Source organism: Lolium perenne, chromosome 3 (assembly GCF_019359855.2).
Source record: "Lolium perenne isolate Kyuss_39 chromosome 3, Kyuss_2.0, whole genome shotgun sequence".
Classification (NCBI taxonomy): domain Eukaryota; kingdom Viridiplantae; phylum Streptophyta; class Magnoliopsida; order Poales; family Poaceae; genus Lolium; species Lolium perenne.
In genome coordinates, this window is record NC_067246.2 from 333,539,237 (window position 1) to 333,611,325 (window position 72,089).

The following is a 72,089-nucleotide window of genomic DNA, read 5'->3' on the forward strand; positions in this document are numbered from 1 at the left end:
CGAAAGGTAGAGCATGAATCATATGGTTGATATGATGAACACTTTGAGTGTTCGCCATTGAAATCACACCTTTTCTCGTGATGATCGGGTTTAGGTGCGGTGGATTTGGTTCGTGTGATCACTAAGACAATGCGAGGGATATTGTTTTGAGTGGGAGTTCACTTAGGTTTTTAATTATGTTGAATTAAAATTTGAACTCAATTTGTCATAAACTTAGTCTAAACTATTGCAAATATATGTTGTAGAGATGGCGTCCCCAATCAATTTTAATCAGTTCCTAGAGAAAGAGAAACTTAAGAGCAACGGTAGCAACTTCACCGATTGGTTCCGTCATGTGAGGATCTTCCTCTCTCGGCGGAAATCTGCAATTTGTGCTTGATGCACCGCTAGGTGACCCTCCTGCAGAAGATGAATCCGATGAAGTAAAAGCTGTTTACGCGACTCGGAAAACTCGGTACTCTCAAGTTCAGTGTGCCATCCTGTGCAGTCTGGGATCCGATCTTCAAAAACGTTTTGAGCACCATGATCCTCATGAGTTGATGAATGAGCTGAAAGCTGTATTCGAGACTCATGCGGCAGTGGAATGCTATGAAGCATCGAAACATTTCTTCAGCTGTACGATGGAAGAAGGCAGCTCCGTTAGTGAGCACATGCTCGCCATGACCGGGCATGCGAAGAAACTCAGTGACTTGGGAATAGTGATTCCTAACAGACCGGGATTAATCGTGTCCTTCAATCACCGCCACCAAGTTACAAGAACTTTGTGATGAACTACAATATGCAGAACATGAACAAGGAGTTACCTGAACTTTTTGGCATGCTAAAAGCTGCTGAGATTGAGATCAAGAAAGAGCACCAAGTGTTGATGGTCAACAAGACCACCAGTTTCAAGAAACAGGGCAAGTCTAAGGGAAAATTCAAGAAGGGTGGCAAGAAAGCTGCCACGCCTCCTATGAAACCTAAGAACGGCCCTAAGCCTGATGCTGAGTGCTATTACGGCAAGGAGAAGGGACACTGGAATCGTAATTGCTCCAAGTATCTGGCTGATCTGAAGAGCGGCCTTGTCAAGAAGAAGAAAGAAGGTATATCTGATATACATGTTATAGATGTTCATTTCACTGGTTCTCGTTCTAGTACCTGGGTATTTGATACTGGTTCGGTTGCTCATATTTGTAACTCGAAACAGGAACTAAAGAATAAACGACAAATGCTGAAAGATGAAGTGACGATGCGCGTTGGAAACGGATCCAAGGTCAATGTGATCGCAATCGGCACACTTCCTCTACATCTACCTTCGGGATTAGTTTTAAGCCTAAATAATTGCTATTATGTACCTGCGTTGAGCATGAACATTATATCTGGATCTTGTTTAATGCAAGACGGTTATTCATTCAAGTCTGAGAATAATGGTTGTTCTATTTTTATGAATAATATCTTTTATGGTCGAGCACCACAAAAGAATGGCTTATTTCTGTTAGATCTCGATAGTAGTGATACGCATATACATAACATTGATGCTAAGCGAATTAAACTTAATGATAATTCTACTTATATGTGGCACTGTCGTCTTGGTCATATTGGAGTGAAACGCATGAAGAAACTCCATACTGATGGATTACTTGAATCACTTGACTTTGAGTCACTTGATAGATGCGAAGCATGTCTAATGGGAAAAATGACAAAGACTCCATTTTCTGGTATGATGGAGCGAGCTACTGACTTATTGGAAATCATACATACCGATGTATGTGGACCAATGAGCGTAGCATCGCGCGGTGGTTATCGTTATGTTCTAACCTTCACAGATGATCTGAGTAGATATGGGTATATCTATTTCATGAAACATAAATCCGAGACTTTCGAGAAGTTTAAGGAATTTCAAAGCGAAGTAGAAAATCAACGTAACAAGAAGATCAAATTTCTACGATCTGATCGTGGAGGTGAATATCTGAGTTATGAGTTTGGCATGCATTTAAAGAAATGCGGAATACTTTCACAATTGACACCGCCGGGAACACCTCAACGTAACGGTGTGTCCGAACGTCGTAATCGAACTCTCTTAGATATGGTTCGTTCTATGATGTCTCTTACTGATTTGCCGTTATCATTTTGGAGTTATGCATTAGAGACAGCCGCATTCACTTTAAATAGAGCACCATCAAAATCCGTAGAAACGACACCGTATGAATTATGGTTTAATAAGAAACCTAAGTTGTCGTTCCTGAAAGTTTGGGGTTGCGAAGCCTATGTAAAGAAGTTACAACCGGACAAGCTAGAACCCAAAGCGGAGAAATGCGTCTTCATAGGATACCCTAAGGAAACTATAGGGTACACTTTCTATCACAAATCCGAAGGCAAAATCTTTGTTGCTAAGAACGGAACCTTTCTTGAGAAAGAATTTCTCACTAAAGAAGTGACTGGAAAAAAAAGTAGAACTCGATGAGATTGATGAATCTATACTCGTTGATCAGAGTAGCGCAGTACCGGAAGTTGTACCTGTACCGCCTACACCGGCAACAGAGGAAGCTAATGATAATGATCATGAAACTTCGAACGAGGAAACTATTGAACCTCGCAGATCGACAAGGGAACGTGCCACTCCTGATTGGTATGATCCTTGTCTAAATGTCATGATTGTAGATAACAATGATGAGGACCCTGCGACGTATGAAGAAGCGATGATGAGCCCAGATTCCAACAAATGGCAAGAAGCCATGAAATCCGAAATGGGATCCATGTATGATAACAAAGTATGGACTTTGGTAGACTTACCTGATAGCCGAAAGGCTATCGAGAATAAATGGATCTTCAAGAGAAAAACAGATGCTGATGGTAATATTACTGTCTATAAAGCTCGACTTGTCGCAAAGGGTTTCCGACAAATTCAAGGAGTTGACTACGATGAGACTTTCTCACCTGTAGCGAAGCTAAAATCTGTGAGGATTTTGTTAGCAATAGCTGCATTTTTCGATTATGAGATTTGGCAGATGGATGTCAAAACGGCGTTCCTTAATGGAGATATTGAGGAAGAGTTGTATATGGTACAACCCAAAGGTTTTGTCGATCCTAAAAATGCCGACAAAGTATGCAAACTTCAGCGTTCAATCTATGGACTGAAGCAAGCATCAAGAAGTTGGAACCGACGCTTTGATAAGGTGATCAAAGACTTCGGGTTTATACAGTGTCATGGAGAGGCCTGTATTTACAAGAAAGTGAGTGGGAGCTCTGTAGCATTCCTGATATTATATGTAGATGACATATTATTGATCGGGAATGATATAGAACTATTAAGCAGTGTTAAGGGTTATTTGAATAATAGTTTTTCAATGAAAGACCTTGGTGAAGCATCGTATATATTAGGCATCAAGATTTATAGAGATAGATCAAGACGCCTAATAGGGCTATCCTGAGTACATATCTGGACAAGATTCTAAAGAAGTTTAGAATGGACGAAAGTAAGAAAGGGTTCTTACCTATGTTACCAGGCAAGGTATTGAGTAAAACTCAAGGACCGGCTACGGCAGAAGAAAGAGAAAGGATGTGTAACATCCCCTATGCCTCGGCAGTAGGATCTATCATGTATGCCATGCTATGTACTAGACCGGATATAGCACATGCTGTTAGTTTGACTAGCAGATATCAAAGTGATCCAGGAATGGAACACTGGACAGCGGTCAAGAATATCCTGAAGTACTTGAAAAGAACTAAGGATATGTTTCTTTGTTATGGAGGTGACCAAGAGCTTGTTGTAAACGGTTACACCGATGCAAGTTGGAACAACGATCCCGATGACTCTAAGTCACAATCTGGGTACGTGTTTATATTGAATGGTGCTGCGATGGCTGGGCAAGCTCGAAGCGGTGCACGGTGGAGAAGTCTTCAACAGAATCAGAGTACATAGCGGCTTGAGGCTTCATCGGAAGCGGTATGGATGAAGAGGTTCATTGTAGAGCTCGGTGTGGTTCCTAGTGCATTGGACCCATTAATCATTTACTGTGATAACATGGGTGCCATCGCCAATGCACAAGAGCCAAGGTCACACAAGAGGCTGAAGCATATCAAGCTGCGTTACTACTCGATTCGCGAGTACATCGAAGATGGAGAAGTAAAGATTTGCAAAGTACACACTGATCTGAATGTAGCAGATCCGTTGACTAAAGCTCTCCCTAGGGCAAAGCATGACCAACACCAGAATGCCATGGGTGTTAGGTATATTACAATGTAATCTAGATTATTGACTCTAGTGCAAGTGGGAGACTGAAGGAGATATGCCCAAGAGGCAATAATAAAGTGGTTATTATTTATATCTTTATGTTTATGATAAATGTTTATATATCATGCTAGAATTGTATTAACCGAAACATTAGTACATGTGTGATATGTAGACAAACAAGAAGTCCCTAGTATGCCTCTTAAACTAGCTTGTTGATTAATGGATGATTAGTTTCATAATCATGAACATTGGATGTTATTAATAACAAGGTTATGTCATTGTGTGAATGATATAATGGACACACCCAATTAAGCGTAGCATAAGATCTCGTCATTAAGTTATTTGCTATAAGCTTTCGATACATAGTTACCTAGTCCTTATGACCATGAGATCATGTAAATCACTTATACCGGAAAGGTACTTTGATTACACCAAACACCACTGCGTAAATGGGTGGCTATAAAGGTGGGATTAAGTATCCAGGAAAGTATGAGTTGAGGCATATGGATCAACGGTGGGATTTGTCCATCCCTATGACGGATAGATATACTCTTGGCCCTCTCGGTGGAATGTCGTCTAATTTCTTGCAAGCATATGAATGAGTTCATAAGAGACCACATACCACGGTACGAGTAAAGAGTACTTGTCAGGAGACGAGGTTGAACAAGGTATATAGTGATACCGAAGATCAAACCTCGGACAAGTAAAATATCGCGAGACAAAGGGAATTGGTAATGTATGTGAATGGTTCATTCGATCACTAAAGTCATCGTTGAATATGTGGGAGCCATTATGGATCTCCAGATCCCGCTATTGGTTATTGGTCGGAGTGAGTACTCAACCATGTCCGCATAGTTCTCGAACCGTAGGGTGACACACTTAAAGTTGGATGTTGAAATGGTAGCACTTGAATTATGGAATGGAGTTCGAATATTTGTTCGGAGTCCCGGATGAGATCCCGGACATCACGAGGAGTTCCGGAATGGTCCGGAGAATAAGATTCATATATAGGATGTCATTTTATGTGAAATAAAATGTCGCGGAAGGTTCTATGGAAGGTTCTAGAAGGTTCGAGAAAAGTCCGGAAGAAACCACCAAGGAAGGTGGAGTCCACAAGGGACTCCACCTCCATGGCCGGCCAGCCCTAGATGGGGTGGAGTCCCAAGTGGACTCCACCATAGGGGGCCGGCCACCCCCCCACATGGGAGGTGGGAATCCCACCTTTGGGTGGGAGTCCTAGTTGGGCTAGGTTTCCCCCTCCTATGGAAGGTTTTGGTTTCGGGTCTTATTCGAAGACTTGGACACCAACACTTGGGATCCACCTATATAATGAGGGGCCAAGGGAGGGGGCCGGCCACCTCAAGACCATAAGCTGGCCGCCCCCCTTGAGTGGCCGGCCACCCCCTCCCAAACCCTAGCTTTGCTCCTCCACTCCATATTGCCCGCGTAGCTTAGCGAAGCTCCGCCGGACTTCTACACCGCCACCGACACCACGCCGTCGTGCTGTCGGATTCAAGAGGAGCTACTACTTCCGCTGCCCGCTGGAACGGGGAGGTGGACGTCGTCTTCATCAACAACCGAACGTGTGACCGAGTACGGAGGTGCTGCCCGTTCGTGGCGCCGGAACCGATCGTGATCAAGATCTTCTACGCGCTTTTGCAAGCGGCAAGTGATCGTCTACCGCAGCAACAAGAGCCTCCTCTTGTAGGCTTTGGAATCTCTTCAAGGGTAAGACTCGATACCCCCTCGTTGCTACCGTCTTCTAGATTGCATCTTGGCTTGGATTGCGTGTTCGCCGTAGGAAAATTTTTGTTTTCTATGCAACGTTATCCTACACCTTGTTCATCGACAACATCGATGGTCAATGTTTCTCCATGTTTCATCGTTTGGGTTTTGCCACGCGGCTTTGTACTCGATTTTCTCGACGATCCAGAGGGCTAAAAAAATAAAGAGAGTCGCGTTAATACATATTTATTCAAATCAGTAAATTTGTATCACCAGAGGCTCGGTGTATACCTCGCCGGAGGTGGTTGCTTGCAATTCGAGATCGGCGTTTGTCGTTTGCCCTCCGGCAAATGTTTCAACAATATCCATGCCTTCTTCATCATCTTAACCTTCACCTTCACCGTCAAGGTTTAGATAAGAAGAAACATCGTTTTCTTCATCTTCTTCCGGCACATAAGGAATATCACCGTTTATGATGGCGTTTATATGTGCTTCAGCTTCCGGATCATAGTTTTCCATAATCGGGTCTCTATCGTCCGCCATATGTCACTCCAGAAGACATGCATGTAGTAAAAACTAATTAAGTAAAGGAACTGAACGGCGGCGAGGGTGGGGAGGAGGGCACGTATACAGAGAGGGCGGCGACGACAGGGCGGCGAGGAGGGCACGTATTACCTGCTCTGCTGCGAGCAAAAGAGAGAGGGCGGCGAGGGCGGCGGCGCTCGATCTGCGAGCAGGCGGCTCTACGACGACGGTGGCGAGGCGCCGGCGACTGCTGCGGCGAGGGTTGCGAGGGCCTGGGGGAGACTCCGGCGACTCCTGTAACAATTAACAACATTAATAAAAATTTAGTTTTAATTTAATACAAATTATAAAATTTAGTTTTAGTTTTAATACAAAATTTAGTTTTAGTTTTAATACAAATTTAGTTTTAGTTTACAAATTTAGTTTTAATACAAAATTTAGTTTTCGTTTTAATACAAAATTTAGTTTTAGTTTTAATACAAATTTAATTTTAATACAAAATTTAGTTTTAGTTTTAATTAATACAAAATTTAGTTTTAGTTTTAATACAAATTTAGTCCGGGGCGCTCTCTCTGTCTCTGTGCGTTTGGCGCGCGCGCGGCCGGCGACGGACATACACGACGGGCGCGGGACGGCCGGGGAGAGCGCGGTGGGGCGAGGAGCTTCTTCCTCTGCGTCGTCTTCGTCGGGCGCGCGGCGAGATCGAGGGACGGCCGGCCGGGGAGAGAGCGCCGCGGCGAGGGAGGCGGCATATGCGCGACGACGGCGACGGCGGCGAGCGCGGCGCGGCACAGCAACAGCGAGGGCGGCGTACGAGGCGACGGCGGCGGGCAGCCTGATGGCATCTGATCAGAGGGGGCGCCTGCGTCGTCTTCGAGAGGGAGAAGAAGTGTCGAAGTGTCGCCGGTGCGTGCGCTATTTATATTTTCGACCCTTTAGTCGCGGTTGGTGAGACCAACCGCGACTAAAGGTTTTTTCGCTGGGCGTTTGGTTCCCGCGCGGAGAGGGCTTTAGTCGCGGTTGGCCTTTTTTCAGAACTAATTCATTTCAAAATCATAAAAATACAAATAATATATCAAAAAATTCAGAAAAATAAAACTAATTCATTTCAAAATCATAAAAATACAAATAATATATCAAAAAAATTAGAAAAATGAAACTAATTCATTTCAAAATCATAAAAATACAAATAATATATCAAAAAATTCAGAAAAATGAAACTAATTTATTTCAAAATCATAAAAATACAAATAATATATCAAAAAATTCAGAAAAATAAACCTAATTCATTTCAAAATTATAAAAATACAAATAATATATCAAAAAATTCAGAAAAATAAAACTAATTCATTTCAAAATCATAAAAATACAAATAATTCCTGCCTCCTGTCATTTCTTCCTGCCTCTGTCTTCCCGCCTCTGTCTTCCCGCCTCCTATCTTCCCGCCCCCCGCTTCCCGCTATTTCTTCCCGCCTCTGTCTTCCCGCCTCCTATCTTCCCGCCCCCCGCTTCCCGCCATTTCATCTCGCCTCTGTCTTCCCGCCTCCTGTCTTCCCGTCCCCATTTTTTCCGCCATTTCTCACTATATATATGTAGCCTGGCTTGGCCAGCATTATCACATCTCTACAATCTCTCATCACTCTCTCATGGCTTCCACCGTACCCACTCTAACCTACCAGCAGGTGGAGGAGCTTTGCTCCTCGAACTACCCATGCCCACCGGGCTACCGCGTCCCCGCCGGCTGGAGCCTAAGCGCCGGAGGCGTGCCGGTCCCTCCCGTCCCTCAGGGTACTGCGCGTCGGGCGGCCATCACAAACCACTACTACCTCGACCTCACGCCGGAGCAGCGGATGAATCCCCGCTGGCATCCCGACAACCAGCAGACTTGGGACGCCTTCTTCATCAATCGGCGTGAGAGGGCGCTCGCCAGGTATGAGGAGGACGGTCTGCCTCCTGGGAACTTCCACGAGGCCGATCGTCGGCTATGGTGGGCCGGCTGGACTCTACAGAGCATCATGGACTACATCACGGCCGGTGATATCCCCCGCCTGCGCTACCCTTAGTACCAGTCGAGGTTCGAGCCACGAGCGCCGCCCGGCGACAGCGACGGCAGCAACGACGACGGTGGCAACTTAGAAGGCGACGACTACCAGTACAACGGCGGTGACTATGAAGACTACGAGTATGCATATTATAGGCCTAGGCAGGAGTATGACTAAATCACTCCAACATTCCAAGATGTACTCCTAGGCCTTTGGATCATCGCATCATGTACTCGTTTTCTTATCTTTCCTTTTCTTCAGTTTTCTACTTATGTCCTTCACATAGAAAACCTGAGCGACATCTTTAGTCCCGCGTTACACATGCGTCCTTATCCCACCGACAGAAAATGAAAATGGCAAATTTGTTAATTAAAAATTGGACTAAAGGTTACACATTTTTGTAGAACATAAAAGATCGAACATAGTCTAAAAAAACATTGAAAATACAATTAAAATAGATAAACGACTAGTCTAGTCTACTCGTCGTCGGAGGTTGTCTCGGTCCAAATATCGTCCCACCGAGGGTCTTTGTCGGCCCAAGTTGTATTCGGGTTGTCGAGCTCGAACTCGGTGACGGCCCGACGGTGGCGCCTGTCGGACCTGCGCTGTGCTCTGAGGTCAGCGAAGAACGCGTCGGTGTTGTCGACGTCGCTGGGGAACTACGCCCTCCACTGGCGCATCAACTCCTCATCATGCTCGGCGATGGCGATCCGGCACTGCACCTGGCGGTGGCGCGAGGAACTCTGCATCCTCTAGCGATTCGATGTCCAGGAAGTTCATGTCGCGCCGTGGCCGCCGAAATCGCCACGCGGCCGCGACGTAAGCGCTCGCCGCCAGCTCCGGCGTGTTGTACGTGCCGAGGGTGAGGCGGAAGCCACCGGCGCGCATCTCGGCGTAGAACCTACCGTTCGGACGCGCTCGAACGCCACGAAAACCGGACGACCCGCGGCGGTGCGGCGGCATCCCGGAGAAGAATGAGGGGAGGCGGCGGCGACGCGTGGCGCGGGGAAGCGACAGGTGAAGTTTCCGTGGCGGTTGGTTGCGCGCGCATGCGGCGCTTTATAGCGCGCGCGAAGCAACGCGGCAAGTTTGGCGACACGTGGCGCGAGGAAGCGACGGGGCATGGCACGTGGAAGCGGAGCCTACACGTTGCACGGCGGCGGCGGGGCGAGGCACGTGGAAGCGGCGGCGACACGTGGCATGGGGAAGTGACACGTGGCACGGCGGCGGCGGCGAGCCAGTAGAAAAGAAAAAGAAAAGGGGGGCTGATCCAAACACATCACGGATAATATAATTCACATGATCCATACAAAGTTTGGAACAAATTTTCCTCAAAAAGTTTGTTACAATAAATTATTACACATCATTTCTTCCCTTGTGTCCCTTGCATACGATTGTGCCGTAACCATGGAGCATCCTCATCATTTAACCTAATGCTTGGGTCAGTGTTCACTTTGAAGGGTGGAATTTCACCAAACTTATTATAATCTTCTGACATGTCTATCTTGTCCTCCACTCCCACGATGTTTCTTTTCCCTGAAAGAACTATGTGGCAATTTGGATCATCGCATGATGTACTCGTTTTCTTATCTTTCCTTTTCCTCGGTTTGCTACTCATGTCCTTCACATAGAAAACCTGAGCGACATCTTTGGCTAGGACGAATGGTTCATCAAGGTAACCAAGATTGTTGAAATCCACCATTGTCATTCCGTATTGCTCGTCCACCTTTACCCCACCTCCTGTTAGCTTGAACCATTTGCACCGGAACAAAGGGACCTTAAAGGAGGGTCCATAGTCAAGTTCACATATCTCCTCTATGTAACCATAATATGTGACCTTTGCCCATTCTCGGTTGCTGCATCAAAGCGGACACCACTGTTTTGGTTGGTGCTCTTTTTATCTTGGGCGATCGTGTACAATGTATTCCCATTTATCTCGTACCCTTGGAAAGTTGATATAGTCGAAGATGGTGACTTGGCCAACATGTACAGCTGATCTTCAACATCATTGTCACTCATTAAATGTTTTCGCAACCAACCACCGAAAGTCTCCATGTGGACCTTTGTAATCCAGGATTCAGGCTTCCCCGGGTTGTTCGAGCGTAAAATATTCTTGTGTTCCTCGAAGTACGGAGCCACCAAGCTGGAATTTTTTAGAACTATGTGGTGTGCTTCAGTCAAAGAATGGCCGTCCAAACATATCGTCGATTTCCTTCCGATCGTGCCTTTTCCACTTAGTCTCCCCTCGTGCCGCGATTGAGGAAGACCAATCGGCTTAAGGTCAGGAACATAGTCAACACAAAACTCAATTACCTCCTCATTTCCATAGCCCTTGGCGATGCTTCCTTCTGGCCTTGCACGGTTACGAACATATTTCTTTAATACTCCCATGAACCTCTCAAAGGGGAACATATTGTGTAGAAATACAGGACCGAGAATGGAAATCTCTTCGACTAGGTGAACCAGGAGGTGCGTCATAATATTGAAGAAGGATGGTGGGAACACCAACTCGAAACTGACAAGACATTGGACCACATCGTTCTGTAACCGTGGTAGATCTTCTGGATTGATTACCTTCTGAGAGATTGCATTGAGGAATGCGCATAGCTTCACAATGGCTACTCGAACATTTTTCGGTAGGAGCCCCCTCAAAGCAATCGGAAGCAATTGCGTCATAATCACGTGGTAGTCGTGAGACTTCAGGTTTTGGAACTTTTTCTCCGCCATATTTATTATTCCCTTTATATTCGACGAGAAGCCAGACAGGACCTTCATACTGCTCAGGCATTCAAAAAAGATGACCTTCTCTTCTTTGGTAAGAGCGTAGCTGGCACGACCTTGAAACCTTTCCGGATGCCGGTCTTCTGGGTCTTTCAAACGTTGCTGGTCCTGCCGTGCTTCCTTTGTATCATTTGTCTTCCCATACACGCCCAAGAAGCTTAGCAGGTTCACGCGAATATTCTTCGTAACATGCATCACGTCGATTGCAAAGCGGACATCTAGGACTTTCCAATATTCTAGCTCCCAAAATATAGATTTCTTCTTCCACATGGGTGCGTGCCCGTCAACTCCCTGTGGAACTGATTGTCCGCCAGGACCCTTTCCAAAGATGACTTTCAAATCCTTGACCATATCAAATACATCAGCACCAGTACGTTCCGTAGGCTTCGGCCGGTGATCTGCCTTGCTGTTGAAATGCTTGCCTTTCTTTCTTAAGTTATGTTGTCGGGGAAGAAATCGACGATGCCCCAGGTACATTCTTCTTACAACTATCCAAATATATACTTTCAGTCTCATGTAAGCAGTGCGTGCATGCCTTGTATCCCTTATTTGCCTGTCCCGAAAGGTTACTAAGAGCAGACCAATCATTGATGGTTACGAAAAGCAACGCTCGTAGGTCAAATTCCTCTTCTTTGTGATCATCCCACACACGTACACCAGGTCTGCCCCACAACTGTAAAAGTTCATCAACTAATGGCCTTAGGTACACATCGATGTCGTTGCCGGGTTGCTTCGGACCTTGGATGAGCACTGGCATCATAATGAACTTCCGCTTCATGCACAACCAAGGAGGAAGGTTGTAGATGCGTAGAGTCACGGGCCAGGTGCTATGGCTGGAGCTCTGCTCGCCAAAAGGATACATGCCATCTGTACTTAGACCAAATCTTAAGTTCCCTGCGTCACCTGCAAAATCTTTGAACTCTCTGTCGATCTTTCTCCATTGCGTTCCATCAGCGGGGTGTTTCAACTCCCCGTCCGACTTACGGTCCTCTTTGTGCCATCGTAACAACTTGGCATGCTCTTTGTTCCTGAACAGACGTTTCAACCGTGGTATTATAGGAGCATACCACATCACCTTGGCGGGAAGCCACCAGGGTCATCTCCTCTGATCTTATAACGCAATGCAGTGCATACTGGGCATTCATTCAAATTCTCGTATTCACCGCGGTACAAGATGCAGTCGTTAATGCATGCATGTATCTTCTGAACCTCTAAACCTAGAGGGCAGACAACCTTCTTTGCTTCGTACGTACTGGCGAGCAACTCGTTATTCTTTGAAAACATATTCTTCATCATTTTCAGCAACTTTTCAAATCCTGAGTCAGATAGACCTTCATGTGCCTTCCATTTCAGCAAATCCAGACCATTATCGCATCCTGGGTACAGCGACTTTTTGTGATCCTCTAACATGCGATCCAAATTCTTCCTCTCATTTTCAGTTTCGCAGCCTCTCCGTGCATCAGCAATGGTCCGACCAAGATCATCAGCGGGCTCATCACATGCCTCTTCTTCACCTTCCCCTTCACCTTCCCCTTCTGCTTCCCCTCCTTCAGCATCCTCCATGAAAGTATCACCGAAATGATCAGGATAGTTATCATCGATGATAGCATCCCCTTCTTCATTTTCTTCCATTCTAACCCCTCTTTCTCCATGCTTGGTCCAACAATTATAGCTTGGCATGAAACCGTGTCAAAGCAGGTGGACGTGAACGGTTCTTGAGGAAGAGTAACCCTTCTGATTCTTACAGGCAGCACATGGACAGATAACAAAACCTTCCTGCTTGTTCGCATTATCCACTGCGAGAAAATCATGCAAACCCGTAATGAACTCGCCCGAGAGTCGGTTACCGTACATCCATTGCCGATTCATCTGCATTATTATTATATAAAGTATATAATTAACCATCATGCATTTGTTAAACTAACTAGCTAGAAATAATAGAAATTAAACTATGAACTACACATGCATATTTATCAATGACATATGAAAGCTTCAAGTTGCTAACCGCGATCGAGGAGGAAAAATAAATGAGAAAGCTTAAGTGTGGCTCGGACACTTCATATTTGTTTTATGTGAACACAAGTCGCATCATGCTCTCGGGCATTTCATCGAACACCTCTTATGCATAAGAGGAGAAAAGCCAAACCCACCACCCCTTGTGAATAGAAGTGAAACACCAAGAGCTCACACACAAGCCGAGTGTGCTGCAGCAGTATTTATAGTTGTGGGCCTTTAGTCCCGGTTGGCCTGGTTCTCGGGTCAGGCCTGAGAACCTTTAGTCGCGGTTGGCCAGGCCAACCGGGACTAAAGGTCTGCCCGTACACCAGCTGTCCACCCAGGCCGTTGGGCCCAGAGCTTTAGTCCCAGTTCCCCTGCCGAACCTGGACTAAAGACCCCATTAGTCACGGTTCAAAATGTTTGGAGACTAATGGGGTGGTATGGAAGCCCCTTTTTCTACTAGTGAGGAGATGCGACTTGAGGGATTCGATTCATACAATATGTATAGAAATTGCATAGTATTTAGTAGTTGTTTAATTCAAATGAACATATTCTTTTTTTGCGAATAGGACACCGGCATCAAAAGAAACCTCGAACAGTACAAAGCATCCCAAGAAAAACGAAAATAACAATGAGATCCTTGAGAAGCCCTTCATCTTCAACCTCCAGACCATGTCGATGGCGCACCGCCGCTGCCGCTCCTCCCTGTGTCGGCATGACGTTGTTGGTTGCGGACAGGAAGTCGCCGAACAGGTCAAAAAGACCACATCCATCCCGGAGACGAAGAAGTAGGATGAACTGCCGATGAAGCTCCTTGACGATCTGAAGATCCCCACAGCCAGACGAAATCCTCGAAGACCACACCGTACCCACAAGCTTCTCGACGTTGCCGTCGAGATGGGGTTGAAGCTGGGAAAACGCTATTGCACGAAGCGCCGCCGCCACCACCCGAGCGCTGCCCCTACAAACAAAAACCCTAAAAACGGAGCCCTCCTACCGACGAGATCCGCGATCTGCTGTACCTCTGATGACGACTACTAGCAACGCCAAAAAAATCTTTATATGTTGGGACTCAAAGTGCAGAGTATTGTATAAAGGGAGTGTCTTCCCCACAAGGGTGACTCAAGGGTTTATATCGAACTCTCAGGGAACTGGATGGAAAAAGTATTCTCTTCTCTCTTCTTCAAGCAATCATGCAAGTAAGTAAATGTCTTGTGTTCCCGACTCCACCGTGTGGTTGTCAAGCACAAGGTTTCGCGTAAGTAAATAACACAAGTAGTAATAAAATAAGTAGTAAACTAAACTAGATAAAGCAACTAAGTAAAAACTATAAACAGATTGATTATTTTTGGTGTTTTGGATGCAAGTAAGAAAGATAAATATTTTTGTATTTTTAGAATAAAATAGTGCAGCAAATAGAAAACAATGTGAATGTAAAGGTGTTTCTTATGATAAAAAGTGAACCGGGGTTCATGGGTTCACTTGACTATTCTCTCGTAAGGTTGTGGTGGATAAAAAACAATTCATCAATGAGATATGAAGGTGCAAATCATATTGTATGTAAGAACAGAATTAATATGGGCATCACGTTCTAACATAGAGATGATGCAACACATCTCTCTTATGCTCCACAAGAATGAAACTTCATCAATGTTGTATTAAGAATTAACAGAGCATAGCAATAAGTACTTTGACATGAAGTTTGAACATCAAATATGCTACCTTGAACAAACAAGATCATCATTACTGTCACATGATGAACATAGCACATGCATTCACTTTATCCCTATTGAGGTAGCAAAAGAAGGCAAACCCATAATAGCTCTTGAACATATTGTCACTATCCAATTACTAAAACCTTGCTATCCCATCTAACACACACATCAACCCACACACGGTCTTGCATAGATGTTGGATCAGAACATAAACTTAAGAACGGGGTACATAATATGCATCTATCAACACATGTCACAAATATAATAAGATCACATCTCATGTAACAATATCATAGAATAAGGATCCACCACATAGGTATTACAAATATGGCCATAATCATGATAGGCAGCTCATATGGCACTAAGTACTATGAAGAACATGAGAGAAATAGATCATGCTACTGCCACATACCCGTAGTCCAAAGGTGGACTACTCCCTCTTGGTCATGGTGATGATGATGAAGACGTTGGAGGAGGTGGAGATCCATCCGACGGTGATCCCGACGGAGTTTCCCCCTCCAATCTTCTCTGCATCAGCCTCCGTTTTGGTGTTTCTGTTTTTCTGCGGCGCTCTCCTCTCGAGAACTCTTCGGGGCTATATATATAGTCATTTTTAGGACAAAATACGTAGGTGGACGAAAGAATCAGGACAATCGGACGATCGAGGAGCGAACGGAGGTGAGTGGCGTGGCCAGACTTATGGGTCGCGCCACCTGGTCTCGTTCGGCCCTCGGGCTTCTCCAGGTGTGCTCCACAATCCATTGTGTTCCTCCCGGTGAAAAAATGATGCTCCATAAATTTCAGGTCAATTTGAATCCGTATAGGTATCTGAAAGTAAAAAATACGCGAAACAGGGTTTTTCCTATTCTGCAAGATTATAAACCAAATAAAAAGGGTCATTGGTAAATCCCCCTAAATCAATGTAAAACATGATATTATCATCATATATGTTGCAAATATGTGGAAATTTAATATGATAAAGGATAAAATTCATGTATGCATTTTACATGCATCAACCTCCATGGCTCGAAGGCCACAGAGACGGCCAGATCGGAGGCGGCCGCCGACAAGAGGCAGAGGAACCCTAATCGCCTCCTGAGGACCCCCTCACGAGTGAAGGGGTACGTGCGTGCGTAAAACTGACTCAAATGAACATATTCTATAGGAACTAATTCTATAGAAATTTTATAGTGTAAATCCTACAGAAACAAAACATTAAATATGACATATATAATGTAGAAATTCATTTATTACAATTAAAGAGTAACTCATGTTCTTATATAATTCAACTAAACATGACATCGTTTCCTATTTATATGTTTTTTCTATCCTATAAATTAAAGAAGGCCTTAGCTAGAAGGTACACCAAACCGTGCAGGAATTTCCCTTCCCAACCTTGCATTCGTGAGGGAAAATACGTGGTTGACAATGACAATAGTGTCAGTGTGGCCAGCATTTCTGTAATTTACGTTACATACTAGTGATACTCCGTAAGCACGTACGCATGACTGCTGGGCTGGCTGATTCTTTTCTTATAAACTTATCTCATTAATTTACAAAAACAAAATCGATCGGTTGAAATTTGAAAATGATTTTCATTTTCAAGCATACTACCTTAAGTCAGAGAAAATAAAACTGTGGCATAAAGTCCTCCGTGTGGCTGCATGAGGAGTAATTCTTACACTTTATGTTTTCAAACAACGTTTTTCCCATCTAACATTTGAATTCACCATTCACCAAGCCTTAAGCAGCGTATGTGCGAAAAAAATGAAGAAAAGTTCGTGCCGCTACATCTGCAGAGGAAAAAAAACGCACGGGAAAAGACAGCTGCTGCCTCTCCAAAAGCCTAGCCGCCTCCACTTCAGCCTCCTCTATAGATCGGTTCCCCCTATTCCGGGCGGCTTCGCCAGCGTCGGGAGGAGTGGGAAACCCGATCTATACGTGGAGTTTTCAATAAAAGTAGTGTTTTCAGTTGATTATGTTAGGTTTTTGGTAGTTATCTTCTTGTTGGTTTCCCCTCAATGAAGATAGCATCGTCTGCAATAAGTGATCTTTGGGCTTTCGTTCGACGATGAGATCTCCTTTCCAACATCAATGGTGGTGTTGAAAGATTACAATCCTCTAGGTATGAGCCTTCAGATTTTGCTTCACCAGATCGATTTTGGATCTTTTATCGTTGTTGTCGCGAGAAGGATTATCCTCGCAGTTTTTGTGCCGGCTGCTACGTTCTCGATAATGGTGATTCGTACTCTCGGCTCTCCATCGACCACGACAAATCTAGTCGGTTGTTATTCCCTGACATACTGGTGTTGATACTCTTGCCGATGTTAAATGACCGCTTTAATGGTTAAGTGCGTGCACGCAGCTTTGGCATTGCGGCTAAAAAAATTATGTGAGAACTTTCGTCGGTATTTACAGGTCTATGATTCATTATTTATCTTTGGCTGCCTTCGGAAGAGTATAAGATTGTGTTCTGGAAGAAGAAAGAGTTTAAAGATCTCGAACATTTGTTACTATTTTTCACTACAGGAATCTGCCCAGATGCCGACGGCCGCCGGCCCTCGGCGTAGCACCGCCTAGCCCTCGGCGTACGCTACGCCGACGGTGGCCCTCGGTGTAGCTCCTCGGGGAAGGTAGGCCTCGGCGCTGCCAACGTGGCCCTCGGCGTATCGTCGACCGTCGGCGTAGACGGAGTGGGCCGACGGCTGGCCCACCCGTCGGCGTATGAGCCCTCGGTGTAGCACGTTAACGGGCACAATCAAGCTGACGGCCGTTATACCTACGCCGAGGGGGTTGCCGTCGGCGTACGTTGCGACGTGGCGCAGCCTGGGTAGCTCTGGCGCCCGCTACGCCGAGGGGGTTGCCGTCGGCGTACGCTGCGACGTGGCACAACCTCGGCAGCTCTGTCGCCGGCTACGCCGAGGGGGGGGGCCGTCGGCGTACAATGCGACGTGGCGCAGCCTGGGCGCCTCTGGCTCTGGCTACACCGAGGGGTTGCCCGTCGGCGTATGCTGACCATTTGGTCCTGGTCGATCCTATGCCCAGGGGGCGGCCGTCGGCGTACGATGACCATTTGGTCCTGGTCGATCCTATGCCGAGGGGATAGCCGTCGGCGTAGCAGTGCAATTTTTTCAGATTTTTGCTGTTTCGGCTATTCCCAGGTTTGCACAGTTAAATAGCACATAAATTCACAAATATTTCACAGGAACTTCACAGGAGCCTCACATGTGCAAATATACATAACATGAAGTGCATGAAATGCAAATAGGTACAAATCTCTCATAACATTGCATACATAGTGTCATAGTGTCGATAAGAGATACATGGGACAACTAGAGGAGCTCGTCACCGCTAAACACCGGCCCGGGCCGATTCCTTCCGGTAGAAGCTGCGGAAGAACCACCGGGAGAAGGACCGGGAGAAGTACCGGGAGAAGTACCGGGAGTAGCACCGGGAGAAGGACCACCATGATGAACCGGTGTGATCTCCCTCCCACCACCCTGATTTCCGGAACATCCCGTTCCCTACACACATGTTCTCGAGATGTTAGCAATTTGCGAGGCAAAGGAAAGCCGTAGTATTCGGTTTGGCGAAGAACTTACCGTTGTTCTCCCATAGTACTCCGCAGCGAAATTTTCCTTCGATGGCATGTTTGGCGCCGGCCCCGGAAAGGGAGGCATCGGCCCTAAATCCGCTGTCTGTCCAGTTTGATTGGCCACCATCGACGCCTGCAAGATAGTTTACATGTCAGTCTTTGCAGAAATGAAGCATCAAACTAGGGGAAAGTGGGACTTGTCATCATTTGCGAAAACAAAGGTTGGAACTTACATGTATATATGCCATGTACTCCATGAACTGCTGCTGGTGCTGGTTGAAGGCCACCTGATATTCTTGATGAGCGGCCACGTAGGCGGCCTCGAAGTCAGGCTACAATTTCACAAATTCATGTCTCGTTAGCACTTAGCAATGTATGAACGAAAGTCGGAAAGAGGATGGAAATGAGGGAAACTTACGTCGTATGCGGGTTGTTGCCGAGCCCGGCGACGAGGCGGGAGAGGGGGGCTGTCCTTGGTGAGTCCCGCCTTGAGACACGTGAAGGTCGTGGTGAGGGTATGCTTGACGGCCTTGTTCAGCATGGCGAGACGGCCATGCGGCAACCCTCCGGATGACAGGACCAACGACTCCTCGTCGACCTCCGCGCTCATGGGGTCATCCACCTCCGGGTGACGATGCCTCACCATCTCGCAGTAGTTCTCGACGTCCTCGGCGTAGGTGCCGAAGTACTCAGGGAGCGAGGGCTGAGGCTGCGAGAGATCGGGCTTCTTAAGCCGCATCTTGTTGTATATCTCGAGGTCAGACATCTCCTCCTCGGGTCCTAACGCGGCCCTCTGCATCGCGAAAGGAAATGTTGTGAGTACCAACTTTGAACCTGAAGGAAAATAAAATGTATACATACCGTCTTCCCCTTGTAGCGCTCGTAGCTGAGGTTTCCCCCACAGTGTGTGCCACCGTCGCCTCGGTTCTCCGCGTTCCGCCTCGCCACGGCTGCAAAGTCCTCGTCCATCTTGAGCCACCTCGTCCTAACCATCTCCTCCCATGCCTCGGCATGCGGCTCGGCCCAATCGGGGATAACCTGAAAATGCAATACTCAACTCAATCTAATGCAATCGCAACTTAGTAGCAATGTAGAATCTCATTGACATTTTACTCACCGACATGTAGTCCTCCACCGTCATCTCGTACTCGGCCTTAGCATTCTTACCGACAATGTCCGGCTTATGGACCCTCTCGCCTCTCTCTGCCCAGAAGTGACCCGCGGACGTGATCCTTTGGTTGTACCACACCTGCGGTGTCAACCTCTCACAAGTCGCCCGCAAAGTCCTGTTCGCGGCCGTCTCCTCAACCTCGGGCGCCACACGATAAAAACACTTCAATCATGCAAAAAACAATTGTGAGATTCATGAGTTAGAACATTGGGGTCATCAAATATGAACGAAGCTCGAGAAAATATGTCTTACCCAAAACTTTGTCATCACGGCCTCAGCAGCCGTCGGGAAGCCTACGCCAGGGGCACTCTCGTAGTCCGTCCAAGTAGTGGCTAGCTTCTTCTCGCCAGCTGGGACAGTGCCGAGGGGATAGTACTTGCCCGGCCAGAACTTCCTAAGCAAAGCTCCAATCATGCTGCTAGGCAGGCGCCCCTTGACCCCCGGAGGAAATATCCAATTGCTGCACATGAAAATCAAACATTAGCACATGAAAATCAAACATTAGTACATGAAAATCGAAATTGCCAAATTAGTACACTTACTCAGGGCCAGCAGGAATAATAAGGGTCTTCGCCTCATGGGTCTTAGGCTCCTTCCTCTCATCGGGGACTCTCGCTTCCCCACGAATCTTCAGTGCCTTCGGCCGCCCATCCTCCTCCGGAGTCTCAAACCCGCGGCTAGAGTCCTCCTCGGCTCTAGACTCCGTCTCCGCCTCCTCTCTAGACGTCCCCTCCAAAAAGAACCCGGAAGCAACGTCGCCTGAAGCCGAGGGTGGTGGCTCAAAGTCCGGTCCTCCCCAGCCACCTCCACCTCCACCTCCACCTCCACCTCCACCTCCACCTCCTCCCAAGCCACCTCCAGCTCCACCACCTCGTCCCCGTCCTCGTCCTCGTCCTCGTCCTCCTCCTCCTACCGCGCCGTCCTCGTAACGCGGATTGCGACGCGGTTTCCTCTCACTCCTTCTAACATTGTTCTTGCGTTGTTGCATCTTCTTAAGCAAGCTCGACGAGTCCTCCTTGCCGCCGCTCATATTGTTCAATCACCTGCATTGAGAAAGAGAAAACAATTAAGAAGCATGTTGAAAAATATATAAATAGTAAGCATAAAGACACTAAACAATTAAGAAGCATGTTCAAAAATATATAAATACTAAGCATAAAGATACTAAACAATAAAGAAGCATGTTGAAAAAAATATAAATACTAAGCATAAAGATACTAAACAAATAAGAAGCATGTTGAAATATAAACACATAAAAGACCCTCACCAGCCGTCATCAATCTCATCGTCAATCTCATTTTGTTTCTCCTTGCCACTATCACTATCACTATCTTTTGAGTAGTAAGTTGGATTTTGATAGACGGGTGGAGGCTCATCATCGCTATCATCTTCCACTTGTAACTTCTCGAGCATATCTATGTCCTTTAGATCCACCACTGACTCACCACGAGTTTCTGCATCGTTCCTGAGGTCCTCTTCAAGAACACATTCTAACTCAAAGTGCCCGAAGTCCTCTTCCTCTTGATAGAAAATTCCCTCGTATGTTACAGGGTCAATGTTGTTGTAATCGTCCTCGGAGGGAATCGGTAGGTTACCATGTGGTGATACCTGGAACACGACTTCCCAGCCGTTGAGGGCCGCTTTCTGGCATGGGTACGGCAAATAATAAACTTGCTTGGCTTGGTGAGCAACAATATAGACATCGGCTCCGGTATAGGTGGTGGAAGGCTTAACTTCAACTAACCCAATGGACTTGGTAATTCTCTGTCCACCTCTTGGGTCGAACCAATGACACTTGAACACAACGAGATTGAGTTGTTTGTTTGTACGGTTGAAGGTCAGCTCGTATACATTCTCTAACCTCCCGTAGTAATCAAATGTATCGGATCCTTTAGTGAAGACACCAGTATTTATCGTTTTTGGATTCGCCCGGCCCTTCTGGTGTGTCTCTGTATGGAATCGAAACCCATTCACGTCATACTTCTCATACTTCATGACGTCACGGTTACAACCTTGGGAAACACATCTCAACTCATCTGTCATCTCAACGTTTGCATCAGCTCCCTACAAGCACGGTTCAAATTTGTTGTGTGCATTAGTTACGTGGAATAACAGGGACAAGTCACATATTGGTAGGTAAGAGGGACAGCTTAGACATTACTTTTTTCATGAACCAAGACACAAAGTTTATTTTTACTTCGGGAGCACCCTCTTTCAGTAGAGTCTCCAACTCCGCGCCCGTGGGATCGCGCGGAAGCCACCACTGTTCATCCGTGAATTCGCTGAAAGGATACAATAAGCATTAGACCGAGTTGAGTGTAGGTGATCGAAACTAGATACAATAAGCATTACACCATGTTACCTAATGAAATCGTGACCGCCATCGTCGTCGTCCCCCCCACCACTTCCTTCATGTTCATAAGCACATAGAGCATTATGCAATCCTTCTCTTCCCTCTCCAATCTATATTTTTGTCCTTTACCAGCCTTGCCACCGGGACATTGGAATAGTTGAAGCTTGGGGTCATTCATGGGCACGTCGACATTGTAACGAGAGACCGGGTTATGCAGAGTGGGAACTTCATCAGATAGTACGTTGTTGCGGCATCTGCCATCTCCCGAAGGCACGTTGCCTCAGCTATGCATGCTTCAATCTTGGCTTTGTTTCCAGTTATCTTCCGAATATACTTGAACTCTCTCTCAATACAAAACTGCCACCGAAACTGCACTGGGCCACCCAATAGTGCCTCGTTTGCGAGGTGCACAATGAGATGTGCCATCGGAGTAAAGAAGCCTGGCGGAAAGATCATCTCCAAATTGCATAGCAACTCCGGCACTTGAACTTGCAGCTTCTCAATAACCTTAGGACATATCTGCTTAGCACAGAGCGTGCGGAAGAAATGGCTCAACTCCGCGAGCACTCGCCATATTTTCTCGGGGAGATACCCTCGAAGCATCACCGGCATCAGCCGCTCAATCCATATATGATAGTCGTGACTCTTGAGCCCGGTGACTTTTCCCGTCGAAAGATTGACTCCCTTGCTCATATTCGAACAATAACCATCAGGGAACATCACAACGTATTTTAGCCACTTGAATGCCTCCTTCTTTTGGATGGAATCAAGGCAGAAGTCGGCGTGCGGCTTGAACCAATTCTTTCGACGGCCGCAGGACGTTGCATGTGTAATTTCTTCCTATCACAGAGCTTCTCAACATCGACTCTAGCCTTGACATTATCCTTTGACTTCCCGGGAATGTTTAGGCACGTGTGAAATAAGGACTCCGCGACATTCTTTACGGTGTGCATCACATCGATGTTATGGGGAAGTTCGAGGTCCTTGTAATACTCGAGCTTCGTTAAGGCTGCCTCGTGAGTCCGGTTGTGCGTTACACCATATCCCTCAAATTGATGGCCAGCTTCCGATGCCGCTGGCACGAGAGCACGTAGCTCGGCATCAACAGCTATACCATCGAACTTTGGCACCTCTGTTACTTCATGCACAACTTTGCCTTTCTTGAAGTTCTTTTTGTCTTCTCTGAACGGATGCCTCCGTTTGAGGTAATGCTGCCGATTCGTGTCAAACGCAACATACTTGCGACCCTTATTTAGCCAAAGGAACTCAAGTCGATGCCTGCACACTGGGCATGGCCATTTACCAGCTGTACACCATCCGCATGTTAGGGCGTACCCGGGCATGTCATGCATGGTATACTGCAACCAAACTTTCATGCAGAAGTTTGTCTTCGATGCTCGGTCGTACGTCAACGTCCCGTGGTGCCAAGAGTGGTTCAAATCTTCCACAATCGGCTGCATGTAGACACTCAAGTTCTTCCCCGGGTAATGGGGCCCTGGAATGATCGGCGACGAAACATGGTCTTCCTCGTCATTAGGACTCCGGGAGGGAGATTGAGCGGAATTACAAACACGGGCCAACAATCGTAATTGGAATTCGACATACCATATGGATTGAAGCCATCTGTAGCTATCGCAATTCGACATTCCGAGCATCCGCTGCCATATGGGGGTATTTTCTATCAAAGTTCTTCCATGCATTGCCATCAGATGGATGTCCCATCTTCGTCCGCCCCTGATTGTCCTTTATTCGAGTCCCCATCTTGTGCCACGTCATCTGTTTGGCGGTCTCCTCAGTCAAGTAAAGCCGCTGGATTCTTTTTATGAATGGGAGATACCGAAGAATCGACTTTGCGATCTTTGACTGCCTCACCTGACCATCCTTTCCCGTTACCTCTTCATACCTAGAGGCCTTACAAATGGGACAGTACTTGTCCTCCGCAAACTGTTTCCAGAAGAGAACACAGCCATTTTCACAACAGTCTATCCTTTGATAATCCATGTTGAGCGCCGACATGAGTTGCCTCGTCTCGTGCAGGCTTTTAGGCAGACAATGCCCTTTGGGCAACATGTTACCAGTTGTTTTCAGACTTGCTTCGAAGCCGTCACGGGTGGTGTTGTACCGGGTCTTGTCGGCTAGACATTGGGAGATGGCATCGAGCTGAGAAATCTCGGCGCCATCGTACAGAGGCGTCTTAGCAGCGGCTATCATATCATAGAAGGCCTTCGCGGCTGGCTCTGGTTCCTCCGGTTCTGGAGGTTCCTCCGGTTCTGGCGGTTCCTCCCGTGAAGGTGGCGACTCTGGCATGTGGGCATCGACAAGATCATCTAGAAAGTCTCTAACCCCATCGTACTCATTGCCATTGAGCCGCTGCCGCATCACCTCACCTCTGTCACGTTCGTGCTCATCAAAGTCGATCTGCGTGACGTAACGAGGCATATACCCATATTGCAGAAGGTGTTTAAACATGTCATCCTTTCCACGACGGTGATGCTTCAAGCAACGATTGCACGGGCAAAGTGGCTGAACCTTCTGTTTTGTACCACGCGCCAACTCCTTCACTAAATGCCAAGTCTTCCTTATCCACTCATCTGTTTTATTAGTCGCACTAACACGGCCGGTGTACATCCATCCATTATCAGCCATCCTCTGCTCTATTGGAAGCCAAACGACAAGCATAGCATTTATATCAAATAGGAAAATGCATCATATTTTAATTTTTTAACAGTAAAACGAATGCATCAACCTACATCTCTACTAGGTGGGCTCCTAGCAGCCGCCGGATCCCTAGATTGAGTACGTTCTCCATGCTCTACCCGGTCCGAGTCAAAATTTCGGCAGCACCTCCCCGCTGCTCTCCGATACACGTCTCGCCAAAAAGACAAGAGGATGTGCATCCGGAGAACAACGGTGAGGCGCTGCCGAAATCTGACTCGGACCGGGCAGAGCATGGAGAACGTACCCAACTACGGATCCGCCGACTGTCCCGTAAATGCCGCAAGCGTTACGGTTGAAAATATGCCGACCACTAATGCATATTTATCCGCGTAACGCTTGAGGACGGGAAGTGACACCTAGGTGACGCAACTTGACTTGGAAAATGAATCTAGTGACATAAATAAAATGCGGAGAAGAAGTTGGAAATTTTGCTCACCCTCGGCTGTAGAGGAAGTAGTCGAACAACCGACTGTCGATGTCGGCGACCGTCGAGAAGCGCGTCACGCCGGGGTGCTCACGACGAGGCGGTCACGGCATAGCCTATTACAAATCCGCATTCAGGGTCAGCGTTAGTGGAATAGAAACATAGAATCTACATACCAAAAGATGACAAATTCACAAACTAGCAACTGAACAAATAAACTACAAACAGCGGCGCATCATATCCCAGTAATTTGACAGCAATTGGACAATATTTGTGTCTTAGAGCAAGTCCAGTAATTGGAGTTTGGAGAAAACCTCACTTAATTTCCCAAACAATTGGACTTCATCCACAAATTAATTGGATAGAAAGCAGTACCAAATAACAAACAGTAGCAAGCACTAGCAAAATAAACAGAGAACTTATGCATAACAAAAATGAAAAAAAAACAGGGGCTAACCTAGCTTACCATGTGCAGGCCGGGTGCGGGCACGGGTGCGAGGTGGAGGAGGGCGGCGCGAGGAGGAGGCCGGCGACGGGAGGAGGGCCGGGCCGGGGCAAGGAGGTGGGCGGCGCCGGGAGGAGGGCCGGGGCGAGGTTGGGGATGAGAGGAGGAGGGCCGGGCGAGGGGGGCCGGGCGCGGTGGCGGGCGCGGCGTGGCGGAGGGCGGCGAGGGGTGGTGGGGCACGGGCGGGTGGTGGTGGGGGTGGGGAGGAGCGGCGGGCAGCAGGCGGCGGCAGCGGCGTCGGGCGGGAGGCGGTGGCGGCAGCAAGGCGTCGGGCGGGAGGAGGAGGGGGAGGAGCAGCGGCGGGCAGGAGGCGGCGGCGGCGTCGGGCGGGAGGAGGAGGGAGGAGGAGCAGCGGCGGGCAGGCGGCGGCAGCAAGGCGTCGGGCCGAGGAGGAGGAGGAGGGGAGCAGCGGCGGGCAGGAGGCGGCGGCAGCGGCGTCGGGCGGGAGGCGGTGGCGGCGTCGGGCGGGAGGCGGCGGCGGCGGCGGGCGGAGGCGGCGGCGGCAAGGCGGGCAGGAGGCGGCGGCGGGCTTGGGGGAGGGCGCGGGACTTGGGGAAAATGGGCGGGCTTTGGCGCGAGGAGGAGGCCGACCAGGGGATTTTTTCGGGCTCAGATCCCCAGCTACGCCGAGGGCCACCCATACGCCGAGGGCCACCCTCGGCTTAGCCAGGTGCATTTTTTTAATTTTTTTATTTTTTCTTTCATTTTTTCTTTCATTGTATCTTTCATGGTCTAAAGAAGAACCACAGAGTATATATACCAGACAAAGGGATATGGGATCACATACATGGTATATATTTTTATGAGTTGTGCATGTTATCTTATTAAATTTGTTATTACGCCATGCGAAAATAGGTAAAATCTATTATTTTATGTCGTTTTAGTTTGATAGAGCTTTATTCTTACAATGATGAACCCATGGTGTACCAATGTTGTTGAATACTATTTCATGTTCATCGTATGTCATAATAATATTTCGATGTATGTGGGATTCCCAGATGGCTTCCGCGCGCATATGGCATGTGATAGGTGGTGCGTAGGAGGTATCCTACCACCGCGCGGAGGTCCCGCGCGATACTGAAATGCGCGCCATGTAGCTGCTTCACAAAAAAAAGCCCTTCCGGCACCCCGAAAATGGAAAAACCGTCGCCCGTGGTTCGGATTGGAAATCCGCGACCGGGGCCTTGCTTCCCATCCTAAGGCCCACGCACGTGCCAAATATGGCCTCGTTCCGACAAACTATGTGGTGAAACGGGCCGTTTCCTACTCATTTCCCCTAAAAGCCATAGAACTCCGGACGAGATAGCCCTGTTCGTGAAGGGTTCTCCAAGATAATTTCCGTATCCCAGTTCCGTCTTTTGCAGTGGTTACTAGGACACATAAAATGACGCCACGCGGCTCCGCTCGATTTTTTGGCTCCGTTTGCTTTGCCAACTGCGCAAAACGGGGCCGCCGGGACATGCGGTATGGCCGTACCGGGCGCGCGCGTGCACCCGTCCGCCAACGCGCGAAACGGAAAACATTTAGCACATAAAATGATGCATCCTAGACCTAAAAACATTTTTCCCTCCATTTATTGAGCGAAGGAAAGTGTGGCCCCAGTTCAAATCCGGTCAGTTTCCAGCGGATTCGGCGGGGCACCGCAGGAAGCGGGTGGGATTCCCAGATGGCTTCCGCGCGCATATGGCATGTGATAGGTGGTGCGTAGGAGGTATCCTACCGCCGCGCGGAGGTCCCGCGCGATACTGAAATGCGCGCCATGTAGCTGCTTCACAAAAAAAAGCCCTTCCGGCACCCCGAAAATGGAAAAACCGTCGCCCGTGGTTCGGATTGGAAATCCGCGACCGGGGCCTTGCTTCCCATCCTAAGGCCCATGCACGTGCCAAATATGGCCTCGTTCCGACAAACTATGTGGTGAAACGGGCCGTTTCCTACTCATTTCCCCTAAAAGCCATAGAACTCCGGACGAGATAGCCCTGTTCGTGAAGGGTTCTCCAAGATAATTGCCGTATCCCAGTTCCGTCTTTTGCAGTGGTTACTAGGACACATAAAATGACGCCACGCGGCTCCGCTCGATTTTTTGGCTCCGTTTGCTTTGCCAACCGCGCAAAACGGGGCCGGGACATGCGGTATGGCCGCACGGCGCGCGCGTGCACCCGTCCGCCAACGCGCGAAACGGAAAACATTTAGCACATAAAATGATGCGTCCTAGACCTAAAAACATTTTTCCCTCCATTTATTGAGCGAAGGAAAGTGTGGCCCCAGTTCAAATCCGGTCAGTTTCCAGCGGATTCGGCGGGGCACCGCAGGAAGCGGGTGGGATTCCCAGATGGCTTTCGCGCGCATATGGCATGTGATAGGTGGTGCGTAGGAGGTATCCTACCGCCGCGCGGAGGTCCCGCGCGCGATCTTGAAATGCGCGCCATGTAGCCGCTTCACAAAAAAAGCCCTTCCGGCACCCCGAAAATGGAAAAACCGTCGCCGTGGTTCGGATTGGAAATCCGCGACCGGGGCCTTGCTTCCCATCCTAAGGCCCACGCACGTGCCAAATATGGCCTCGTTCCGACAAACTATGTGGTGAAACGGGCCGTTTCCTACTCATTTCCCCTAAAAGCCATAGAACTCCGGACGAGATAGCCCTGTTCGTGAAGGGTTCTCCAAGATAATTGCCGTATCCCAGTTCCGTCTTTTGCAGTGGTTACTAGGACACATAAAATGACGCCACGCGGCTCCGCTCGATTTTTTGGCTCCGTTTGCTTTGCCAACTGCGCAAAACGGGGCCGCCGGGACATGCGGTATGGCCGTACCGGGCGCGCGCGTGCACCCGTCCGCCAACGCGCGAAACGGAAAACATTTAGCACATAAAATGACGCATCCTAGACCTAAAAACATTTTTCCCTCCATTTATTGAGCGAAGGAAAGTGTGGCCCCAGTTCAAATCCGGTCAGTTTCCAGCGGATTCGGCGGGGCACCGCAGGAAGCGGGTGGGATTCCCAGATGGCTTACGCGCCCATATGGCATGTGATAGGTGGTGCGTAGGAGGTATCCTACCGCCGCGCGGAGGTCCCGCGCGCGATACTGAAATGCGCGCCATGTAGGCGCTTCACAAAAAGCCCTTCCGGCACCCGAAAATGGAAAAACCGTCGCTCGTGGTTCGGATTGGAAATCCGCGACCGGGGCCTTGCTTCCCATCCTAAGGCCCACGCACGTGCCAAATATGGCCTCGTTCCGACAAACTATGTGGTGAAACGGGCCGTTTCCTACTCATTTCCCCTAAAAGCCATAGAACTCCGGACGAGATAGCCCTGTTCGTGAAGGGTTCTCCAAGATAATTGCCGTATCCCAGTTTCGTCTTTTGCAGTGGTTACTAGGACACATAAAATGACGCCACGTGGCTCCGCTCGATTTTTTGGCTCCGTTTGCTTTGCCAACTGCGCAAAACGGGGCCGCCGGGACATGCGGTATGGCCGTACCGGGCGCGCGTGCACCCGTCCGCCAACGCGCGAAACGGAAAACATTTAGCACATAAAATGACGCGTCCTAGACCTAAAAACATTTTTCCCTCCATTTATTGAGCGAAGGAAAGTGTGGCCCCGGTTCAAATCCGGTCGGTTTCCGGCGGATTCGGCGGGGCACCGCAGAAGCGGGTGGGATTCCCGAGATGGCTTCCGCGCGCATATGGCATGTGATAGGTGGTGCGTAGGAGGTATCCTACCGCCGCGCGGAGGTCCCGCGTGATACCGAAATGCGCGCCATGTAGCCGCTTCACAAAAAAAGCCCTTCCGGCACCCGAAAATGGAAAAACCGTCGCCCGTGGTTCGGATTGGAAATCCGCGACCGGGGCCTTGCTTCCCATCCTAAGGCCCACGCACGTGCCAAATATGGCCTCGTTCGACAAACTATGTGGTGAAACGGGCCGTTTCCTACTCATTTCCCCTAAAAGCCATAGAACTCGGACGAGATAGCCCTGTTCGTGAAGGGTTCTCCAAGATAATTGCCGTATCGATTCCGTATTTTGCGGTGGTGACTAGGACACATAAAATGACGCCACGCGGCTCCGCTCGATTTTTGGCTCCGTTTGCTTTGCCAATCGCGCAAAACGGGGCCGCCGGACATGCGGTATGGCCGCACCGGGCGCGCGCGTGCACCCGTCCGTCAACGCGCGAAACGGAAAACATTTAGCACATAAAATGATGCGTCCTAGACCTAAAAACATTTTTCCCTCCATTTATTGAGCGAAGGAAAGTGTGGCCCCGGTTCAAATCCGGTCGGTTTCCGTGATTCGGCGGGGCACCGCAGGAAGCGGGTGGGATTCCCAGATGGCTTCCGCGCGCATATGGCATGTGATAGGTGGTGCGTAGGAGGTATCCTACCGCCGCGCGGAGGTCCCGCGCAATACTGAAATGCGCGCCATGTAGCTGCTTCACAAAAAAAGCCCTTAGGCACCCGAAAATGGAAAAACCGTCGCCGTGGTTCGGATTGGAAATCCGCGACCGGGGCCTTGCTTCCCATCCTAAGGCCCACGCACGTGCCAAATATGGACTCGTTCAGACAAACTATGTGGTGAAACGGGCCGTTTCCTACTCATTTCCCCTAAAAGCCATAGAACTCCGGACGAGATAGCCTGTTCGTGAAGGGTTCTCCAAGATAATTGCCGTATCCCAGTTCCGTCTTTTGCGGTGGTTACTAGGACACATAAAATGACGCCACGCGGCTCCGCTCGATTTTTTGGCTCCGTTTGCTTTGCCAAGCTAGCAAAAACGGGGCCGCCGGGACATGCGGTATGGCCGCACGGCGCGCGCGTGCACCCGTCCGCCAACGCGCGAAACGGAAAACATTTAGCACATAAAATGACGCGTCCTAGACCTAAAAACATTTTTCCCTCCATTTATTGAGCGAAGGAAAGTGTGTCCCCAGTTCAAATCCGGTCAGTTTCCAGCGGATTCGGCGGGGCACCGCAGGAAGCGGGTGGGATTCCCAGATGGCTTCCGCGCGCATATGGCATGTGATAGGTGGTGCGTAGGAGGTATCCTACCGCCGCGCGGAGGTCCCGCGCGATCGATACCGAAATGCGCGCCATGTAGCTGCTTCACAAAAAAAAGCCCTTCCGGCACCCCGAAAATGGAAAAACCGTCGCCCGTGGTTCGGATTGGAAATCCACGACCGGGGCCTTGCTTCCCATCCTAAGGCCCACGCACGTGCCAAATATGGCTTCGTTCCGACAAACTATGTGGTGAAACGGGCCGTTTCCTACTCATTTCCCCTAAAAGCCATAGAACTCCGGACGAGATAGCCCTGTTCGTGAAGGGTTCTCCAAGATAATTGCCGTATCCCAGTTCCGTCTTTTGCAGTGGTTACTAGGACACATAAAATGACACCACGCGGCTCCGCTCGATTTTTGGCTCCGTTTGCCTTGCCAACTGCTCAAAACGGGGCCGCCGGGAGATGCGTTATGGCCGTCGCGGTCTCGCGCGTGCACCCGTCTGCCAACGCGCGAAACGGAAAACATTTAGCACATAAAATGACGCGTCCTAGACCTGAAAACATTTTTCCCTCCATTTATTGAGCGAAGGAAAGTGTGGCCCCAGTTCAAATCCGGTCAGTTTCCAGCGGATTCGGCGGGGCACCGCAGGAAGCGGGTGGGATTCCCAGATGGCTTCCGCGCGCATATGGCATGTGATAGGTGGTGCGTAGGAGGTATCCTACCGCCACGCAGAGGTCCCGCGCGATACTGAAATGCGCGCCATGTAGCTGCTTCACAAAAAAAGCCCTTAGGCACCCGAAAATGGAAAAACCGTCGCCCGTGGTTCGGATTGGAAATCCGCGACCGGGGCCTTGCTTCCCATCCTAAGGCCCACGCACGTGCCAAATATGGCCTCGTTCCGACAAACTATGTGGTGAAACGGGCCGTTTCCTACTCATTTCCCCTAAAAGCCATAGAACTCGGACGAGATAGCCCTGTTCGTGAAGGGTTCTCCAAGATAATTGCCGTATCCAGTTCCGTCTTTTGCAGTGGTTACTAGGACACATAAAATGACACCACGCGGCTCCGCTCGATTTTTGGCTCCGTTTGCTTTGCCAAGCTGCGCAAAACGGGCCGCCGGGACATGCGGTATGGCCGCACGGGCGCGCGCGTGCACCCGTCCGCCAACGCGCAAAACGGAAAACATTTAGCACATAAAATGACGCGTCCTAGACCTAAAAACATTTTTCCCTCCATTTATTGAGCGAAGGAAAGTGTGGCCCCAGTTCAAATCCGGTCAGTTTCCAGCGGATTCGGCGGGGCACCGCAGAAGCGGGTGGGATTCCCGAGATGGCTTCCGCGCGCATATGGCATGTGATAGGTGGTGCGTAGGAGGTATCCTACCGCCGCGCGGAGGTCCCGCGCGATCTTGAAATGCGCACCATGTAGCCGCTTCACAAAAAAAGCCCTTAGGCACCCCGAAAATGGAAAAACCGTTGCCCGTGGTTCGGATTGGAAATCCGCGACCGGGGCCTTGCTTCCCATCCTAAGGCCCACGCACGTGCCAAATATGGCCTCGTTCCGACAAACTATGTGATCTGTATCTTGGGAAACCCTAGGGCGGGGACCCTGCAGATCTACCCCTATAGCTTTCTCCGTGCGAGGGTTTACCAATGGATTTTTTTATTTGCTTTGCTTTGTTTAGGACATATGCACATGGAAACCATAGGTTTGGAATGAAATAGGCCCCGGATGAGCCGTAGCAGGAGTTTCCACATACAAATCCTGGATTTTACCAAGTGTCGGCCCATGTATGCGGAAATCGTCAACGCGGGTACATGCAAGGTTAGACAAACCTTACATCACACTTGTACACATATGTTAGGGACAAATGCAAGTTTTCAAGCGATTCCGACGCTCCGGTGATCTGTATCTTGGGAAACCCTAGGGCGGGGACCCTGCAGATCTACCCCTATAGCTTTCTCCGTGCGAGGGTTTACCAATGGATTTTTTTATTTGCTTTGCTTTGTTTAGGACATATGCACATGGAAACCATAGGTTTGGAATGAAATAGGCCCCGGATGAGCCGTAGCAGGAGTTTCCACATACAAATCCTGGATTTTACCAAGTGTCGGCCCATGTATGCGGAAATCGTCAACGCGGGGTACATGCAAGGTTAGACAAACCTTACATCACACTTGTACACATATGTTAGGGACAAATGCAAGTTTTCAAGCGATTCCGACGCTCAGGTGATCTGTATCTTGGGAAACCCTAGGGCGGGGACCCCTGCAGATCTACCCCTATAGCTTTCTCCGTGCGAGGGTTTACCAATGGATTTTTTTATTTGCTTTGCTTTGTTTAGGACATATGCACATGGAAACCATAGGTTTGGAATGAAATAGGCCCTGATGAGCCGTAGCAGGAGTTTCCACATACAAATCCTGGATTTTACCAAGTGTGGGCCCATGTATGCGGAAATCGTCAACGCGGGGTACATGCAAGGTTAGACAAACCTTACATCACACTTGTCCACATATGTTAGGGACAAATGCAAGTTTTCAAGCGATTCCGACGCTCCGGTGATCTGTATCTTGGGAAACCCTAGGGCGGGGACACAGCAGATCTACCCCTATAGCTTTCTCCGTGCGAGGGTTCACCAATGGATTTTTTTATTTGCTTTGCTTTGTTTAGGACATATGCACATGCAAACCATAGGTTTGGAATGAAATAGGCCCCGGATGAGCCGTAGCAGGAGTTTCCACATACAAATCCTGGATTTTACCAAGTGTCGGCCCATGTATGCGGAAATCGTCAACGCGGGGTACATGCAAGGTTAGAAAAACCTTACATCACACTTGTACACATATGTTAGGGACAAATGCAAGTTTTCAAGCGATTCCGACGCTCGGTGATCTCGTATCTTGGGAAACCCTAGGCCGGGGACCTTGCAGATCTACCCCTATAGCTTTTTTCGTGCGAGGGTTCACCAATGGATTTTTTAATTTCTTTGCTTTGTTTAGGACATATGCACATGGAAACCATAGGTTTGGAATGAAATAGGCCCCGGATGAGCCGTAGCAGGAGTTTCCAGCTATTCGGACGCTCCGGTGGTTTGTATCTAGGGAAACCCTAGGGGGCGGGGACCCCGCAAATCTACCCCTAGGGTTAGGGTTAGGGTTAGAGTTAGGGTTAGCAATGGACTTTTTTCCTTTGTTTTAGGACATATGTACATCGATAGCAGATGTTGGGCCTACTAGATCCCGTCGACCCGTCTACGAAGAGCGTCACTCGTGGGATCTACATAAGCCATCTACCATTTTTTTCTTTAAAAAAGTAACTATTTTTACATAATTCATACTAGTACATAAATAAAACAAACATAATATAAAGTTAATGACCGAAAAGAAAAAAAAATGTATGCCGAGGGTGGCCGTCGGCATAGGTGGGTGATGCCCTATGCCGAGGGTGGCCCTCGGCGCCTCGCTGACGCCGTGACCGGGCCGTCACGGCCGGAGCGGGACCGGAGCACATGCCTTTAGTACGCCGACGGCCTTTAGTACGCCGAGGGTGGCCGTCGGCGTATCCGTCTCTACGCCGAGGGTATGTCTACGCCGAGGGGCTCTTTGGGCCGCTGCCCTGGACCGGACGTACGCCGACGGCCCCGACATTTGGCCGTCGGCGTACGCCACGGCCGTCGGCGCATCGCGCCATTCCTGTAGTGTTTTAGACTTTATTTTATAATCGTTGGAGCCAGTTGTATCTCTACCATGTACTATTTGTTACTATATATATCGGATGTCCCCGAAGGGACCTTTGTTACTATATATATATATGAATATATGTGGTACTGATTGTCAAAAAAAAATCGTAAAAAAGGAAAGAATCGCTGAAACCAAATGCGGGCCCGTAAACAGCCGGCCCTAGGCGTAGCGGTGGGTAGAAGCGGGCTTAAAGCCCAAGTGACCATTGCCGATAATCCACATTCTGTGTTTCTTCTAATTTCTACAGTAGCCCTCAATCAGCCGGCGCTCATCAACAAAAAAACAAAATCCCCTAAAGAAAACAGCAGTCCAGCGGCAGGCTCGGTCGCCGTCGCAGCCCCGCCGGCACTCCAATCCAGTCACAGTCCGCTAGCAGCTACTCTATTTTCCTAGAGGGAGGACAGTTCACCGAGGAGGCGAGTCAGCGGAAGCAATGGCCATGGACGCGCCATCCGAAGTCGGCGCGGGGAATTTCGCCCCAACAATCTCTCTCTGCCGGTCGCCTCCGAAATTTCCAGTGAGCTGCGCCTCCACACGGCTTCTTCTTTTCAACCTCCCGCTGCCGCTCACTCACTCTCTCTCAACCGACGAGCCGAGTTTGCTAATCAGACGGACAGAGGGTTAATGCTTCGAGGATCTCTCAAGGTACGGGCCGGGATCCCCTTCCCTTTCTGGCCTACCTCCACACTCTTTTTTTACTTCTTTTTCGTCATGTGTACTTGATCAACTGGTCATTAAGGTCTGGGCTCCTTTTCCTCCATTACATATACCTGAATAAGGCTTCATATGCTGTTTTACTTACATATACCTGAATTAGTCTTGTACCAGCTCAATTTGACTGGAATAAAGGCCACAAAGTATGATAATAGGATGATATATATCCCAACTGTATTGAGAACCAAGCTCTGGCTTGATGGCTAGCACCCAGATTCTAATCAACAGCGAATAGCCAAGGGAGAGATCCTTCCCCCGCTGGTCAACGTTTTTATATATCCAGCTGTATATTCTTCATATGAGAAACTGGAATAATCTTCTATCTAATCAATTAAACTGGAACAGACTTACTCTAGAATTTTAACTGCATATGTCATTCTACTCTATCTTCTAAGTTGCGCCACTTCCACACGAAGCTTTTAGTAGCAACTTCATTTGATATTTCCCTGTAGAAAGGAGAAAACTGAATAACACAAAGTATCATGTGCTTTCACCTGTGTGTTCATCTAATCTCCACATCTTTTTTTTGGTGTGTGTGTGTGTGGGGGGGGGGGGGGGGAACCTAATCATAAATTTTTAGGAAGAACTTAAGTTGCACATTGTAGAAACACAAAACCAGTCGCCGCCATATACTGGGATGTTTTGGCTGATTCGTATGTTTGTATTTTATACTCAATGTGTATGAGAACATATCTCACGCTTCTGGGGGGGGGGGGGGGGTCGAACCTAATCATAAATTTTTAGGAAGAACTTAAGTTGTACATTGTAGAAACACAAAACCAGTCACCGCCATATACTGGGATGTTTTGGCTGATTCGTATGTTTGTATTTTATACTCAATGTGTATGAGAACATATCTCACGCTTCTCGCAATCTCGCCTGCAGGACTCAGTTTTAACGGTCTGTGTAGTTCAAATTGTGATATTTGTTGCCAATTGGAGGATTATCAGCTGGTGAAACCACCGCCTGCTTCATTGCCTCTTTTCACTCTTATACATGGCTGTTTGTATGCTCATTGATTTCGTGGCTAGTACTCTGGCATCCAACTTATGGAATCCTGTGATTACACGCATGAGATATTTATTAGAAAAGGAAGAGAATATTGGCAAGCTGGACAGCACAATAAAGAATCTAGAAGCCAGGAAACAGGAAATCCAAATTCGTCTTATGAACTCTGAAAGGAAGCAAGAAACATGTAATCCTGAAGTCGTAGAATGGCTAGAAAAGGTGGCAGCAATAGAAAGTGAAGTGATTGAGATGAAACACGGGCACAGGAAGAGAAGGGCACAGTCTTTCAGTTATTGGTCAGATTATGAAACTGGTATGCAGGCCGCCAAGAAACTCAAGGAAGCTGAGAGGTTGCATGAAAAGGGATCGTTCAAACAAGTTTCCATTGAGATTCCGCCATGTTTTGTGCAAGAAATGCCCACTGTACATCCAACACAAGGAACAGACTGTAACTTGACCAGAGTTCTCCAGTACCTGAAGGATGACAGAGTTGGAATTGTTGGGTTATGGGGAATGGGAGGAGTTGGTAAGACCACTTTGCTCAGGAAAATCAACAATCATTTCTTGGATGTAATCGAAGAAGCCTATGGATATGACCTTGTCATTTATGCTATAGCCTCCAAGGCGTGTGGAATAGGGCAGCTTCAAGCAGACATATCTGAAAAGATTGGACTCTTCCAGAAGCCAGGCTCTAGCATTGAAACTCGGGCGTCAATCATGTTAAGTTTCTTGAGGCGGAAGAAGTTCTTGCTCCTGCTAGATGATTTATGGAATTATTTGGATCTAGCAGAAGTCGGTATTCCATATCCTAATGGCCTGAATAAACAGAAGGTAATTCTGGCAACACGTTACGAGAGTGTTTGTGGACATATGGAAGCTCACCGTGTGGTCTTTCTGGAATGCTTGGACCCAGAGAAAGCTTGGAACTTGTTCAAAGAAAAAGCAAAAGAAGGAGTCATTAATTCAGATCCTAGGATTGAAAAGTTAGCATATGAAGTTGCAGAAGAATGTGGTGGCTTGCCCCTTGCTCTTGTAACTATTGGCCGTGCAATGTCTACAAAGAAAACTTGTCATGAGTGGGCACTTGCTTTGTCATTTCTGAAGAAGTCTCGCATTCATGAGATCCCAAATATGGGGAATGTTAGCAACATATACACTAGGCTAAAGATAAGTTACGATTATCTGCAGGATAAACAGATCAAAGAATGCTTCTTATGTTGTTCTTTGTGGCCCGAAGATTACTCAATTTGGAAAGTTGAACTCATAGACTGTTGGATAGGGATGGGTTTGATAGAGTATGATACTATGGAGGAAGCATACGACAAAGGTTACTCCATTATTGAATACTTGAAGAATGCATGCTTATTGGAGACCGGTTACCTAGAAGATGAGGTGAGAGTGCATGACATCATCAGAGACATGTCACTTTGGATATCTTCTGATTGCACTGAAGGGCACATGAAATGCACTGTTCAAGCAGGGGTAGGACTACATAACATTTCTAACAGGGACATCGAAACATTTAGGTCAGCCAGCAAGATATCACTCATGTGCAATTATATCACTCAATTTCCTCAGGCCATGAACTGTCCAAACCTGCAGTTTCTTTCACTACAGCAAAACTTTCGGCTGAAGGTGATACCACCTTCTTTTTTAAAGAGCATTTTATCTGTGACCTACTTGGATTTTTCTTGGGTTCCCATCAGGGAACTTCCAGAAGAGATTGGCACACTGGTTGAACTCCAGTATCTCAAACTAATGCAAACACACATTAAACTATTGCCTAGGGCTATTGGGAAACTAAGAAAGCTGAGGTTCTTGGACTTGAGCTATATGGATTTCTTGGAGAAGATACCTTATGGTGTTCTTACAAATTTGTCAATGCTAAAAGTGTTAAACCTATATGGTAGCAGGTATGCTGGCCACGAAGCAGATTTAGATTCAGGAAACCACATGGATTATGATGAGTTCAGAATCGAAGAGTTATCTTTCTTAACTAGAGAACTAAAATCTCTAGGAATAACAACAAAGAAAGTGACTACCCTGCAGAGGCATTTTGACATACCTGGAATCCACTTGAGATGTCTCGGTTTATATGAATTGGATGGGGAGAGGTCTCTTACTCTCACTTTACCAGAAAGTATCTTTGTTCTGAATGTAATGGGCTGTTTTGATTTAAAGGACTTCGGTATTACTAACAAGCCACAGTATTATGGAGAACGTCTTCCCCGGCTGGAGTTTCTCACTTTTTGGGATCTTCCTGGACTTGAGAAGATTAGTTTGGATCATCTTCAGAACCTTCGTGTCCTTACAGTGGGGAGAACTAATCACCTGGTAGATCTATCCTGCATTTTAAATCTACCATATCTGGAGCATTTGAATGTGTCTTGCTGTGATAACATGAGGCAGCTAGTTGACATACATAATTCTATTGAACCAGAAGTGCGATATGAAATACCAGTGCATGAATTTCGGCAACTGAAAATTTTGCAGTTAAATTCATTGCAAAGCTTGGAAAAAATATGTAATTCTAAATTGGATTTTCCTTCTTTGGAATACATTGATATATTTGGTTGCCCGAAGATGAAGAAACTGTATTTTTGGAAAATGGCTGAACTGAAGAGGATCAGAGGGGAGAAAACATGGTGGGATAATCTTGAGTGGGATAATGAAAGCAGTTCCTTGTCACTGTTTCCATTTTTTAAAGCATCAGAAACTTGTTCAGCATCATTAAGGCCAGAGTTAGATACTACTCTGATATCCTCTTCACCAAAAGCTTTCTTCACCAAGAGGCAGCCCATATTGAATTCATCAGTACGGTTCACATCTTATCCTCATGCAATTTTTGAAACAGAGGAATTTGAAGGGCGTTAGAAGATGGAATAGTTTCACCAATATCATATCAATACTTCTCCAGAAGAACATATTGACATTCTTTAGCTGTTCAGGGTATGTTTTTGAGGCTACACCATTATTCACTAACTGCTGTTAGCTGTTGAATTCTACCAATATAGTGTTATGAAGTCACGGTCGTTCGGTTTTTTTAACCTTCTAACTCCAGTTTCAATGTTAGTTTTTTTTTCCATTTGACGGGTTCAGTCTGACAGTTCAGAAAATAGTTGCAAAATGTAAAGTGCACCTTTTGAGTAAAGCTTGCCATTAGTTGCTGGAGCGTTGATCCAAACAATATGTTATTACTCCGAGTTTTAGTTTGTCACCCCTTTGGACCAAGTCGGGTGTGTTTGACCTTGTTGTATTTTTGGTCTTCATCTGTTTCAAAGTCTCGTTTGTCATCTGAACTGTTTGTGCTTTTCCATGGCCATTGTGATTTATGAGTAGTGGTTGGATGGAGCTCTAGTTTATGCTAGAGGTGAAAAGGTCCATTACTTTCCGTTATCTGATGGGTAATGGTGAACATGGTCAAATAAAATAAGTGTCCTTTTTTAATGTCAGGCTGTTAGCAATGGATTGGGCATATGTTATGTTCTGGTTGCCTTGCTTAGCCCAGTAGTGAGTGTTTATATCCCACTTGCAGATCCCAAGGTCTTGTTTGAATAAGCTGGCTGTTCACTGAATCCATCGTGATTGTTCATGACCTCCTGACTGAACAGGTAGGATCTTGAAGATCTCAGATGTCTAGCCACAGCTCTTCGGCTCTCTGGATCGCGACGCAAACACCTGGAGTAAGAAGATGGCGGTGCTAAGCCCAGCATCTCCTCTGGACCTGAACTGTTGGTCGCCGATCCCAGGATCCACTCCGCTGAAGAGGCTGAAACAGGTTGCGTGCGCTGATGATACGGCTCCCTGTTATCTGAAGATCTGAGCTAGGATTGGCGTTTTAAGCTGTGATGTAATAAAATTCGTTACTGAAACTTAATGTTCTAGATCCTCTAGGCTAGCTAGAGTTACTTTCAGTTGAACTTGGTGACAGTAAGACTACTCTGTTCTGTTTCGGTTTCATTTTGATGGAACCGGGGTGAACCCCTGTTGATCTAAAGAAACAGGTAGGATGCTTGATCAGGACAAGCACTGCCAGAACCTGAAAGCAACTAGGGAAGTGGAAATTGGGGAACCTAGTAACTTTCATTAGCTGCTCATGGATGTTTTTTGACACTACGCCATTATTCACTGGCTGGTTAATCAATTCTATCAGTACAGGATATGCAGTCACTGTAGTTTCATTTTTCTTTTATCTTCTAACTCTAGTTTCACTTTCAGTTTTCTTCTATCGATTTGACGGTTTCAGTTTGCCAGGTTAGAAAGTAGTGGCGAAATGTAAGGTGCAGCTTTTGAGTAAAGCTTGCCATTAGTTGCTGAAGCGTTGACCCAAACGAATGTTATTACTGTGAGTCTTCTATAATGTCATCGTTTTGGACAAAGTCAGGCGTGCTTGACTTTGTTGTATTTCCATCACCATCCCTTTCAAAGTCTCGCTAGGCATCTGAAGCAGTTTGTACTTTTCCATGACCATTATGAATTGTGAGGGTTGGATGGAGCTCTAGTTTATACTAGAAGTGAATAGGTTCTACACATTACTTTTCGTCATCTGATGACTGACGGTGAATACTGTCAAACAAGTAAGTGTCTTTTTTTTTCCAATTCAGTTAACAACGAATTGGGCATACATTATGTTCTGGTTGCCATGCTTACCTTTAGTCATTTGCGTAGCAACACAAGATAACTGACGGCTGCTCATAAATAAGTAGCATGACAATTCTATGTAGTCTATCCAACCTTAGAGCATCTCTATGCGCGTCCCCCAAACGGCGTCGGATCGAACGTCTGGGGGACGTGTTTTGTTCGTGTCGTCTTTGGGGGACGTCGCCCCCCAGTCGCGTCCCCTAAACGTTGCCCCCAAACTTTTTTTAACATTAAAATACTATTTTTTGTTTTTTTTTTGCATTTTTATTTCAATAGAGAAGGAACATTTCACAAACTAATACATAATTGGGAACATGGTTTTACACAAACAAAGACATAGTTTGAAACATGGTTCCCACAAACTAATACATAGTTAAAACATTGGAAAATGAGGAAACCTAACTAGTGTTGGTATCGCAGATTTCGTATGTTCGCTGCCAAGAAAGAACCCTCCCAGGTCCAGCTGGTGACGATAGCATTGTTGGTCCTTTCGCGGAAGAACATCCAGGTGCCTATTTTCGTTGCGAAGAAAGAACACTCGGCGTGTTCAATCATCCTCCTTATCGCTGTCGCCTTGGTAGTGCCGGCGGCAGCGCGTGCCGTTGAACACCTTGACGCTCATATCCGTGTCGCCGAGGTAGGAGAATGTGAGCACGCAGCTGGCTTCGAGGTCGTGGTAGCGCGCGAACTTCTCCCAACCGGTGTGGAGGTACATCTTGCCGCGCCCGTCGAAGAGCACGTCCACCGGCCACCGGCAGCAGTCGCAGCCAGCCTCTCGCAGATGCAGCGCGGCCGGCTCGTTGCCGGCGACGAAGTCGGCGAACTTGTCCGGCAGCCTCTGGATGCCGAGTGGGTCGCCCTTGAGGACGACGACGAACTCGAACATCACTTGGTCCTCCTCCCGCAGGTCCGACGATGAAGAGGATGACGTCGCAGGCGACGGCGACCGTGCAGCTCTGCGGCCACGACCACGGCCGCGACCTCGGCCTCGACCTCTGCCTCTACCAGCCATGGCGTTGACTCTTGAGATGGTGGCGGCTAGGGTTGGGGAGAGAGGCGCTAGGGTTTGTGTGTGAGGGACGATGCGAGAGCGCCGCTTTTTATAGTCCGGAGGGAGGCGGGGGAGCGGTGGCGCTCATTAACGCCGGCACGGAGAGCTAGGCGCGACGAGACGCTTCGCTGTGGCCTCTGCGAAAATTGCACCGTCGCCGCGCGCCAATAACTTCCGTCGCGAGGTAGGCGACGGTTAGGTTAAACATGAATGTGCCGCTGACGCGTCGGGCCCGCATCTCCTTGCCTCGCTTTTCGTTGTGTCCGGCATGCCCGGAGCGTCCGCTGTGTAGCGGGGACGGGCTCGGGGCACCGGACACCGTATTGGGCCGCGCCGGACGGAATGAGGCTTTGGAGCGCGCGGCTGGGAACGAAATTTTGTCCGGCGCACCGCATAATACCTTCAGGGGACGCAGCTGGAGATGCTCTTAGACTGGTCAAACGCGAATAGCAGCGGCAGCAGTTCTAACTTCTAGCATTGTGTGATTTTTTCTCTGCACAGATGGCAACCTCTCCTTTGACTAGGATGGTCAATGAATCGATTGTTATTTAACATCACTTCCTGCTGAACTGGAAGGAAGCTCAACCTGGACAAGCACCGCCGGAACCTGAATAAGCAACTCAGGAAGTAGAAATTGGTGAACCCTTCAACCAGCAGCGGCCATCCGAGGCGTCTGATATCTCACTGTCTGTGTCCCTGGTCCCTGACGTGGAACGTGGACTGATGGAGCGGCCTCCTGCATACGACATCCAGCCACTGCTACTACTGGCTTTGACATTCAGCTTACAGGTTGAATATGTAAAACTTTTACATAGTAGGTGTAAAGTATGACATCTTCCATGGTAACTCATAGATCCGCCACCGTTCCTCTGGCTTTAAATTGATGAAACAACTCCTTACAACGGTTGTGCTGGAGATACCAGCTCTTTTGAATATAAGCACAGATATAAGGAAATAGAGCAATAAATGTATGTAGGTCTTTTGAATTCCCATCCATTTGGACCAAGTCATGTGTGTTTTGATCTTTTTTTTTTTTTTTTTTTTTGAGAAACACAGTACAAACGTAGACGCCCACATACACGCGCATACACTCACCCCTATGAACGCACACACGCACACCCTACCCCTATGAGCACCTCCGAAAGACTGAGCTGGCGGATTGGATCTTGAAATTGACGAAGTCACCACAGGCGCCTCGCTGTCGACGGGAACGTCGCCTCCCACTGAATGAATATTCCGCCGTTATGAGACACACAGATGTCAAACCTGGGGTTTGAACTCTGGTGGGCTGGGGGTACAACCACCCTCCTAACCACCCAACCTCAGGTTGGTTCTCATGTGTGTTTTGATCTTTTGCATTCATTTCAGCCCTCATCCTACAGAATCTTGGAAGGTTTCTGAACTGAAACAGCATGTACTTGTTTACTTGACTATTATTGTGAATTTTGTGAGTAGTGGTTGAAAAACTAGGGTTTCAGGCAGTCAGTGTCACTGTCACGCGCACTTGAAAAGGAATGTATAGTTTCATTGGGGAAATAGCAGCACACTTGGAAAATTGTATAGTTTCGTTGAGAAAACCTGCCCTTCAGGAGGGCTACAAAAAAAACTCACGATGCTAAGAAAATTTTGTAGACCTGAGTCTAGGGAGTTAAAAATAATAATCTCTTCCTCAATGAACTCCTCGTACTCTTCTGTTACTACCTCCGTTTCAAGGAATAAGACGCACGCGTATTCCAAGACGAACTTTGACCATAAAAATTGAGCAACAAAATCTTGATTATATTATATGAAATTAGTATCGTTGAATTCGTATTGAAGAGAACTTTTTAATGATACTAATTTTATACAAATAATTTTTATTTATTTGAAGTAATTCTTGGTCAAATAAAAAACTCGTAAAACGAGGGCGCCTTATTCCTTAAAACGGAGGTAGTATTGCTGAGCTGCTCTGTCCTCTCCTACTTAGCTAGACTCGACCGAACTCTTCACACTCTCTCACTGAGAACTTTGCATTCCCTTTGAAAAATGTAGTTACTGCCTTCAGTGATGAGCCACATTAAAACTGATGTACTTTCTTCAGTTGCCGCCCGAAGACGCTGGAATACTTCTAGCCCGTGAAGGCGTGAACGATGTGGCCTTTCTCAGCGGCAAAACCTCTCTTCTTTGCTGGTTCTGAACAAAACAAAACTTCACATGTGGTAAATCGTCCGGTGAACTGCAACTTGTTTGTACGGGTCTTTCAAATTCCCACTCCTTTGTACCAGCTCAGTTATTATGGTTTCATCTTCCCCTCAAAAATAATTTATGGTTTCATCTTGTTGCTTTCATTTTCTGCCCTCCATCCTTTAGAATCTTGGAAGGTTCCTGAACTGAAACAACTTGCCATTGTTTACACTCGACTAGCTATTGTGAATTTTGTGAGTAGGTGTTGAAAAGCTCCGGCTTATGACGCTTGCTGTATGAATAGGTGGTGCTGCTTTACTGTTCGTCGGATGGTGAATACGGTCAAACGAATGGCAAGTGGCAGTTAAGTTTTTCTTATCTCAGCATTCGGAATACTAGGTCGGAGTAGCAGGAAAATAAAATGAATTTCCATATAGTGTGATGATCGGAGACTGGTCAGAGATATCGACTGGTAGTATGCAATAGTGACATATGTCACCTGGTGCAGGTGTCGAGCAGCCAAAGCACAGGATCCTTTGACCTATTCGTTGGGCGACGCTGACTAAAAATTCAGCGTGATTTTCCACGAGCTACTACGGAGCTAGTAGGTAGTATCTATGTCCCGACGAAAGAAGCTGGATCGATCGGGACAAGCACCATCGGGCAGCGGTGACCGATCGACTTGGAACTGAAGTAGCGCGTCGGAATCTGAGAAAGCGATCGACTTGGAACTGAAGTAGCGCATCGGAATCTTTCCCTTCCGGCCCCAAGCAGCATGGCTATAGCAGTATAGCTCCATCCACCACCAACAGCCATGAGTCGTCGTCTCGTCGTCGTCGTCCACCGCGATGATCTTTCCTCTGCGCTAGCGCAGCTACGAGCCGTTGTTTTTTCTTTTTCTTTCAACAACACACGGGCTGCGTGTCTTCATTCTTCAATTAAGATAGAAAGTAGTTTGAGCCATGCATGCTCGTAGAAGAACCTGCTCACTTCATGCTATAGGATGGCTAAGAGCATCTTCACTGGCGTCTTCCAAATAGTCGCCCGCAGAGGCGCCGACACCTCCATATAGGGAACGCTGGCAATGCACACTATTTTTTTCGAAATAGGAAAAAAGTTACCCCAGGTTCTGCATCCAAGAAATTCACACGGCTTTTTAATTAGATTATTATTCACAACATCTTACAAGAGCAATAAAAAGATCAAACTCGAAGCCACCTCGCTAAACAACCAAACCCTTCCCAAGCCGCTCAATAGCAGGTGAGAAGCACATCCAGTCAAGCAGACTCTCAGCACACGCCAACACACACGCCATAGAAATTGGTGCCCCCAAACCGGCGGCCCCGGTAGATGTTTTGAATTAAAATCACAAATAAACGCATAGAAAATCGAATAAAGAGAAGAAACATTCAAACTAATACATAATTGGAAACGTGGTTTACACGAAGATATAGTTTGGAACATAGTTTTCCACAAACTAATACATAGTTTGAACCATGGTTGACACAAATATAAAATATTGCAAAAAACAAACCTAACTAGGCCGGTCATCGCAGGTTTCGTGTGTTCGCTGCCAAGAAAGAACACTCGAGAGCACACCCAGTCACCCAAACTGGAAAATCCAGCTGGTGAGGGTGCTCCTGTTGGTTCTTTCGAGGAAGAACATCCAAAAATATGTGTGCCGATATTCATTGCGAAGATGCAACACTCAGTTGTCGTCCTCCTCGGCGTTGTCACCGTGGTAGTGGCGGCGGAAACGCGTCTCGTCAAACACCTTGACGGTCATGTCCCTCTCGCCAAAGTAGAGGAACATGAGCACGAAGCCGGTTTCGAGGAGGTGGTAGCGCGCGAACTTCTCCCAGCCGATGTGGAGTTACATCTTGCCGCGCGCGTCGTAGATCACGTCCACGATCCACCGGCAGCAGCCGCATGCAGCCTCTCGCAGATGAAGCGAGCCCGGGCGCCCGTCGTCGGCGACGAAGTCGGCGAAGGTGTCCGGCAGCCTCTGGATGGCGTGTGGGTCGTCCTTGAGGACGACGACGAACTCGAACAGCACGGCCCCCTCCTCGTCCATGTCCGACGAGGAAGACAACGGCGTCGCATGCGACGGCGAGCGTGCAGCTCCGCCGCGGCCACGACCACGGCCGCGGCCTCGTCCTCGACCAGACATGGCGTCGTCTCTTCAGATGGTGGCGGCTAGGATTGGGGAGAGAGGCGCTAGGGTTTGTGTGTGAGAGGGACGTTGAGATGCGGCCCTTTTTATAGGCCGAACAAGGCGGGGGAGCGGTGGCGCTCATTGATACGTTGCAAACGTATCTATAATTTTTGATGTTTCATGCTTGTTCTACACCAATTCCTCTGTGTTTTATGTGCACTTTGCATCATTTTATGACATTTCTTGGACTAAACTATTAACAAGTGTCACAGTGCCAGTTTTTGTTTATTATGTATGTTTATTACAGAAAATGTCCAAAACTGAATGTGCTCGGAAAATTCTGGAAAAATCACAGAAATTCTAATATACCAGAAGACCCCGGGAGCTAGAAGGAGAGCCGGAGGGGGGCTATAGGCCGCCCATACCAGGCCCAGGCGCGGCCAGTCCTGGCTCGCGCCTGGGGGTGGTATGGTGGCCTCGTGCACCCCCTCGCGTCGCCTCTTCGCCTATAAGACCCCTCGGACCTAAAAACTCCGCGACGAATCACCCTCCGTCCACGAAAAGTTCCGTAGCCGCCGTCATCGCCGAAAACCAATTTTCGGGGGACAGAAATCTCTGTTCCGGCACCCTGCCGGGGCGGGGAAGTGCCCCCAGAGCCATCGCCATCGACTCCGCCGCCTCCACTTCGACTCCATGATGGTTTGTGAGTGGTTCCCGTAGGGACTATGGGCTCTTGGCTGTAGCTAGATGTTACTCTCTCTCATGTGCTTCAATACAATGATCTCATGAGCTGCTTTACATGATTGAGATTCATATGATGTAATCGGTGTTGTGTTTGTTGGGATCCGATGGATTGATCATTATGTTCAGTATATCTTATAAGTTTGTGAAGTATTTGTTGCTACAATATTGTTATGTTTAATGCTTGTCACTAGTGCACGAGTGGCATGATCTTAAATCTAGGCTCTATAATTGTTGTTTAGATTGTATCTACAAATTGTATGCACATGTCTTTGTCCAGAACCCGAGGCCCCAAAGTGATCTCGAATTGGGATAACCGGAGGGGATGTCTTTGATATGAGGATCACATGTTTTCACCAAGTGTTAATGCTTTGCTCTGGTGCTCTATTAAAATGAGTACCTTAATTACTAGTAGTTTCCCTTGAGGCTCCGCTGCAAACAGGCTGGTAGGACAAAAGATGTTATGCAAGTTTCTCATTGCGAGCACGTATGACTATATATGGAAAACATGCCTACGATATTAATAGACTGGATATTTTGTCTTAATGCTAAATTCAATTCTGTCAATTGCCCAGCTGTAATTTATTCACCCAACACTTGTTATCTGGAGAGTTACCACTAGTGTAGATCATCGGGAACCCCGGTCCTTTATTTCATAATCATTGCTTTTCAATCAACTGCGCACTGGGATATTTTCCAGTGCCATCGCCTCTATGTTACTGTTACTGTTGTGTTACTATTACTCTCATATTACTGCCGCATCATATTTTCCTGTCAACACGCCATTAAAGTAGTACCAGCTATTTTCTAACTCCGCGTCATATTACTACTACTTTCACGTCACCTTGTTGCTAGTGCTTTTCCAGGTGCAGCTAAATTGACAACTTCGCTGTCAAGGCTTATAAGTATTCTTTCGCTCCCCTTGTGTCGAATCAATAAATTTGGGTTTTACTTCCCTCAAAGACTGTTGTGCTCCCCTATACTTGTGGGTCATCAAGACTAATTTGGATTGATTGTTTTGATTACACTAATATTGCTAATGAATTATGTTGAGTTTTGGGTGAAGGAAGTTTTCAAGTGTAGCGAGAGAAGAATGATGCCATAGGATGAAGAATGGATAAAAGCTCAAGCCCCCTGGACACCCCAAGAAATATCAAAGAGGTTCAAGCGTCAAAGCTTGGGATGCCCGGGGCACCCCCTCTTCATCAGTAAAAAGCACCAGGTCATTTTTCAATGCGCTATATTTTTATTTCTTCATGCATTATGTGTTATTCTTGGAGCGTTTTTTTGTGTGTGTGTTTTGTTTTGTTTTGTTTGCTGTTCAATAAAGTTGGACCCATAATATTTGTTTTGGAGAGAGACATGCTCCGCTTTAATTGCATGAACGCTCTAGTTTTCACTCATATGTTCAACGAGCGTTCTATTTTTGCGAGTACTGCGTTTAAGCTCTAGTTTTTCATTCATATTATGTTCAGAGTTTGTTGGTTTTCTATATGCAAGTGAATTTATCTCTCTGATATCTACTGAATATTATCTACGAGAGTTGTTTCAAATAAGTTAATTGGTGTTGAATACGAGTAAGAGGTCTCATATTAATAGTGATGCAAATGAAAGATCTCCTTTGATGTTTCAATTAAGTTGACTTGATGATCATTTAGTTTTTGACTTTTAATATCACCATATGTTTTGATTAATAAGTTTTGTCGCTATGCGTGATTATGGCCATTATTGCAATCTTAGTCAGTCGCCCCTTTCTTTTGCTAGCCTTTATTTGTACTGAGTATGAGCTCTACTCGTGCATCCAACTCCCAAAAACCAAAATGCCAATCGTGTCCATCATACCTACCTATATGTGGTATTTCATAGTCACTCCAAAGTAAATTTCTTGTGTGCTACCTTTAAAACAAAATGTTCATTGTTTTTGCAATATATAGCTCATGGGAAAGTAGCCTAAAAAACTATTGTGGTAAGGAATATGTCACTTATGTATCTTTGTTCTTATAAGTTGCTTGTTGAGTGGTAACCATTGACTTACTGGGGACGCCATCAGCCTGTCACACCTTTGTTGAATATCATGTGAGTTTCTATGCATGTTCGTCTTGTCACAACTCCGCTGTCAAGGCTTATAACTATTCTTTGGCTCCCCTTGTGTCGAATCAATAAATTTGGGTTTTACTTTCCTCGAAGACTGTTGCGATCCCCTATACTTGTGGGTCATCACTCTTTAACGCTGACACGAAGAGCAAGGTGCGCGGACGGGACGGTTCGCTGCGCGTCTGCGGAAACTGCACCGCCGTTGCGCCCCAATAACTCCTGTCGCGAGGTAGGCGACTGTTAGGTTAAAATTGAATGAGCCGCGGACGCGTCGGCCCCGCCACTCCCCGCTGGGGTCGACTATTGGGATGTGTGGCTGGTAGGCGGCTCCTACGCCCAAAATTTTCAGCCTCGCGAGGTGCCGGCGCGCCCGATTCGCGCCCTTGGCGAAGGGGGCCGGCACGGGGTTGCCGGCGATTCTATTGGGCTAAAAAATTGGCCGGCGCCGTTTCGGGCGCGCTGGTGCGAGCCCATTTTCTCTCCCGGCCTCCAAATCGCTATCGGGGCTGCTATGGGAGGCGCCAGTGGAGATGCTCTAATGAAGACATCACTACAAGAAAAACGATAGACGCCAACGGCTAAAAGCTATGCGACGGTCATTTATCGGGGTCGTTGGCGTAGGTCGTTGAAAAGGCCAACCCATTAATTGACCGTCAGCGTAGAAGAGCCGTCGACATAGCTCGACCTATGCTGCAGCCATCAGTGTAGCTGTAGTCGTCGGCATAGCTGGCTAGCAGTCGTGGGATGGTGTTAGTTTTCTAGAGCTATGCCGACGGTCGGCGTACCTCCTTTTTCGCATTAGTGCTTCTATTCTAGCGGCGAAAAACTTTCTTACCTAGAAGCATAATCTTTCGAATCTCTTTGTGGATCTATCGTTATGATGAAATAGATAATTGTGAATCTAAAAATATTATTTTGAAAAATTTAGGATAAACTATCATGCACACATGTAGTTCAAATTTTGCCTGCTTCCAGCTAAATCGGTAACTATTTGTCATTTTTTGTGAGACATACCTACAAATGTTTTGAGGTGCAAGCAGTTGGTGATTTGTACATACAATGTAGTCTAGTATTACTGAAAAATTTGGTGGTCCAATTTTGAAATGGTTTAAACCCCGATTTTGGCGCTCGAAAAATAAAAAAATAGATTTTTTTTGCCAAGACAATGAAATCCTCCAACAACAATATTGATTTCCATATGCATACACACGCATGTGCGCAATATGGGCTCAACTCAACAAACTATGCAATGGTTTAGGTCATGACTCCGTACCATAGAACTTTGTATATTGTAGGTCATTTATGAGAAGGTTTTTCTAGAATATTTGCCATACTCCAAATTTGTTATTTTTCCTACAAACTAGGTCACATAAGATGACACAATGCGGATGTTTCAATTTTTTTAAAAAAATTAATTATGCTTGATTCAAAATACAACCAAAACAACAGGAATGAACTTTCTTGCCTAGGGGATAACGAAACTCTTTGTGGATCTATGATGAAATAGATAATTGTGAACTTAAAAATAGTTTTTCGAAAAAATCTAGAGCAAACTATCATGCGCCTGTAATTCAAATTTCGCCCACTTCTTGTTGAATCGACAACTATTTGTCTTTTTTTAGACGTGCCTACATATGTTTTGAGGCGCAGGCCGTTGGTGACTTGACCATACAATGTAGTCTAGTATTATTGAAAATTTCGGTGGTCCAATTTTAGAATGGTTTTTTGGTAGGTGCTTCACAAAAAACCCCGTTTTTGATGCTCGGAAAATAAAAAATAGTTTTTTTTATGCCAAGACAATGAAATCCACAAACAACAATATTAGTTGCCATCTGAATACACACATGTGCACAATATGGTCTCAGTTCGACAAACTATGCAATGCTTTAGGTCATGACCTAGTTCATTTGTCCAGAATGTGCCATAGAACTTTGTACTTGGTAGATCATTTTTGAGAAGGTTTTCTAAAAAAATTGCGATGCTTCAAGTTTTTATTTTTCCTAGAAACTAGGTCACATAAGATGAGGGGTGCCAAGGTTTCACTTTTTTTGATTTTTTGTAGTTACTTGTGTTCGATTCAAAATGCAACTAATCAGAGAGCATGATCCAACTAACCACCGATCACCCCAACTAACCTCGAAGGACCAAATCTGATTCGTCCACACCCTAACATCTAGGGGCCTAAAACCTACCTCCAATAGCAAGGAAGTATAAAAGCCACCTCCCACCCATACCACCCTTGCTCCTCCTCTTCTCTGGCGCTCCACCGCCGATGACCGGTGGCTCCCACAACAGCAGTGGCAGTGGCAGCACACCACAACAGCGGTGGCGGTGGCGCCCCACAACAGTAGCGGCGGCGTCATTGAGTTCCGGAGCACCGGCCACCAACAGAACTCGTCAGCGACACGAGCCTGTTAGTGTTCCAAGCGAGCCTTTTTTATTTTTCTTGGACAAGTACGCCAACGGCAATGCCCTCGTCGTAGGTTGTGACGGACGTCAACCGACCCCAATAGACATCAGGTCAGCACTGACGACGAGCTACGCCAACGGCCACACGGAGCCGTCACCGTTACCCGTACGCCGATGACCTATTAGTACGCTGACATCAGGGATGCTGACGGCCACACGGAGCCATCGCCGTTACCCGTAGGACGATGGCCTATTAGTACGCCGACATCAGGGATGCCGATGGCGCTACGTCGTTGGCGTAGATGTGCCCCGACGACTTCATGTTGCTACACCGACGAGAGACGGCTGTCGGCGTAGACGGCGCTTCCTGTAGTGCATGTCTAGAGCCAGGAAAGCGACTAACGGGTTCCGGAGACAAGATTGGACACAAGCACGCGGTGATGTACCCAGGGGCCGCTCGATGGAGGTAAAACCCCTACTCCTGCAGAGATATGTATGAACTCACTCTATACGGAGGTGCCCCTTGAGTTGAGTGATCTCTCGGGGAAGAAGCTATTGTTCCCTCTCGAGAAGTCGAGATATATGTCTTCTATCCCTAAAATGGTCCATCACCTGCTAAGGGCTCACTAGGTCACCTTATATGCACGGTGCCTAGCATACATGAGAAGGAGGGAGAGAGAAAGGGCAATGTGAAAGTGCATGGAGCCCCCATGTGTGGTTTTGGTAATTAATGACAATCTGTATGGACTAATGTTTGCATTGAGTTATATTTGTAGAAGTTGTCCATAGGCAATGCTTGAACCATATGTTGGCTTCAAGATTGCAATAAGAAGCAAATGAAGAAGATCAAGTGTCAAGTATGTCTTGAAGATGAAGATGAAGTGAGCTCTCAAGGTTAACTTCAAGACATCAACGATATGAAGTGCAAGTTCAAGACGAGCCAACTCGAAGAGATCATAAGCTTGAAGCTCAAGATTACAATAAGAAGCAAATGAAGAAGATCAAGTGTCAAGTATGTCTTGAAGATGAAGATGAAGTGAGCTCTCAAGGTTAACTTCAAGACATCAACGAATTGAAGTGCAAGTTCAAGATGAGCCAACTCGAAGAGATCATAAGCTTGAAGCTTGCCATGAAGAAATGAAGTGCAAGTTCAAGATGAGCCATCTCGAAGAGATCCTTTGCTTGACTCTTGCCATCCATTTGGTGATCATGGTTATGAGAAGATGCGCCGAAGAAGAAACTCTCCCATGGTGGATTATGGGGGAGCAATCTACAAGACTTCGTCAAGCAAGCACAATCAAGAAAGGTGTTTCTTATTGCGGTCAAGACCATCATCATCACGCTCAAGTGGTATGCGCAAGGTTAAGGTTTGCTCTTGATAGGGTTTTTTCTCACCGGTCTCATGGTGTAGTTGGAGGCCGGTGTATAGTTTAGTTGTCGTACTATCAAGAGGGCTCTCGAGTGAGTAACTCGACTGTATCCTTCGGAGAGCTCAAACCTTTGCATCCTTGCACATCATCTTTCTTGGTTGTTATTTAGATCTTATCCATGTGATGTTTTAGAGCTTGTGCTTATTCTCATGACAAGCTCTAGTTCATCGAAAACGGATTTCGCATAGATCACTTGTTGCATTTTCGAGTTTGGTGTTTTTCTTGGTTTCTCATATTGAGAGGTTTCACTCTTAAATACATAGAAAAACCTACCCCACTTGTTCTTAATCTTTTCACTCCTTGTGGGCTATCTCTTTTCATATTCTTTACAACAAAATTGGTTTCACCTAAATCCGAGTTTCCTAACTCAAGTTGTTGCATTTTCGAGGTTGGAGGTTTTACCGGCATGTCTTTTTTAGATAGGTCAAACCTTTCATCATTTATTTCTATCCTAACTTACTGGACTATGATGGTTCCCTGCATGATCTTGTAGAGCTTGTTACTAGCTTAAAAACGAGCCCAAGATCATCAAAATCGGAGTCCGGATGCAAAAGTTATTCAAGTTTCCGTGAAGCAGTTTTTTGGCCGGAAGTTGGCCGGAAGTTCCGGCGGCCGGAACTTCCGCCCTACTTCCGGTGAACTTCCGGAAATGACGATTCTGCACGCAAAAGTATGCTGTAAGCTTTTCGGGGATCCGCCCCAAATGAACGGAAGTTCCGGTTTTGACAAGTTTTGTGCATAACGGGCAGATTTCTCTTGCCCTATTTAAGGGGGTCTTCTTCCCCAAAGTTCCCCATCCGTTAGAGCTCGTTTTTGACCCTATTGTTGACCTTCTTTGAGCTTGCTATCTCCCTCTCCCTCCCATGAATCTTGCATCTATTTGAGAGAAAGATAGAGGAGATCTAGATCTACATCTTCACCAATCAAATCCCTCTCTTTGTGAGGGGAATCCACTAGATCTAGATCTTGGAGAAATTTAGTGTTCCTCCTCCTATTTGTTCTTCCTCTCTTATTCCCCCAATAGCTTTTGTAGCTTTGTTGGAATTTGAGAGAGAAGTACTTGATCATCTTTGTGGTGTTCTTGCCATTGCATTTGGTGCATCGGTTTGAGTTCTCCACGGTGATTCGTGGAGGTGAAAGCAAGATAGTTGTTTCTCTTGGGTTCTTGGAACCCTAGACGGATTCTAGGCCTTTGTGGTGATTTGTTGGGAGCCTCCAATTAAGTTGTGGATGTGTACCCCAACCTTTGTGTAAGGCCCGGTTTCCGCCTCGAAGGAAATCCCTTAGTGGAACTGTGACCTAGGCCTTTGTGGCGAGGGTCACCGGAGAATAAGGTGAGGCGCCTTCGTGGCGTTCGGTGTGTGGTGTGAGTACCGCATCTTGAGGTGAGGCCTTTGTGGCGTTGGTGTGCATCGAGCAACTACACCTCAAGGTGAGCCTCTTGTGGCGTTCGGGAGCACTAAGCCACCGCACCTCTCCAACGGAGATTAGCACTCGCAAGAGTGTGAACTTCGGGATAAATCTTCGTCTCCCGCGTGCCTCGGTTATCTCTATACCCGAGCTCTTTACTTATACACTTTACCTTGTGATAGCCATCGTGCTTGAAGTTATATATCTTGCTATCACATAGTTGCTTGTATTGCTTAGCATAAGTTGTTGGTGCACATAGGTGAACCATAGTATATAGGCTTTGGGCTTGACAAAGTAAATGCTAGTTTTATTCCGCATTTGTTAAGCCCATCTCGTAAAAGTTTTAAATCGCCTATTCACCCCCCTCTAGGCGACATCCGTGTCCTTTCAATTGGTATCAGAGCAAGGTCTCTCATTTTTAGACTTCACCGCCTTGAGAGTAAAGATGTCGGTTAGGGGATTAGTGCACAATAACTTGTTTATATTTGATGGCACAAATTATGATCTATGGAAAATTTATGTGCTTAATATTTTGCAGGGTATTTCCCCGGACATGGAGCGATTTCTTGGCATGGGTTTTTCTTCTCCTAAGGATCCCCAAAAATTATCTTATGAGGAGAAGAAAAACTCTTGCCTCGATGCTCTTGCTTCTCATGTGTTTTCTATTGTTGTGAGCAATGTAGTTACTTCATCAATCATGCCTTTTGGGAGTGCTCATGAATTATGGACAAAGCTTCAATATAAATATGATGTGTCCAATGTTATTGAGGATGATTGTATTGCTTCCACTTCTGGTCGTGATGAGTTCTCATGTTCATCCACTTCACCAATGTGTGGCAAGACACAAGGTAATGATATGGTGAGTGGTGATGGAAATTGCAATGTTGGTATTGAGATTACTATTGATGATCCTTCATATATATCTCATTGCAATGGTTCATGTTTGGACATAAACACATATAGCACTATAAATCATCTACATGATTGTGTTGATGGTCCTTGCATATCATGTGTAAGTTGCTTGAATAAATCTCATGATGATATGCTTGAGTTGTCTTGTGGCCATGATAAAAATGCTTCTATTTCCTCTAGTTTTTGTGTGACTAACAATGTAGAGGAAACCAAAGATTCTATTGGTCAAGACAAGATCTTGAAAGGAGCCTTAAGTAACTCCTCATCTTTATCTCACGGTTCTCATATATGCCTTATGGCCAAGAGTTCCACGGTATCTCCTACCGTGGAACCTAATATTTCTCGTGGTGATAAGGATGAGGATGAATATGAAGAAGAGGATTGGGTTGTCTCTCAACGCGATAAGGGTAATAATGTATTCAAGTTTCTTTGCAAAGATAAAATTGCTAGCACTCACTTCTTTGAAATCTTGACTACCTCTATTGAGAGCCAAAAATGTATTTAGTTGCATGAGAACACCATTGATAAATGGGTGCTCTTGAACGTGAGTACGCTAATGATGTGGCATCTCTAAAGGATGAACTTGAAGAAGAACAAACCACCAAGGAAGCTCTTGAGGAGACCTTTGCTCTAGAATTGTCTAGAGAAAAGGAAAACCATGATAGAGCTCTTGAGGTGGCAAATGAACTAAAGCTAAAAAATGATAAGCTTGTGTTTGTTAATGCTAAACTCCTTGAGGATTTTGAGCAACTCAAAAAGGGCTCAAGGGTCATTGAGAGTGCGCTCACCAAACTCACCGAGTCGCATGAGCATCTTAAAGCTTTTTATCTAAAAGAGCATGCCAACTTGCCTCCTCCTATTGATATTAATAATGATGCTTGTGCTACTAACTCTACTTCTTGTGAAGCATCTATCTTTAAGGAGAATGTTGAGCTAAGGGCTCAACTTGAATTGCTAACTAGCAATTATGGGAAATTGGAAGAAAATCATGGAAAGCTTTCTAGCTCCCATGAGGATCTTGTAGCTTCCCATGATAGGCTAAATTTAGCTCATGATGCTATCATATCAAAGGCAACACCTTGTGAGCCTCATGTGGATACTAGCACTACTACTCAAAATGCTATATTGCCATGTGCTAGTTGTAGGACAACGTTGCATAGAAAACAAAAATTTTCCTACGGCGAACACGCAATCCAAGCCAAGATGCAATCTAGAAGACGGTAGCAACGAGGGGGTATCGAGTCTCACCCTTGAAGAGATTCCAAAGCCTACAAGATGAGGCTCTTGTTGCTGCGGTAGACGATCACTTGCCGCTTGCAAAAGCGCGTAGAAGATCTTGATCACGATCGGTTCCGGCGCCACGAACGGGCAGCACCTCCGTACTCGGTCACACGTTCGGTTGTTGATGAAGACGACGTCCACCTCCCCGTTCCAGCGGGCAGCGGAAGTAGTAGCTCCTCTTGAATCCGACAGCACGACGGCGTGGTGTCGGTGGCGGTGTAGAAGTCCGGCGGAGCTTCGCTAAGCAATGCGGGCAATATGGAGTGGAGGAGCTTGGCTAGGGTTTGGGAGGGGTGGCCGGCCACTCTATGGGGCGGCCAGCTTATGGTCTTGGGGTGGCCGGCCCCCTCCCTTGGCCCCTCATTATATAGGTGGATCCCAAGTGTTGGTGTCCAAGTCTTCGAATAAGACCCGAAACCAAAACCTTCCATAGGAGGGGGAAACCTAGCCCAACTAGGACTCCCACCCAAAGGTGGGATTCCCACCTCCCATGTGGGGGGGTGGCCGGCCCCCTATGGTGGAGTCCACTTGGGACTCCACCCCATCTAGGGCTGGCCGGCCATGGAGGTGGAGTCCCTTGTGGACTCCACCTTCCTTGGTGGTTTCTTCCGGACTTTTCTAGAACCTTCTAGAACCTTCCATAGAACCTTCCGCGACATTTTATTTCACATAAAATGACATCCTATATATGAATCTTATTCTCCGGACCATTCCGGAACTCCTCGTGATGTCCGGGATCTCATCCGGGACTCCGAACAAATATTCGAACTCCATTCCATAATTCAAGTGCTACCATTTCAACATCCAACTTTAAGTGTGTCACCCTACGGTTCGAGAACTATGCGGACATGGTTGAGTACTCACTCCGACCAATAACCAATAGCGGGATCTGGAGATCCATAATGGCTCCCACATATTCAACGATGACTTTAGTGATCGAATGAACCATACACATATATTACCAATTCCCTTTGTCTCGCGATATTTTACTTGTCCGAGGTTTGATCTTCGGTATCACTCTATACCTTGTTCAACCTCGTCTCCGCACAAGTACACATGACTCGAACCGAGGTATGTGGTCTCTTATGAACTCAATCATAGGCTTGCAAGACATTAGACGACATTCCACCGAGAGGGCCCAGAGTATATCTATCCGTCATCGGGATGGACAAATCCCACCGTTGATCCATATGCCTCAACTCATACTTTCCGGATACTTAATCCCACCTTTATAGCCACCCATTTACGCAGTGGTGTTTGGTGTAATCAAAGTACCTTTCCGGTATAAGTGATTTACATGATCTCATGGTCATAAGGACTAGGTAACTATGTATCGAAAGCTTATAGCAAATAACTTAATGACGAGATCTTATGCTACGCTTAATTGGGTGTGTCCATTATATCATTCACACAATGACATAACCTTGTTATTAATAACATCCAATGTTCATGATTATGAAACTAATCATCCATTAATCAACAAGCTAGTTTAAGAGGCATACTAGGGACTTCTTGTTTGTCTACATATCACACATGTACTAATGTTTCGGTTAATACAATTCTAGCATGATATATAAACATTTATCATAAACATAAAGATATAAATAATAACCACTTTATTATTGCCTCTAGGGCATATCTCCTTGAGTCTCCCACTTGCACTAGAGTCAATAATCTAGATTACATTGTAATATACCTAACACCCATGGCATTCTCGGTGTTGGTCATGCTTTGCCCTAGGGAGAGCTTTAGTCAACGGATCTGCTACATTCAGATCAGTGTGTACTTTGCAAATCTTTACTTCTCCATCTTCGATGTACTCGCGAATCGAGTGGTAACGCAGCTTGATATGCTTCAGCCTCTTGTGTGACCTTGGCTCTTGTGCATTGGCGATGGCACCCATGTTATCACAAAGTAAAATGATTAATGGGTCCAATGCACTAGGAACCACACCGAGCTCTACAATGAACCTCTTCATCCATACCGCTTCGATGAAGCCTCTCAAGCCGCTATGTACTCTGATTCTGTTGAAGACTTCGCCACCGTGCACCGCTTCGAGCTTGCCCAGCTTATCGCAGCACCATTCAATATAAACACGTACCCAGATTGTGACTTAGAGTCATCGGGATCGGTGTTCCAACTTGCATCGGTGTAACCGTTTACAACGAGCTCTTGGTCACCTCCATAACAAAGAAACATATCCTTAGTTCTTTTCAAGTACTTCAGGATATTCTTGACCGCTGTCCAGTGTTCCATTCCTGGATCACTTTGATATCTGCTAGTCAAACTAACGGCATGTGCTATATCCGGTCTAGTACATAGCATGGCATACATGATAGATCCCATCGCCGAGGCATAGGGGATGTTACACATCCTTTCTCTTTCTTCTCGTAGCCGGTCCTTGAGTTTTACTCAATACCTTGCCTGGTAACATAGGAAAGAACCCTTTCTTACTTTCGTCCATTATAAAGTTCTTTAGAATCGTGTCCAGATATGTACTCAGTGATAGCCCTATTAGGCGTCTTGATCTATCTCTCTAAATATTGAAGGCTACTATATACGATGCTTCACCAAGGTCTTTCATTGAAAAACTATTATTCAAATAACCCTTAACATCGCTTAATAGTTCTATATCATTCCCGATCAATAATATGTCATCTACATATAATATCAGAATGCTACAGAGCTCCCACTCACTTTCTTGTAAATACAGGCCTCTCCATGACACCGTATAAACCCGAAGTCTTTGATCACCTTATCAAAGCGTCGGTTCCAACTTCTTGATGCTTGCTTCAGTCCATAGATTGAACGCTGAAGTTTGCATACTTTGTCGCATTTTTAGGATCGACAAAACCTTTGGGTTGTACCATATACAACTCTTCCTCAATATCTCCATTAAGGAACGCCGTTTTGACATCCATCTCGCCAAATCTCATAATCGAAAAATGCAGCTATTGCTAACAAAATCCTCACAGATTTTAGCTTCGCTACAGGTGAGAAAGTCTCATCGTAGTCAACTCCTTGAATTTGTCGGAAACCCTTTGCGACAAGTCGAGCTTTATAGACAGAATATTACCATCAGCATCTGCTTTTTCTCTTGAAGATCCATTTATTCTCGACAGCCTTTCGGCTATGAGGTAAGTCTACCAAAGTCCATACTTTGTTATCATACATGGATCCCATTTCGGATTTCATGGCTTCTTGCCATTTGTTGGAATCTGGGCTCATCATCGCTTCTTCATACGTCGCAGGGTCCTCATCATTGTTATCTACAATCATGACATTTAGACAAGGATCATACCAATCAGGAGTGGCACGTTTCCTTGTCGATCTGCGAGGTTCGGTAGTTTCCTCGTTCGAAGTTTCATGATCATTATCATTAGCTTCCTCTCGTTGCCGGTGTAGGCGGTACAGTACAACTTCCGGTACTGCGCTACTCTGATCAACGAGTATAGATTCATCAATCTCATCGAGTTCTACTTTTCTTCCAGTCACTTCTTTAGTGAGAAATTCTTTCTCAAGAAAGGTTCCGTTCTTAGCAACAAAGATTTTGCCTTCAGATTTGTGATAGAAAGTGTACCCTATAGTTTCCTTAGGGTATCCTATGAAGACGCATTTCTCCGCTTTGGGTTCTAGCTTGTCCGGTTGTAACTTCTTTACATAGGCTTCGCAACCCCAAACTTTCAGAACGACAGCTTAGGTTTCTTATTAAACCATAATTCATACGGTGTCGTTTCTACGGATTTTGATGGTGCTCTATTTAAAGTGAATGCGGCTGTCTCTAATGCATAACTCCAAAATGATAACGGCAAATCAGTAAGAGACATCATACTACGAACCATATCTAAGAGAGTTCGATTACGACGTTCGGACACACCGTTTCGTTGAGGTGTTCCCGGCGGTGTCAATTGTGAAAGTATTCCGCATTTCTTTAAATGCATGCCAAACTCATAACTCAGATATTCACCTCCACGATCAGATCGTAGAAATTTGATCTTCTTGTTACGTTGATTTTCTACTTCACTTTGAAATTCCTTAAACTTCTCGAAAGTTTCGGATTTATGTTTCATGAAATAGATATACCCATATCTACTCAGATCATCCGTGAAGGTTAGAACATAACGATAACCACCGCGCGATGCTACGCTCATTGGTCCACATACATCTGTATGTATGATTTCCAATAAGTCGGTAGCTCGCTCCATCATACCAGAAAATGGAGTCTTTGTCATTTTACCCATTAGACATGCTTCGCATCTATCAAGTGACTCAAAGTCAAGTGATTCAAGTAATCCATCAAGATGGAGTTTCTTCATGCGTTTCACTCCAATATGACCAAGACGATAAAGCCACATATAAGTAGAATTATCATTAAGTTTAATTCGCTTAGCATCAATGTTATGTATATGCGTATCACTACTATCGAGATCTAATAGAAATAAGCCATTCTTTTGTGGTGCTCGACCATAAAAGATATTATTCATAAAAATAGAACAACCATTATTCTCAGACTTGAATGAATAACCGTCTTGCATTAAACAAGATCCAGATATAATGTTCATGCTCAACGCAGTACATAATAGCAATTATTTAGGCTTAAAACTAATCCCGAAGGTAGATGTAGAGGAAGTGTGCCGACTGCGATCACATTGACCTTGGATCCGTTTCCAACGCGCATCGTCACTTCATCTTTCAGCGGTTGTCGTTTATTCTTTAGTTCCTGTTTCGAGTTACAAATATGAGCAACCGAACCAAAGATCAAATACCTGTACTAGAACGAGAACCAGTGAAATGAACATCTATAACATGTATATCAAATATACCTTCTTTCTTCTTCTTGACAAGGCCGCTCTTCAGATCAGCCGATACTTGGAGCAATTACGCTTCCAGTGTCCCTTCTCCTTGCAAAGAATAGCACTCAGCATCGTGCTTAGGGCCGTTCTTAGGTTTCATAGGAGGCGTGGCAGCTTTCTTGCCACCCTTCTTGAATTTTCCCTTAGACTTGCCCTGTTTCTTGAAACTGGTGGTCTTGTTGACCATCAACACTTGGTGCTCTTTCTTGATCTCAATCTCAGCAGCTTTTAGCATGCCAAAAAGTTCAGGTAACTCCTTGTTCATGTTCTGCATATTGTAGTTCATCACAAAGTTCTTGTAACTTGGTGGCAGTGATTGAAGGACACGATTAATCCCGATCTGTTAGGAATCACTATTCCCAAGTCACTGAAGTTTCTTCGCATGCCCGGTCATGGCGAGCATGTGCTCACTAACGGAGCTGCCTTCTTCCATCATACACTGAAGAAATGTTTCGATGCTTCATAGCATTCCATCACGCATGAGTCTCGAATATAGCTTTCAGCTCATTCATCAACTCATGAGGATCATGGTGCTCAAAACGTTTTTGAAGATCGGATTCCAGCATCGCACAGATGGCACACCGAACTTGAGAGTACCGAGTTTTCCGAGTCGCGTAAACAGCTTTTACTTCATCGGATTCATCTTCTGCAGGAGGGTCACCTAGCGGTGCATCAAGCACAAATTGCAGATTTCCGCCAGAGAGGAAGATCCTCACATGACGGAACCAGTCGGTGAAGTTGCTACCGTTGCTCTTAAGTTTCTCTTTCTCTAGGAACCGATTAAAATTGATTGGGGACGCCATCTCTACAACATATATTTGCAATAGTTTAGACTAAGTTTATGACAAATTGAGTTCAAATTTTAATTCAACATAATTAAAAACCTAAGTGAACTCCCACTCAAAACAATATCCCTCGCATTGTCTTAGTGATCACACGAACCAAATCCACCGCACCTAAACCCGATCATCACGAGAAAAGGTGTGATTTCAATGGCGAACACTCAAAGTGTTCATCATATCAACCATATGATTCATGCTCTACCTTTCGGTATCACGTGTTCGAGACCATGTCTCGTACATGCTAGGCTCGTCAAGGCCACCTTAGTATCCGCATGTGCAAACTGTCTTGCACCCGTTATATGTACTTATTGAATCTATCACACCCGATCATCACGAGGTGCTTCAAACGACAAGACTTGGCAACGGTGCTACTAAGGATGAACACTTTATTATCTTGAGATTTTAGTGAGGGATCATCTTATAATGCTACGATCGCGATCTAAGCAAAATAAGATGCATAAAAAGGATTAACATCACATGCGCTTCATATGTGATATGATATGGCCCTTTTGTTCTTGCGCCTTTGATCTTCATCTCCAAAGCACGGATATGATCTCCATCATCTTCGGGCATGATCTCCATCATCGTCGGCGTAGCGTCAAGGTCAATGGCGCCGTCTTCATGATTGTCCTCCATGTAGCAACTATTACAACTACTTTGAAATACTACTCAACATGAAATTTAAAGACAACCATAAGGCTCCCGCCGGTTGCCACAATACAATAATGATCATCTCATACATATTCATCATCACATTATGGCCATATCACATCACCAAACCCTGCAAAAACAAGTTAGACGTCTCTAATTTGGTTTGCATATTTTACGTGGTTTAGGGTTTTCGAGAGAGATCTAATCTACCTACGAACATGAACCACAACGTTGATACTAATGTTTTCAATAGAAGAGTAAATTGAATCTTTACTATAGTAGGAGAGACAGAGACACCCGCAAAGCCTCTTATGTAATACAAGTTGCATGTCGAACGAGGAACAAGTCTCATGAACGCGGTCATGTAAAGTTAGTCCGAGCCGCTTCATCCCACTATGCCATAAAGATGCAAAGTACTCAAACTAAAGATAACAAGAGCATCAACGCCCACAAACCATTGTGTTCTACTCGTGCAACCATCTATGCATAGACACGGCTCGATACCACCGTAGGACAACGTTGCATAGAAAACAAAAATTTTCCTACGGCGAACACGCAATCCAAGCCAAGATGCAATCTAGAAGACGGTAGCAACGAGGGGTATCGAGTCTCACCCTTGAAGAGATTCCAAAGCCTACAAGATGAGGCTCTTGTTGCTGCGGTAGACGATCACTTGCCGCTTGCAAAAGCGCGTAGAAGATCTTGATCACGATCGGTTCCGGCGCCACGAACGGGCAGCACCTCCGTACTCGGTCACACGTTCGGTTGTTGATGAAGACGACGTCCACCTCCCCGTTCCAGCGGGCAGCGGAAGTAGTAGCTCCTCTTGAATCCGACAGCACGACGGCGTGGTGTCGGTGGCGGTGTAGAAGTCCGGCGGAGCTTCGCTAAGCAATGCGGGCAATATGGAGTGGAGGAGCTTGGCTAGGGTTTGGGAGGGGGTGGCCGGCCACTCTATGGGGCGGCCAGCTTATGGTCTTGGGGTGGCCGGCCCCCTCCCTTGGCCCCTCATTATATAGGTGGATCCCAAGTGTTGGTGTCCAAGTCTTCGAATAAGACCCGAAACCAAAACCTTCCATAGGAGGGGAAACCTAGCCCAACTAGGACTCCCACCCAAAGGTGGGATTCCCACCTCCCATGTGGGGGTGGCCGGCCCCCTATGGTGGAGTCCACTTGGGACTCCACCCCATCTAGGGCTGGCCGGCCATGGAGGTGGAGTCCCTTGTGGACTCCACCTTCCTTGGTGGTTTCTTCCGGACTTTTCTAGAACCTTCTAGAACCTTCCATAGAACCTTCCGCGACATTTTATTTCACATAAAATGACATCCTATATATGAATCTTATTCTCCGGACCATTCCGGAACTCCTCGTGATGTCCGGGATCTCATCCGGGACTCCGAACAAATATTCGAACTCCATTCCATAATTCAAGTGCTACCATTTCAACATCCAACTTTAAGTGTGTCACCCTACGGTTCGAGAACTATGCGGACATGGTTGAGTACTCACTCCGACCAATAACCAATAGCGGGATCTGGAGATCCATAATGGCTCCCACATATTCAACGATGACTTTAGTGATCGAATGAACCATACACATATATTACCAATTCCCTTTGTCTCGCGATATTTTACTTGTCCGAGGTTTGATCTTCGGTATCACTCTATACCTTGTTCAACCTCGTCTCCTGACAAGTACTCTTTACTCGTACCGTGGTATGTGGTCTCTTATGAACTCATTCATATGCTTGCAAGACATTAGACGACATTCCACCGAGAGGGCCCAGAGTATATCTATCCGTCATCGGGATGGACAAATCCCACTGTTGATCCATATGCCTCAACTCATACTTTCCGGATACTTAATCCCACCTTTATAGCCACCCATTTACGCAGTGGTGTTTGGTGTAATCAAAGTACCTTTCCGGTATAAGTGATTTACATGATCTCATGGTCATAAGGACTAGGTAACTATGTATCGAAAGCTTATAGCAAATAACTTAATGACGAGATCTTATGCTACGCTTAATTGGGTGTGTCCATTATATCATTCACACAATGACATAACCTTGTTATTAATAACATCCAATGTTCATGATTATGAAACTAATCATCCATTAATCAACAAGCTAGTTTAAGAGGCATACTAGGGACTTCTTGTTTGTCTACATATCACACATGTACTAATGTTTCGGTTAATACAATTCTAGCATGATATATAAACATTTATCATAAACATAAAGATATAAATAATAACCACTTTATTATTGCCTCTAGGGCATATCTCCTTCACTAGTCCTAGTAATTCATCCACTCATAGTATTGCTAAATCTTGTGATGAATTATCTTCCTTGCCTTGTTGCTCTAACAATGAAGGTTCTACTTCCTCTAGTACTTGTGTTGTAACTAACCATGTAAAGGAAATCAAAGAGCTCAAGGCCCAAATCACTTCCTTGAAGAACGACTTGGTAAAGAGTCATGAAGGGAAATGCAAACTTGACAAGATGTTGAGTGTGCAAAAATCCCCCAATGACAAGAGTGGACTTGGATTCAACTCCAACAACAAGAACAAGTCCAAGAACAACAAGAAGAAGAAGGGCCAAGTACAAGTCAAAGACCCGGCCAAGATTGATTGCTTCAAGTGCAAAATTGAAGGGCATCATGTTAGATCTTGCCCTTTGAAGAAGAAGCAAAAAGGGAAGCGGCCTCAAGCTCAAACTCATATTCAACCTCAAGTTGAAGAAATGCCACTTCCGAAGAAGAATCAAGCCAATGCTTCCATTGTGGAGAAATCTAGTGAGAAGAAGGAGAAGAAAAGAACTTACTACATATGCCGCGAGAAGGGCCACATCTCCTCCTTTTGCACTATTGGTACCTCATCCAACTCTATCACCGTTGATGATGTTTATTCTCTTCGTAAGGATGAGGGTGGCAATGTGTTTGCTAAATATGTTGGTGCTCAAAGTGGTGTCAAGAAAAGAACCATTTGGGTTGCCAAGCCTATTGTGACTAACCTCTTAGGACCCAACTTTGTTGGGGACCAACAATCCAAAACTTGATCAATAGGTGCTTGTTGGAGGGCATTGGAGACTTCGCTACATCATGAAGAATTAAGGGATCTTCATCATTTATATTATCTCAAGCCAAGTCTTTTGGTTATCTTGATTCTATCATATATTCAATGTTCCTCCTTGCGGTAACATGTTCTCAAATCATTTATATTGAAAGTTACTCGCCCCTTTGCATGTGTTAGTTTTGTTCCTAACATGTGTTTGTATATGTTGTGCTTCCTACTTGTTTTGCTTGAGAAATCAAGTCTATGCATGTTGGGTTGCACACCATGTATTTGTGTTTGTGTTGGAGCCACTTTGCATCTTGTTGTATCTTATATGGCTCTTATGAGCGATTAATGGATTATCCCATTTTGGGGGAGTGAAATTCCTTTGGGAATTTCATGATCCTAACAATGTGTGTACATGGGGAATTTCACTTAGAATTGATATTGAAAGATTATCTAGTCTTTATGTGGTATGTCATCTTCATGAGAAATTCAAATTCTAAATGTCCATTAATATCTCTAGTTGGATCTTATTTTCCTCTTGTAAAAATAAATTCCTTATCACATTATGGGGGAGTAATAAGCTTTGTGCATATTACAAGCCTAGAAAATGTGAACATTTGAGGTTGTGTCACATAGAATTGATATTGTAAATTATCTCTCTCATATGTGGCATGTTTGCTCAAACAAGCTCCAATTTGCTTAAATGGCTTCATTGCTAATATTTTTGTGGATCTTATTTGGGAAAGTTTTTCTTTACATGGTTTTTCACAACGTGTCCCTCAATACATTTTTGGAAAACCATGTGCTTCAAGTCATACTATTAATTGCTTTGCATGTTGATATGAATACTATTAATTGCTTTGCACGTTGGTATGAATACTATTAATTGCTTTGCATGTTGGTATGACTAAATGAAGCTATCAAGAAACTATCTTTGCATGATGGTTAACTCTTATCTTTTACCATATGCTTTATTCGTTGTAAATATGATCTTATGTATACTTACAAACTACCATCGGGGAATATTTTCCTAATACCTCTTGTCCTAGGACAATTTGCAATCTATTATGAGGTATATTTTTATTGATCATATTTACATTGGCTCTTGTGTTTAAATTACCTTATTTATTTCCATGAATTTGTTTTGCTTTGTCTCCCATGTGTCTTCCTTGCATCTTATGGATCTAATTTGTCTATTCAAACTTTCTTAGCATTTTAGTAGATACAGGTAGCGTGATGATCCTAGTTTTGTGCATTTTGTATTCATATGCCAAATCCTAGATAATGCACTAATCTTGGGGGAGCTCTCCTATATTTGTTAGAATGCTTAACATCTCTTGATCCTTATAATTTTTTTGGTTTTGGGAGACATAAAATTTTCTTTTTTGGTACTTTGTGCCATCATAAAAAGTGTCGAGGGTTTGGTTTATTTTTTGGAACCTTGCTCTCTTGGGAGTTGGTTATTCCTTTGTGTTTAGGCTTAATTAGCTTCTTATAATGAGATAAGTCTTTGGAGTTAATCTTGTGTTGATTTGATTCTTTGATATAATTTGGGCAACCATTGTCTCTTGATTTAGTTGGTGTTTTGTCCAAATTGTATCTCCATTTGGTTCTTGAAAGTATTGTGCATGCATATTTAATATATGTATATCTTATGGCATGTGTTACTTTCTTTGATCCAATATATAGGGTAAACTCCATCAAATCCTAATTTGGCTAAGATGTGCATGAAATTCAATTTCATATCTATATGCACATAGAATTGTGGAGTTTGTCCTATATGTTGTAGTGTGTCTAACTACTTCGGACCCAATTAGTTTGGGGACCATTTTGTACTTACCTTTGTGTTAGGTACAATGGATATACATTGGATGCTTGTCTCACTCTTGGGAAGAAGTGGTGATTCAATGGCAACTTGAGGCAAGCTAGGATGGTCAACGAACACATATTTACTACATCCACACCAATGCTACCTCGGTAACAAGTATCTTCTCATGCATATTTTTTTAGCATCCAACCATGTGGTTGCATCTTGGCATGAATCTCTTGATTTGCAAATGTTGTGCTTCTTGCAAAAAGTTTTAATGAAACCTCTTTATTGTGAATGTGAGTAATTTGAAATGAGTGCATTTGTTGGGAAGTATATTAAATCATGCTCATGATTCATCCATTCCAACTATGCCTATCTAGCAATTTTATTGCATATCAATTCCTCAAGGCTCTCACGTGTGCAATATAGATGAAAGTGCAAATTTAGTTATTTCTTTTGGTATCCTCGTTTGTGATACTTGTTGCCTTTCTCAATGCATCCCAACTATCTTCTATCCCTTGTTGACATTTGTGATGTATTTTAGTTGTTTGTGGTTGAAGTTCATGAATGTACAATAAGATAAAATTGAGCCTTTGGCCATGCTATTAAGCAAAAATTCTTATTGGTATATTGCATGACTTCGTCTTGGATATCATGCTATATTTCTTGTGTATCTATTTTGTGTGTGCATGTTTCTTTGTGGATAAATATCTTTGTGATATTGCCCACTTAGATAAACTTATACACATAAGAGATGATTCGTCTCCATTTGATATCTTATTAATTTGTTGCGTGTTGATTGGTCATGCTAAGCAATATAATTCATTGAAGACTATGATGATGCTTTTTGCTCATCCTTTTAATAGTCTTATAATATGCTTTGTCATGCCTTTTACATATCCTCTTGGTTGAGCCCTTTATTATGGTGCCTCTTACTTGTTGCTCAACCATTCGTTTGTTGCAAGTGTTAAGCTTAATTTTCTATCTATGATCTATTGCAAATGTTTGTGTTTTAAATGGTAATGAGGGAGTGAGGATTCCATGTTATGCATATTTTATTCAAATGAAACATTTTAATTTATACATGTACCTTGGGGAGCTTCCTCATTTTATTTAAGGCACTATTTTGTGGTGATCATTATAGTTTGATTCACTTGGTATCTTTTGTTTTGAATGATATTATGGGAGTGATGATTCCATGTTTGTGCACTTTATACTCCAATGCAAATTTTCTAGTTTTGTGCACAAACCTTGGGGAGCTTCCTCATATTATTTAGAGCAATCTTCTTGATCTTATCATAATATCTATCTTTCTCTTGGTATCTTCTTTGTGGTTCATTTGGTTGCTTGCTTCATTTGTTGAAGCTTCTTGACTTTGTTATCTTTTTGCAATCTTTGATCCTATCTATGGTGTGATTCCTTCCGAATATTCATTATTGGATATGTGCATTTGATTCCACTCAAATTATGAGAAATGCACACGCTATGGAGGAACTCTCATTTATTGGCCTTCTAAAATTTTGACCCATTTCGGCAATTGGTGCCAATGGGGGAGAAGTTTGGAGGGTTTAAGGGAATTTGGTTATGTCTTTGCTTTGTGCTTAAGCATGTGCCTTTATTGCATTGTATTTTTTTGCTTTGCATAGTTGAATATTTATAGGAAACTCCACTAGGCTTTGAATGTCAATATATGCAATGAAAGTCAAGAACATTCACACATGCATATATTATGGGGGAGTTTGCTCTATATATTCAACTTGTTTGTTACTTAAATTCCTTATATAAACCCTCTCAAAGAGATTGTCATCAATTACCAAAATGGGGGAGATTGAAAGTGCATGGAGCCCCCATGTGTGGTTTTGGTAATTAATGACAATCCCTATGGACTAATGTTTGCATTGAGTTATATTTGTAGGAGTTGTTCATAGGCAATGCTTGAACCATATGTTGGCTTCAATATTGCAGTAAGAAGCAAATGAAGAAGATCAAGTGTTAAGTATGTCTTGAAGATGAAGATGAAGTGAGCTCTCAAGGTTAACTTCAAGACATCAATGAAATGAAGTGCAAGTTCAAGATGAGCCAACTCGAAGAGATCATAAGCTTGAAGCTCAAGATTGCAATAAGAAGCAAATGAAGAAGATCAACTGTCAAGTATGTCTTGAAGATGAAGATGAAGTGAGCTCTCAAGGTTAACTTTAAGAAATCAACGAAATGAAGTGCAAGTTCAAAATGAGCCAACTCGAAGAGATCATAAGCTTGAAGCTTGCCATGAAGAAATGAAGTGCAAGTTCAAGATGAGCCATCTCGAAGAGATCCTTTGCTTGAATCTTGCCATCCATTTGGTGATCATGTTTATGAGAAGATGCGCCAAAGAAAAAACTCTCCCATGGTGGATTATGGGGGAGCAATCTACAAGACTTCGTCAAGCAAGCACAATCAAGAAAGGCGTTCGATCTTGTTGCGGTCAAGACCATCATCATCAAGCTCAAGTGGTATGCGCAAGGTTAATGTTTTCTCTTGATATGGTTTCTTTCTCACCGGTCTCATGGTGTAGTTGGAGACCGGTTTATAGTTTAGTTGTCGTACTATCAAGAGGGCTCTCGAGTGAGTAACTCGACCGTATCTTTCGGAGAGCTCAAACCTTTGCATCCTTGCACATCATCTTTCTTGGTTGTTATTTAGATCTCATCCATGTGATGTTTTAGAGCTTGTGTTTATTCTCATGACAAGCTCTAGTTCATCGAAAACGGATTTCGCATAGATCACTGGTTGCATTTTCGAGTTTGGTGTTTTTCTCGGTTTATCGTATCGAGAGGTTTCACTCTAAAATACATAGAAAAACCTACCACACTTGTTCTTAAGCTTTTCACTCTTTGTGGGCTAGCTCTTGTCATCTTCTTTACAACAAAATTGGTTTCACCTAAATCCGAGTTTCCTAACTCAAGTTGTTGCATTTTCGAGGTTGGAGGTTTTACCGGCATGTCTTTTTTAGATAGGTCAAACCTTTCATCATTTATTTCTATTCTAACTTACTGGACTATGATGTTTCCCTGCATGATCTTGTAGAGCTTGTTACTAGCTTCAAAACGAGCCCAAGATCATCAAAATCGGAGTCCGGATGCAAAAGTTATTCAAGTTTCCGAGAAGCAGTTTTTTGGCCGGAAGTTGGCCGGCGGAACTTCCGCCCTACTTCCGGTGAACTTCCGGAAATGATGATTCTGCACGCAAAAGTATGCTGTAAGCTTTCCGGGGACGCCCTACTTCACCCGGAAGTTGGCCGGTACTTCCGGGGGGCGGAAGTTCCGCCCCAAATGACCGGAAGTTCCGGTTTTGACGAGTTTTGTGCATAACAGGCAGATTTCTCTTGCCCTATTTAAGGGGGTCTTCTTCCCCAAAGTTCCCCATTCGTTAGAGCTCGTTTTTGACCCCATTGTTGACCTTCTTTGAGCTTGCTATCTCCCTCTCCCTCCCATGAATCTTGCATCTATTTGAGAGAAAGATAGAGGAGATCTAGATCTACATCTTCACCAATCAAATCCCTCTCTTTATGAGGGGAATCCACTAGATCTAGTTCTTGGAGAAATTTGGTGTTCCTCCTTCTATTTGTTCTTCCTCTTTTATTCCCCCAATAGCTTTTGTAGCTTTGTTGGAATTTGAGAGAGAAGTACTTGAGCATCTTTGTGGTGTTCTTGCCATTGCATTTGGTGCATCGGTTTGAGTTCTCCACGGTGATTCGTGGAGGTGAAAGCAAGATAGTTGTTTCTCTTGGGTTCTTGGAACCCTAGACGGATTCTAGGCCTTTATGGTGATTTGTTGGGAGCCTCCAATTAAGTTGTGGATGTGTGCCCCAACCTTTGTGTAAGGTACGGTTTCCGCCTCGAAGGAAATCCATTAGTGGAACCGTGACCTAGGCCTTTGTGGCGAGGGTCACCGGAGAATAAGGTGAGGCGCCTTCGTGGCGTTCGGTGTGTGGTGTGAGTACCGCATCTTTAGGTGAGGCCTTTGTGGCGTTGGTGTGCATCGAGCAACCACACCTCAAGGTGAGCCTCTTGTGGCGTTCGGGAGCACTAAGCCACCGCACCTATCCAATGGAGATTAACACTCGCAAGAGTGTGAACTTCGGGATAAATCTTCGTATCTCGCGTGCCTCGGTTATCTCTATACCCGAGCTCTTTACTTATACACTTTACCTTGTGATAGCCATCGTGCTTGAAGTTATATATCTTGCTATCACATAGTTGCTTGTATTGCTTAGCGTAAGTTGTTGGTGCACATAGGTGAACCATAGTATATAGGCTTTGGGCTTGACAAAGTAAACGCTAGTTTTATTCCGCATTTGGTAAGCCCATCTCGTAAAAGTTTTAAATCGCC

General features: G+C 45.6%; 2 protein-coding genes across 3 annotated transcripts; one reads left to right on the top strand and one right to left on the bottom strand.

Moving 5' to 3' along the window:
* Nucleotides 1–13,863: 13,863 nt before the first annotated feature.
* LOC139838286 (uncharacterized) lies at nucleotides 13,864–20,192 on the bottom strand. Its single transcript, XM_071827689.1, has 4 exons — nucleotides 19,712–20,192; nucleotides 19,456–19,632; nucleotides 19,238–19,387; nucleotides 13,864–14,106 (listed from the first exon to the last, which is right to left on the bottom strand). Exons 1-4 carry the CDS (start codon nucleotides 19,733–19,735, stop codon nucleotides 13,864–13,866), a joined length of 594 nt encoding a protein of 197 aa, XP_071683790.1. The 5' UTR covers nucleotides 19,736–20,192.
* A 14,578-nt stretch (nucleotides 20,193–34,770) lies between these two features.
* On the top strand, nucleotides 34,771–40,384 carry LOC127345857 (probable disease resistance protein At1g61300). 2 transcript variants are annotated; one of them, XM_051372388.1, is made up of 3 exons: nucleotides 34,771–35,137; nucleotides 36,092–39,163; nucleotides 39,750–40,384. In XM_051372388.1, exon 2 carries the CDS (start codon nucleotides 36,203–36,205, stop codon nucleotides 39,086–39,088), a length of 2,886 nt encoding a protein of 961 aa, XP_051228348.1. In that variant the 5' UTR covers nucleotides 34,771–35,137; nucleotides 36,092–36,202; the 3' UTR covers nucleotides 39,089–39,163; nucleotides 39,750–40,384. The 2 variants fall into 2 exon arrangements, with proteins under 2 accessions (XP_051228348.1, XP_051228347.1); XM_051372387.1 differs by having other exon boundaries at nucleotides 39,826–40,384.
* Nucleotides 40,385–72,089: the final 31,705 nt, after the last annotated feature.

Coding starts and splice junctions, on each gene's coding strand:
- LOC139838286 (XM_071827689.1), bottom strand. CDS start 19,735: ATGACGGTGGAGGACTACATGTCG. Junction 19,633..19,711: donor CGGTGGAGGACTACATGTCG/GTGAGTAAAATG, acceptor TTGCATTTTCAG/GTTATCCCCGATTGGGCCGA. Junction 19,388..19,455: donor AGCGCTACAAGGGGAAGACG/GTATGTATACAT, acceptor TTCGCGATGCAG/AGGGCCGCGTTAGGACCCGA.
- LOC127345857 (XM_051372388.1), top strand. CDS start 36,203: ATGGCTGTTTGTATGCTCATTGATTTCGTGGCTAGTACTCTGGCATCC.